Source organism: Amblyomma maculatum, chromosome 2 (assembly GCF_055883805.1).
Source record: "Amblyomma maculatum isolate TAMU_Amacu chromosome 2, ASM5588380v1, whole genome shotgun sequence".
NCBI classification, from domain to species: domain Eukaryota; kingdom Metazoa; phylum Arthropoda; class Arachnida; order Ixodida; family Ixodidae; genus Amblyomma; species Amblyomma maculatum.
In genome coordinates, this window is record NC_139345.1 from 133,372,510 (window position 1) to 133,444,598 (window position 72,089).

At 44.0% G+C, this 72,089-nt stretch overlaps 1 protein-coding gene across 1 annotated transcript; it reads right to left on the minus strand.

Moving 5' to 3' along the window:
- Positions 1–808: 808 nt before the first annotated feature.
- On the minus strand, positions 809–36,370 carry LOC146199925 (uncharacterized). Its single transcript, XM_084595300.1, has 5 exons — positions 35,975–36,370; positions 15,793–15,962; positions 12,179–12,246; positions 10,983–11,060; positions 809–1,143 (listed from the first exon to the last, which is right to left on the minus strand). Exons 1-5 carry the CDS (start codon positions 36,077–36,079, stop codon positions 965–967), a joined length of 600 nt encoding a protein of 199 aa, XP_084451426.1. The 5' UTR covers positions 36,080–36,370; the 3' UTR covers positions 809–964.
- Between the last annotated feature and the right edge of the window lie 35,719 nt (positions 36,371–72,089).

Below are 72,089 nucleotides of genomic sequence, written 5' to 3' on the forward strand. Positions count from 1 at the left end.
GAAAAGGAGAATTGGACAAAATTGTGCATGAGAGGCACGATGTTGTACACAACTTTGGCAGGGCCCTCGTGCTTGTAGCCTGAGCAGCGCCCTTTTCTCTCAAGAAATCGCCAACGGAACTCAATTTGGCACCAGATTTCCCACTTTCGTGTTGAAATAGTGATACAACCGCCTTTTTGCAGCGTTCCGGGTGATTTCATATAATTTCGATGCCAAGTTGAAACGCATCTGCTATCCTAGTCAGTACTAGGGATTCGAACCGTAATAGGTGCCTCCAGTTTTACCTCCTAATAATATAACTGCGTTTTTAGATCAGAAGAGACGCCGTTTGGAGCGTGGCAACACGCAACCTGTTGCGTGTTGGCACGCTTCACAGAAGGAAGCGTGGATATTGGGCGTTGCTGCACGAGCGACCTTTTGCTCTCATACACGTATGTGGTCCTGTGTAGAAACATTTTTCAAGGTGCCCTAAAATACCACAATGAAAGCCGTATATTCTAGCCAATCATATTGTGTCTAACCTTATAGGAGGAACTGACTTTTAATGAGTAAGTACCACGTCAATCATTGAGTAAGGCTGTAGCGGAAAGATAAGATCATCCAGTTTGACAGCTATAAACTAGATTTAAGAGGTAAGTACACAAATCTCTAGCGAAGACGCTTTTGCTGACATCAGAGCACTATATCCGTGTGATTATGAGAGACGTGCACTTGGAATGATGTCATGCCAATTACATCTTCCTTTCTCATTCAATATCTAAAAATTTCGTTGCCTTGCTTCTGAGCGATGCAGAAAGAAGAAAAAAAATCTTGAATTGCATTTGTTTATTATGCTTCCGTCTGATGCTTCACGTAACCCTTATCAGGATTGATTTTCAATAAAATCGAAAAATTGTTTGGGGTTCCTTTTTGCGCATTTTCAATACTTGTACAGTGTTATATAGGGATTATGAAATATATATATTTAGCCTTGTCTTCTAGTCACGTTTGTCTTGTATAGCGATTCGCAGAGGGATGCATTGTATATAACGATACTCTTTAGCCCACAGTTTTCCTTGTATGCTTCCTTGCATTCTTCATTTTTCTCTTCAATGCTACTCTCTTGGACCCACATTTCACAGGCGACTTCGCATGGCTGTGCCTCTGAAAAAAAGAAATCTTTCATTGATATAACACACACGTGTTTCCAGCAAGAGGCCCACTAACAAGTAGCATTAACAGCTTCAATAAATGGTGTTGGCCACACTAACTACAGATTTTGAAGTATTTCCGTATTTAGGATAAGATTGATAAACAGGAATATGAATAAGTATTGCTAAACAGGAATAGGCAATGTTTTGGCACTGCTAATGTTGAAAACGTCCTTAGAAACTGATTGCGTGCTATTACAGCTATTGAATATCATGTCTGTGGTATTCAGACGGTGTTATTGGGCAGCAACACACCGGCAACTCTTTCGCTTCGTGGAATAGCCGGATATTTCTGCGTATCGCATCGCAACAGGTATTGTTGCGTACGATGTAATCTTCGCAACAATATTTACTGGACGATATATATTTGCCGATCAACTGTTCTGCAGAAAAGAAACTGGCGAAATTTAAGTTGGCTGCTGGAGGTAGACCGCAGCATGAAAAGAAGCAAAGGCCAATGAGCGCAGTAAGCAGTTGCATCAGCAAGAAGGGCCAATCATATGTCGGCCTTACATCAACAGCACTCCATCCATGCAAGCTGGCTAAAAATTTTGCGTCGGCAACTCGCATACATTTTATGCATGCACAAGAGCTCCTAGTTTTCGTCACGCCACCGCTAATCTTCTGTTGCCCTTATTATTTTACTTCGTAGCTGCGCGTGCTGCGCTATTAGCAAAAGAAGAAAAATTGTGAAAGAAAGGGGAACGAGTCCATTGAAGTATGTAGAGCAAAATAAGATACTCAGAAGAAGCTCACTGCTAATGCAGTTCAATTTACTCTTATGGGGTAAATACTGTCCCTAAAATGTGTTAATAAACTGCGCCCCTATGCCCTCTCCAAGAAGTAATAGCGTGTCAGTGTTTCTATTGGTAATTTCGTTCTTTCGTACTCGTTTCGCGTGTTGCTGGTGGTAGCCACGTACGCTCTGTGGGGACGATAAACATTACATAGCTCGCGAGTGCACACGACGTGTGTCCTGTTTGTACAAACTGGCCCTAAACAAACAAACAAACAAACAAACAAACAAACAAACAAACAAACACACGCACGCACGCACGCACGCACGCACACACACAGTTTAGTCCCAAATGGCTCACCTCAGGTTCCTGTTTTCTCAAGGTTCAATCAAGGGAACATTCAGAGGATGTGGATTTAATCACAGTATTTACTATTTGTTCGACTTCATAAGCAATTCAGGTAGAAAATGGGCTAAGTATTGCTTGCTCATTGGCCACCATCATAAATTAAAAATAGAAATGTTCCCAATAATGAACGCGACGCCTATACACAGAAATATTCCACTGCGCGTTCCTCGGTTTCATTTACTGTTGGCTTTCTTCAACAGCATCGGTAGTGAGTTACCTGTAGTTATGATTCATAAACGCATCCTAGGTGCATTTAACCACCGAAAACAATCTCCGAGCCGGTGGACATTCTCTCATTTCAAGACCCCCTTTTTGGGGGTATTACATAAGGGGTGGGGTTAACATAAGTGCATAAACCCTTTTTATGATGACAAGTGCGATGTGACATTGCCTAGGAAGGTGGATGGGCAGTTGATGGCTGCAATTTCGTGGGGAAGGTCGTTCCATTGACTTGCTGTTAGGAGGAAGAATGACTTCGAAAAAGTAGTTGTACGAGCACGTTGGCGTGAAACTTTAAACGGATGACCGATGAGATGAGACGTGCGTGATGGAGGCGCGCAGATGTACGGCTCTTGTTTCAGATCGGAAAAGTAAAATTTGTGATTTAAGCACAGGCTAGAAATGTGACGACGGACAGAGAGGCTTGGTAATTGTGATTGCTGTTCGAGAGTTGAGATGCTGATATCGTATGAATAGGAGCGATGAATAAAACAGGCAGCTTTGCTTTGTACAGATTCTAAAATTTCAATGAGCTATGCTTGTGGGGGATTCCTAATTGCGGATGCGTACTCAAGTTTCGACAGGATTAATGATTTGTAGGCAAGTAACTTTACATCTTGAGGAGCGTGGTGAAGGTGACGTCTAAGAAAGCCTAGTTTTTTATTCGCAGTTGAGATTAGATTTGTTACATGCTCGCGCCATGAGAGATCCCTGCTGATAGTAATGCCTAGATATGAATACGATGGAAAAAGTTGGGCAGGAAGACCAGAAATTGTATATGTCGATAAATACGGGTTTCGACGACGATGAAAAGGCATGAGCTTGCATTTAGTCGGGTTAAGGGTCATCAACCAGATATTACACCAAGCTTGAATTCGGTTAAGGTTCTCATGAAGGAATTCTTAGTCATTTGCATTAGTAACTGTGGCATAAATAAAGCAATCGTCGGCGAATAGACGGACTCTACAGGATAGATTGTGTAGTAAATCATTAATGTAAACTAGGAATAAGAGGGGCCAAGAAGAGTTCCTTGTGGAACGCCTGAAGTGACTGGTGTACGGTTAGAGGAGCAGTTATTAACGATAACAGACTGTGAGCGATGTTTGAGGAATTCGCGCACCCATGAAATAACGTCTGGGTGTAAGTTAAGTCGGGAAAGCTTTAATAGTAGGCGTTTATGAGGAACTTTATCTAATGCTTTGGCGAAGTCAAAGAAGATGGCATCAGTCTGTATGTTAGCGTCGATATTAGAATGAAGATCATGAATTAATGTAGCAAGTTGCGTCTCGCATGAATGACCCTTTCGAAATCCATGTTGGGATGGAAAGAAAAACTGTATGGAATTAAGGTGCTGCATTATTTGAGAGTATATTTCGTGCTCCATGAGTTTACAAGGGATACTATTTAGCGAAATGGGGCGGTAGTTGAGGAGTGAATTCTTGTTACCTGAATTGAATACAGGAACGACGTTCCCCACCTCCCATTCATCGGGATGATACCTGTGGTAAGCGACTGCGAAAACACCAAGGAAAAAAATTTAGACGAAACGTCTTTGGCGCTCTTGAGAAACTTTGAAGTAATTTCGTCGGTTCCAGCTGATGATGAATTTTTTAGTTTATCAAAATGCCTTTTGGATGAAAAATGATGGCTGGCATCTCCAATTAGGTAGTAGAAGAAGGTAGGAAGGGTAATGGTTCATCACGCTCACACGTAAAGACAGATGAAAATTCTGTGTTGAACAAAAAGGCACACTCTGTATCATTGACAACTTCGCCGTTGTTGTTAGTAAGGGTGATATCGCGTGATTGTTACGCGTTTACCAGTTGCCGAAATTTCTTTGCATTACTGGTTATCATTTTCGGTAAGACGGTATGGGAAAAAGGAACGTTTTGCGCTTTTTATCGCTGTCAAATATTCAACTTCAGTTGCGTAATATTTTTCCCATGCAGCGGCACTTGTCCTAAGCTTCGCTGCGCGGAAGAACCGTTGCTTTTTATTTTTAGTTGTTTTAATGTCTTGTTAAACCAAGACTTTTGGTTATCAGCTTTGATAGTGCACGTAGGGATATATTTATTGGTTTGATTGATTAACTTTATTCTTGAAGCTAGACCAATTTTCGTGGACCGTGGTTTGATGAAAGTGTTGTTCAAAATCAGAAAAAAGGGTGAGTAGTTCATTATTTATTGCTATGTAGTCAGCTGTATCGTAAAGCCCTATGGTTGTCTTTGCTACGTTTCTTTTTTTCGGGGCAAATATTAAACATTGCGTGAATTACTTTGCGATCGCTGATTTCTTTCAGATACGTAACAGAAGGTAAATTCTCGGGGTTACTGGACAAAATCAGATCTATAGAATGTTTTCCGATGTCTCAGTGACGCGTGTTGGTTCAGTTATTAATTGTGAAAGATTAAAATTAAGACACACGTCGACAAATTCATGGGGTTCCTGGTAGCGTAAGCTTCATAATGCCAGTTAATAGATGGGTGGTTACAGTCACCAAAAAGGATAATCGTTGCGTTGGGATACCTGGTTGTGAGCTCTAATAGAACGTTGTTAAGTTTACGAGGAAAGTCAGGGCTATTATGGGGTGGTCGGTAATAGGCGCCCATTAGTGTTGTTATCGGTGCATTGCGGTATTTTAGCCATACATTTCTAGATCGGATGTAACGTTCACAAGAGTAAATGGTAGTTCTTGAATAATGGCAGTCATAATGCCTCCCCCTCGCGAATCTTCACGGTCTGTGTGAAAAAGGCGGTAGTTCGGCAGGTCTTGTAAAACTTCAGAATCGCTTATGTTTATCTTGAGCCATGTCTCAGAACAAGTATGTTGCTGTCTGACGATGAAACGAGGTTAGACACAAGCTGGCGTTTTGGAATGAAGCTGCGTATATTTGTAAAGATTACCGAAATGCCAAGATAACTCTGCAAGTTGGTTCGTGGGTGCGAAGCTGAACGATGGGAACGTGAATACTGGCTATGAAGAGATACCTGCTATCCGATTTCATTCTGATGTCGGACGATTTCCTGAACAGATTGCGATATCTCGTCAAAGAAATACCGTTTGGAACCGATGTGAAGCGCCTCAAAGCGGAGAAAAAGTTTTGCAGACTTTTCTTCACCGACGCTAAAGTTCGTTACCCTTAAATCTACACCCGTTGTAAAAAATGTTTTCTTTTGTCTTGGATGATATGAATCTCACAATGATAGGGCGTGGATGATTTGAGTCATAACGGCCGAGACGGTGGGCGCGTTCGATGTCTTTGCTATCTAAAGCTTTCTCCAGGTGTTCTAGGCAATGATCATTGATTCACGGGGAGATGGATCGGGTATACCATAAAAAATGAGATTATTCCGGCGCGAGCGGTTTTCAGATTCATTGAGGCGAAGTTCTAAGTCGCGAACCAAGCGAGCAGTCTGGTCAGATATTGTTCGCACTGTTTCTAGATCTGATTGAATTGTAGGCAGAGCCTGACAATTTTGTTCAAGTTCAGTGTGGCGATTATTGAAGTACTATGGCGCTCTTGAGAACATCCAAAAGTTACAAGACACTTGGAAACTTTTTGACTGTATTAAACAACTGATCCGAAGGCGGTGAAACCTACCATTATTATTACATCGCAACGTTAGCACCCAACATAAGATGCGAAATCTCCCCTAATATTTTCCCACAGCTCAATCCCGCAATCATTGGAGTGCAACAAGCAGATAGCGCTCCTTTCGTGTTTTAGACATCAGCACAGAATTAGGGCCTTTCCTGCCCCTTTGTTCCTTGTCCTGCTTGTGGTAGAAGTGCTAACGTAAAAAGGGTTTCTGCTAACTTTGAGCTGAATAATGAAAACCATGAGAGTAACAAAAATGTTATAGATTTAAGGCAGTGCGCTGTGATGTATTTGATCGGATGTTTTCATCGCTCCATCTTAGGTTTGTACCTCTCCTGCTCCTTGGGGAAGTATTTAATGGGAACATAATAATTCTCTGGTGTCATTTAGCCTCTTCGTGGTATTCAGCATGCCACACACAATATGGTCGGGTAAAATGTTTATGGCCGGCAAGAGTCATAGAATTTTAATTTAACCATCGACTACGCATTTTTCAAGCGCGACAATTGCCCGCGAGGGAAATAGCCTACAGTGTTGTAAAAAATAAATTAAGAGCTAATGCTAATTTTAGATTTCTAATGCGAAATATGTACACCTAGTAGTAAGCATACTGAAGTTCAGCTCAAGATCGAGCCATAACTACTACCGTAACGCAGACAAATACCGCCTCTGTTACATTAAATCGCTTGGAGGGGAAGACATCACTAGCTTTCTCCAGGTGGCATTGAGTCAGTCGTGGGCTAAGAATGCATCGTTTAGGCGCGATATTTTTACTCTTCTTCACCACATCTCGATCATTGGTAGCGAATACTAGGCTGCGCGGGCGTAGAGAAACGACAGCGGCCTTGGAGGTGCTGTGAAATGCGTCCGATATTTTCCTTTCTGAATTTTTGGTGCTTTAGTATACGTATATTTCGTCACTACTTCACAGCATCGTCTTTGGTTGTGGAATTAATATCCGAACAAGTGTCTGCTCAGCTCAGCTGCCAGAAGAGAGTCTGACATTGCTTAAAGAGGTGTGGTATCAGGGGCTTCGCAGTGAATAGCCATCTCGACTGGCTACCTCTACTCAACGCTCTGCGTAGGGGGAAAACAAGATGATAGTGGGGCATGCTCATCATTTCCTGTCGCTGGTGGATGATCCAAATCAGCCGTGTGCCTGTGTCGCCATCATGTGGTGGTTACCTGAAAGGTGTACACACTGTCTCTAGGGTCACTCAGAGCCTGAAAGTAGCTTAGTATTGAAGCTGGGCCTCTGTGCTGTATGTATCTGCTATTGTCAACCGTGCACTGCCACCTTAGTTGCCACACACGCTTAGTTGAGCTTATAGCATACGTCTGTTTGCGTGCTCAAAATGCTTCTGTACCACTTGGAACTCATTGGATGCACGTTTAGCTCGTCATCGGAATCTCCTTCTTTGAAGGTCATAACTGCAGATATCCTCTATTAGATGCTCGTATCAATGCTATCTCTGCCTTTTATCTCAGACTTCGCCATCCGTAGATGCGCACTTGCGCGGGAACGCACACTCTCCTTGTGGAATTCTGGCCAGTTGGCGAACTGCCGCTTCAAATCTCTGGACCCTGACCTGAAGCTCCGCCTTCCACCTGGCCTATCCCGACGCGAAGAAACTTTGCTGTGCCGCCTGTGGGTTGGTGTAGCATTCACAAACTCGTATTCTTTTATGATTGGCATGGCAAACAGCCCTGCATGTACAAACTGGGGATGCGACGAGTCTACAGACTACATTCTTTGTGAGTGCCCGATACACAGTGAGGAATGGCAGTGTCTGTACCGTACGCTGGAGCATCTAGATGGACGCCCATTGACTGAAATTAAAATTTTAGTTCCCACTGGCCACGGCGATTGTCTGCGGTAAAGGCCTCCCAGGCACTGCACCGCTTTATGAAAAGCACAGGCCTAATTGAAAGGCTGTGAGTTTGCTATGATATGACTGCGACGTGATGTGATGTGGCGTGTCTGTTATGTGACTGTACTAACTTCACTATCCCTCTCTCACAACTTTTATATCCATTCATCCCCTTCCCCCAGTGCAGGGTAGCAAACCGGTTGCTTTTACTGGTTAACCTCCTTGCCTTTCCTCCTTATCTTTCTACTCCTGCTGTCAAGCTGCAAACTTCTCTGGTGTCGCCTACAAGAGGCGCAAAGGAGTGTATAGAATTTGCATTGGAATGTTTTCCTATCTCAGTCCTATGCTATCGGGAAGCGCATCGTCACTTACTCCGACAGATTCCCTTTCGATGGCGCCATCACACATTTTGAGCTAGAGCACTGTCGAAAAAAGGACCCATATTTTCAACGGTAAGCTAGGTTACTGGAGCTTAGTTTCTTCACTGTAGTATCCACAAGAAACAACATCTATGTGAACCCGATATCCAAGCACATACACCATGAGTTACGGAAAGGTCGAAGGAAAGCCAGAGTCAAATCATTGGAAGAACAATTGTCTAAAGACGCGGAAGTTGTTTACGTGGACATAGGGGCTTACGGCGAACCTGACAGGTTCGCAATAGCTGCAGTTGACCACAAGAAGAGGCCAATTATTCAGGCTTCGATCTATGCCAAGGATCCTGCCGAAGCGGAATCACTGGAAATAGCCGTCACCATAAAAACACAAAACAACCAAAAGAAGTCATCACACGTAGTGACGGACTCCCAACCAGCCTGCAGGGACTACCTGGCCGGAAAACCTCACAAAAGAGCGTGTGCAATATTACGTTCCATCTCACAGACGCACACAATTACATGGACACCTGGACACGAAGGCCTAGAAGGAAATGAGGTAGCGAATGATCTAGCCCGAGCTCTCACAAACCGGGCGGATCCCCATCCCTACCTCACCCCTCTCCTAGGACACTACGGCGACAGGCTGGAGCACCTACGGTTAGAAAGAAGAATTTTCTCACCACCACACAAACCACACAACAACACCACAACAAAGAAAAATACAAACAAACACATTCCCTAATCTTTAAATTTTAAATAAGATAAGCCCAACAAAATACACGAGTTACTGTCCTTGGTGCGGTGCAAGCCCCACACTCTATCACCTCTTTTGGGAATGCCAGGACAAACCTGACCCAACGTTAATAGTGCCATGCCCGACACACGAGCAGTGGGGGGCGGCCCTGACCAGCGACAACCTGGGCCAGCAAGCCTGGATTATCCAGCTAGTCCGCAAGTCAGTTGCTGCCAGCGGAGCCCTGGACTAGGGGCACCGACCACCCAGCTCCTGCGAATTTTTACTGATTAGTATGCTCATTAAAAGTTTTCTCGATCTCTCTCTCTCACTATAGTATCAAAAATAGGGATATGTGGAGGGTAATATAGAAGCGCCAAGTGGCACCAAAACAACTTCTCAAATAGTCCTATCAGGGGAATGCCTTCTCAAATGTATTCCCCTGATAGAAGTACAAGTAATATATGAGATGAAGGTTATGCACTATGAGTTTTATTGGGTTGGTAAAACTATAACACGTGCACTTGGAGTACATTGTCACATAGTGGCGACAATGTAAAATGCAAAAAGCTATTAGACCTAGGTTGCGTAGAAATGAACTCTTTATCGGGTGAAATGTACCCTCAATGTAACACAGCAACTTGACGTCAGTAATTTCAGCAAGTGTGCTCGTCGGTCAACGAAGTACGAGTGCCGTTGTTCTCGTCAGCGATGAATTTAAAGTCGACACAAAAGACAGATAAATGTGGAAAGAGTAACTAGTACAACCTAGCGAGAGGCTGGGAGCATTCGAGATACAACACGGCGCATCCAGTGCGACAAAGAAAAGGATAAAGCCTAATCTCGGCGGCACTGAACGTAAATAAACCTAGAACATAGCTTATTTCTGTGCTGCACAGAAAAAAATGCTAAGGCCGCAAGGCAGCAGCTGTCACCAGCAACAAATAAATATGACAAACCATGTGCATGTATTTATATAAAGCATTTGACTCAGTAAAGACCTCAGCGGTCATGCTAGCATTGTGAAATCAGGGTGCAGGCGAGCCGTATGTGAAAGTACTGGAAGATATCTACAAGGTGTCCAAGCTAACTTTAGTTAATGGTTAAAAAAGTAAACATTTCAGATTGACCAAAGAAACCAGTTGTGTACAACTGCTAGTCATCCGGGACACCACAGACAATTTTTATTTTGAAACTAAGTAATTAATAATTAGGATAATTTTACGATTCTTTATTTATTGTCTTTATGCAATAAATGTGATTGCAGGTTTGGAGAGCACCTTATGAAATCCATATTTCATTTAGTTTCGATAAAGAAAGCCCCACACGTATCTTTGTTCCAAGATTTAAAAAAAAAGCCCGCGAAATACAAATATATCACGTGACTAACGCATTCTCGTTTCTCATACAGCAAATGCGGAAGCTGTCCGCCTTTTTATGCTGTAGAATAAATTAATTAGGGTGATTCCCACGGCAAGAAAACACCAAGTGATGCTATTTTAAAAATGTTCATTACGGGAAGTCCAAATACGAGCTAAAAAAAGCGCTCCTTTGATGTAATATAACTTGCTATGCATCGCCGACAAAGGAAATTTAAAAACAAATCTCCGCTTGTACGTTGCCAGCCTTTCATTTCTCTGTATAACGTAGGTTCATAAAAACAAAACAGGAAAAGTCTATTAGCTAATTTTACTTAATTCTTGATCATTGAGGTCTGTCACACACATGTGTATCTTGCTATAAAATCGACCTTTACAAATTACAAGGAGATATTTTTCACGTTGTTCAAAATAAGTATCTGCAAACTGTTGAATTAATAAAGATGTATGAATACAGACCACATATTACCTTTATTGTAGTCCGGGACCATGGTTACAGCACAACGTCCGTCATTATACACAAAAGTGTAATTGTCAGTGTCTTGCACTGCGACAAATAAATGAGATTGACAGAACATTAGGTGCAAAGATTCATTACGAAGTTCGATTAGCATAGCAAAATTTGGCGGAGAATAAAAAACAATTTTATGATTTACAATGCTTGCCTTCAAAAACTGTGGACACCTGGTTAAACCTGGGTCTCATTTCCCGTTCGACGTAGTATTCGCCAAGAGTTCTCAATACTTGTTTCCATATTTTTCTATAGGCAGTATCCAATTGATTTTTGAATGCGCACCATCTGAATGGCTGAGTAATTTTAATGGGAAGATATTCAACGTGATATTTTGAAAATTACGAATAATCACACTCCCAAGTTATACGCTACCTTTTCCGTCAGAATGTACCAAAGAAAGTGTCACTGACGCTTGAGAAGTGGAGGCAATGCTAATATAACGGCTCCTTGTTGTGAAAGCTCATTTTTATCTTTTGAGCAAGACTCATAACTGTAGCTGCAACAAATGTACAAGGTCTTTTATGGGAAGATACACTATCAAAAGGGCTGACGTTCCTCCCCTCATTTCTAGCTATGCGTTATGAAATGTCGAATCATGTATGGAAACAATTATTGCTATACTCTCCTCATGCTGTCATTTCCATCTTTGTTAGATGTGTTTTGACAAACAGCGAGCACATTTTCCCGACGAAACTCTGCTTTATTCATAGGCTGTAAAAGATTTAGGGATGCATACCATCTGTTTTCTAATAGCTGTCCACAGAATCGGCAGCAGCAAGTACATCGACTGGTAACTACAGACAAGTACGACGCGCAATATTAAGTTAACGCGCTTAGTGAACTTCAAGCGGTAAACGAGTTGTGAAAGTAAACCAGCCACTGTGCTCGGGCGCTAAAGATAATTATATCGGCCTCTTCTCAACGTGAGATTAAATTCATATGATAGCTTCTAAACGTCGAAATATTTGGGACGGCAGGAAAAAGAAAAAAACAGTACGAAGAATATATGAAGGCAATCAATAAAGAAAAAAGGAGACAAAGCGCAAATAACATTATACGCATATCTAGCTAAACTTCGATTATAAAACGGTATCGAAAATCTTCCTGGTTACAGCGAGAAGGGCAAAGTAAAGCACCGCAAATGGACTTACGTTTTCCGTAAGTGTGCGTAGCTGACAGATATAATCCGTTTGTTATGTAGGTTGAATTTATTTCGTACCTGTGTGATTGAGAAAAGGAGGGGAAACATTTACAGTTATAATGTCTCGAATGTGCTGCAACAATTTTTGTGCGGTCTTCTTGAGTCTATTATTTACTGATTCTGCAGCGATACTGAGGACTCCATCCTCAGCGTTGAAAAAAAAAAAAAGGAATGATTCACTAGGTGGTAGAAGGCTTAAGAAAGTCCACTGTTTTAATATATACTGCATGACTTAGTTTACTGCATGCGACGAAGCTGTTTTAGGCGTGAAGCTAATGTTAAACAGCTCTACGCCAGTGTTTAATAAATGCTTTCGACTTTGATATAAGGCTGTGTGTAATGTAGTGATGCGCCAAACTTGGAATTCTCGCCGTACGGTCTAGTTTCTTCCAAATGACAGCGGAAAAGCTGCTTAGGGGCAATGTGAAAACCGAAGGAAAACTTACACATGCATCGAGAACGCAATGCAGTAGACAAGTAGGCCCTGGTGGAACTGCTGAGCACATCACTCGCGAAACATATTTGCTCACCATCTCCTCTAGCTAGCGGAAATTCAAACTATACCGGGCAAGGAAACAAGTAGAGAGAACTGCTTGTTCCTATCATGCAATGTACAATATGACCTGCAAGAAGACTTTCTGTGGAGCGTACAACTGCGGAGCGCCCACTGCTATTTATTATAAGCTAGCAAAAAGCACGTCGCCACATTTTTTAGACGTCTTCCTCCTACAACATACAATAACGAACGGTCTTCGTAGTTGCTCTAGAGTAATTAGAGAGAAAAGAACCTATTCAGAAGGCGGCGCGCACCGATGCTGTGTCGTTTCAAAGAATAGGGGGAGAAATATTCGACTTGGTTTTTGGTTGTCCTAATGCACAGGGCTCATGTATATATTAAAAATTATACAAGGTAATAGCCCTATATTTACAGCACTTCGCATGACGCAGAAAGCCTGTATAAAAAAACTGACAAAAACCATTGAAAAATGCGAGATTTACCCGCAAGATTTTACTGATGGTTGGTTGCAAAATATTCGAAAATAAAAGCAAAACGAGCATCTAGTATTTGACATGCAGTTGAACTAAGCCACCTTGAGCACAAATAGGCCAGAAAAGATTGTTGCGCCACATCGCTAGAATTTCATTACGGAAATAAAAGCGGCAAATATGGGACAAAAATGCTGTATGTAATGTCCAGTGCAGTGGCTGACTTGAAGTACATAATTGTTTTGAGGTTGAAGTGTGCTGCATGCCTGGGCTCTACCAAGAATTGGAAGATGATGCGGGATAAACGTCTTAGGACAACACCTGGAGGTTAGAGAGTAATTTGCACTTGAAGTAAATATATGAAGTGGCACGCCATTATATCTAGCTGTCATGCGCGGTCTTTCTATTCTCACATAACGAAGCGTTGACTCACTAAACAAATCCGAGACCGGAAGTTCTAAAGGTGTCACCTTAGCGGCAGGTAAAATGCCAAGCTGCTATATAGTGGATATAGCTTTGTTAATAGTATGCTCGTCAATTGAGTAAATTAGCCGAATCGACAGCAAAGGATATGCAAGCGCGTTGAACATATAAAAAGAAGCTAGGGAAGCCACGAATACTATAATTATCCACAAAAATAAAGTAAAGCAGCTCTAGAGAAAGAGAACAGAGCGGGATCACTTGGCAGCCTTGCTTCACTGGCGAACAAATTAGATTGAAATCGGTAGGATTAAAATTAGCAATTAGGCGCGCGGAATAGTTATACTAGTTATGCTGCATACCCTAAACTACAACAGACCCAATATATGATCGTAAAACAGTGATCTGCCCTCGCAGGTTCGACCTGTAGGAAAGTAAGCTGACCACGAAAGCAGGAAGAAGATTAGATAATTGTACGTGACGTGTGTATATTACTTGTAATCGAGTCGCATACTACCCAAATAAATGCACACTTCTGAACTTTTTTAATGAATATTTACTCACAGGATGGGCTTACAGGTTTATACTGAGTAAAGTTTTTCTTCACCGGCATCCATAGGTTTCATAGGTACGGGAACGAAGAACCTCAAATGGAGTCACAGAATGGAGCCTTTAACGCCGCAGCATCCTGCTCTTTAAACCAGAGCATTATCAAGCGTCCCCGAATCTTTGATTCTGTTCTTACCCGTCGGTTTGGAATCCTCAGATAATCTAGTCGTGGCACATTCCTCTAAACATTTATCGATTGTTTGGTTTGGTTTGTAGGGTTTAACGTCTCAAAGCGGCTCAGGCTATGAGAGACGCCGTAGCGAAGGACTCCGGAAATTTGAACCACCTGGAGTTCTTTAACGTGCACTGACATCACACAGCACAAGGGCGCCGTGCTTTTCGCCTGCATCGAAAAGCGGCCGCCGAGGCCGGGATTCGATCCCGCATCCTTGGGAACAGTAGTCGAGCGCCGTAACCACTGCGCCACCCCGGCAGGGCTAAACATTAATTGATGTTCCTAAGGCGCGACACTCGGCGTCAGTGGCGAAGTGTTATGTTGTAAAAGTAAAATGCTTTTAATAGCTGAACTTCATTTGCCAAAGCTTGTTGAGGACCCTAGCATCGTCTCTCGTTCTTTAAATCAGTAAGAGTCCTCTGGATGTTGATACGGCATGTTTGCCCGCAAGCAGAAGTTTCCACATGCAAAAGGGTGAGCGATATCCTTTTTATGTGAATCTTAGGATTTTATTACTGTCCAATGGAAGCTTTGTTTTAATATTTTATATTTCTCAGGCCGTCTCCGAGTGACCAGATTTGTGTATGGCACCAAATAAAAGGGGCGCTTATTGTGGCGACAATGGTAATAAACACTCCAGTCGATTTTATCTGGCGACGTCTGCATCAAAAAGGGATCCGTTATTGTACCATATAGGGACTTGCCTTTAGAGTCCGAACGGTCTTAAACGGCTGTGCTTTTTTTTTTTCCGGAAACAAACAGTTTATTACAGGTGAGCAAGATGGAAGGTTGCATTCATTAATTCCTTTTCTTTCACAGCATTTAAATGCTCCATTTGAAGTAAAAAAAGCGCACTCGTCCTTACAATCCGATACCATACCATTAAAGGCCAAATTCTATTTGTCCGCAGTGTTCCTTTAACGACTGCTGTAGGAACATAACTGCGTGATTAATGTGTGGCAGAATTCCGCACTAAACTGAAGTCGGTGCTTTTATGGTGATATTGAATTTAAAAATTTTAAAATCCACCCACAACATTCTGCAAACGTATGGCCCTGTGTGTTGGCCTCTGGCCCACACTTCGTGACTCACGATGCCTTGCCTGCGTTATATTAGTTATGAATATGCAAGTACCTCGTTCCCAACCGCGCGAAAAACAGCGTTCCCGGATGATGGAATAACCCAACTCAATCGCAGAGAAACGAACCCTTTTCCGCTGTTTATTTTTGAGACAGGCTGCAATTACGTAAAATCCTAAAAGCGCAGTCTTTCATACTGCATGCTCACTGCAGCAGACGCCAGATTTACTTAGCGGTAGTCAAAAACACCTACTACTAAAGACAAGACAATTATGTTTAAAACGGAGAACTTACATCTTTTCTGCAGTAATATTGTACCAAACTGTATTGTACACGGCGGTTTGATTCTCCCTGTCCAAAGATACCTTTGTAGCCTTTGTACAAAAAATATTTTCTCGGTTCGCAAAATCCGTCAAAAAATTTCGTTGAAGTAAATACATGCTGCAATCTTCACCTGAAATGAACTACATGGAGAAAATAGATTATAAATTGGGTCAAAACGTGCTCTAGCGACATATTTTGCTTTTTATGACATACTGGTAGCAGCACACTGACTGTCACGCAGGAGCACTACATGAGGTACGAGTCATTCTTTGTATACCCAGAAGATGAAAAAAAAAAAAAAAAAACAGTTCGAAAGAATAAAACACACAAAAAAGTACAAAAAAATCGGATAATACATTTCTACTTTCTGCACGTGACGGCTCCTTCGGTTGCTGTCACGCAAGGTAATAAATCAACGTGAAGTTCTATGCGTCACCGCCTCAGCGATGCCACTGAGTTCGTTAATTGTTCTTTCCGCTGAAGTTGTTATCGTTACTCTACTGTCCCTACTGTGAGCTGAGTGGCTAGACACACTCTGTTTACACCATGACATTCAGTTTATTGCATGGTAACAGCCAGGAGCAGACAGTGTCGATTGCTTGGCTTGTTGGGAAGATCTAAACACCATAGCGCAAATAAAAAATAGCAGCAACACCTGGAACGAGCTCTAACGAGCAATAGGCGCATAAAATCTCTTGTGAGTCTTATTCGCAACGTAGTTCTTTGTTCGTATGTCGTGGCCGTTCTTGCTATAGTTTATTTGTAATGGCAATAATGGTATGTGGGATAACTTTACTGTGTCGGTCAGCAACGACACCCAAAACGAAAGCTTACAAACTACCGAACTTTCGTGCTATCGCGAAGCAATACAAGTGAATAAATTGGTTTTTGACATCCGCTCTGACACTACAATATTGCACACAACGAAATCCTGATACTGCAATGAACGATCTAATATATTTCCTCCCGCCGCGGTGGTGCAGTCATTAGGGCTAAAGACTTCGTGCCCAAAGATGCGGGATCTAGTCCCAGCTCCGGCGACCGCTTTTCAATGGGAGCGAAAAGCAAGGTACCCGTGGGCTGGGCGATGTCAGTGTATGGTAAAGAACTCTAGGTGAGCGAAATTTCGCAGCCTCATACTACCCCGTCTCTCACATCCTGATTTGCTTTGGGACGTCAAACACCATAGACGAAACCAAACCAAGCCATATATTTCAATTTTTCTTGCTGTCGGTTCTTGGCTGTGTATTGAATAGTGTTTAAAAAAATCCACGTTTCCTGCAGTGCTCGGGATGATCCAAGGAAATATTGTTATCTAGAGTTGCCTTATAGTTTAGTAAATTTCTTTACCTCACAGACATTTTTATGCAAATGTAAGTCTGACGGTAGTGCCTCTCGGCCATGGCATTCATATTGTGGGATGGTTCTTAGCCCTCATTGATGTCCTGAAGTGTCAAAGCTGTTGATCGCGCGCATTCCAGATACCTTGAGTGATGTCTGTAATGAAACCGCAGCTTCAGAACTAACAGCTTTTCTTTTTTGTGCCAAAATTTAGGGCACGAGATCAAAACTTGAATAGCTTAGGACTCGATTTCAGTACCCACGTGACACGAGTTATCAGCTTTATCAGAGCCACTCGGTGGGAGTCGAGTAGCTTCAGAAAAGCGAACGTTAGCAAGGAAATTACAGGCAGCGAAGTACTAAAGCCAATTCTCCGCAGTGAATAGTAACATCCTCCCAAATCCCGGAGCCACAATCGCTACCAGCACGACAAAATTCGCAGTCGCATTGAAATATTTCTCTGTTCCCTACCTACTGTACAAATTCAAAGCACCAATGAACTCAATAATGTGCTTTATCCAGCGTGCCTACTAATACGTTCGGACTGCACTGCCAGAAATACGGCAATCTGAAGACATTTAGCAGCTCGCAATCACCCTAAATGCCAACTCATCCAGCAGAGATGTCTTTTAATGCGTAAGCAATGTACGGCTATGTAGGCGGTTTCGCGTGGGCATGACCTCGGAGCTGTAAAAGAAGTGGTTGTTACATCGGAGAAGGAATCATAACATCGGATAGAGCGTTAAGGGAAGGTGTGCAAGTGGCAAAATGGTTGATGCGAGTTAATTATTTAAATAATTAGAGCAAATTACATCAATCACACTTCTACGTAGCCGGGGAGGGATATTGACGATGTCCAAAGGGGGTCAGTAGTACTCGACGTTTGGTGACGTAACCTGTATTTTGGCGGAGGGAAATTTGAAAAGTTTGAACATGAACGAGCGAGAAAGGGCGTGACAAATCAGTGGGAATGGCCAGAAAGTGTGTAGAGAAATATATAAACCAACTGCAGTCTGAAGAATTCCCAGATTACTTCAGAATTTGCAGTGCAGAATTGTGAAAGCCTGAATGTTGCTTCTGAATATTGTACTTAGCGCGCCCCTTGTCGAACACAACCAGTGTTCAGTTGAACGCATCATGGTCCGCGAGCATTCTATAATTTGTTTACAAGAAAGGAAAGGCGCAGCATCAGTCAATCGTGGAATACCGCTGACACATCTCGCGCATAGCACGCCAACGCTCAGGTTTACGAATTTCTCCAGTGCATGTTCTGCACTGATCTCGGAAATATTTTTCCCATATTCGGTGTCTGCTTGCCTCTGACTGGTTTTGCGACAGGTAAAATAGTTTCCTTATAGCAGCATAAACAACGCTGGCCGTTGAGCGTCATCGTCGCAGTCGTTGGAACTCGTCGGGATATATCTTAGACAGATCTCCGACACGGTGAAGTGCTTTCTTGCCGAGCTAGTGGCCTCATACAGGTATATAAAATTAAGCTTAAACATGCTCAGACCTAAGTTTATATGAAGAAAATGTACAAATATAATTTAGACGCACTACCAAAATGATTAGTACAGTATCACACACCAGCAGTTCAAAGCGCTTTGTCCAACTTAGTGCGTCGCACGGGCGCTGCTAAGAGGTAGCGCTAAAGCATGTTCTCCCGCACAATACGACAGAGTTTTCGCTGCCAAAGAAAAATTGGTCCCCTGAGCGCCATCAAGAGGTGGATTGTCGTCGATAAACAAATTCTACAAGTTGGCGCTGAGATGGAATTTAGAAGGATAAAAGACGCCGCTCGCGAATTAATATTTAGCTTTAACTAGGATCGACAACTTTAGTCTTCAGGCAGTGAAGTATAATTTCAGAGTTATTACAAATACAAAGCGCAGAATAGAACTAGGTAGCAATATAGCTAGGTATTTTGCTGACAAGGCCTCCAAGGAGAACACAGGAAAAGAATGAAATCTTCTAATGCAACAGACAACAGAAAAACGAAGACCTCAAGCCCAGGCCTCAAGCCCTCAAACGCCAATAGAATAATTGGCGTTTGAGGGCTTGAGGCCTCTCCTATCCGACAAAGAGGGGTTCTTTGTTTTAGCGCCGGAGGAACTTTCAGCGTGATAGCGGAGGAGGCTGTAAAAAAAAAAAAAAAAACTTTAAGGAAATGGATCTGAGGCCTGCTTCCATCAAGAAACAAGATATAGCTCTGCTGGAAGGGATGAATCTTGATGAATTGAGCGCCGCTGTCAGCAACAGCAATGATACTGTTCTGGACCTATTTTTCACCGTCATAACCCCCTAGTCAGACGTTCCTTTTAGGGTTATTGTGTCGGAGCGAACCACTGAGCAAACTGTTGTTTCAGCCTTTCTACTGGGATATCTGAGCTCTCTCAGGCTGTCCGAAACTCTTTTGGTAAAGAATTCTACAGAGGTTGTAAAATGTCTTTCATATTGTGAGAATAGGAAGCATCTTGCTTTTAGTGTAGATGATGATTTATTTTACAGTTTACAACACGTTCTGCTTATGAAGTATGTAAAGGATTGCATCCTCGAGGATAATGATGAAGTTGTGTTCATTGCCCAATATGGTGTTTCGGTGGAACGTTTGCTAGAGCTCCTTTCTATTTTCCTGGCCTCCACCTTCTTACGATGGGGCGGAGTAGTGTACGTCCAGAAGTCCGGTGTTTGTATTGGCTCCCGAGTCGCGGCGGTCCTGAGCGATATTTTCCTTAGTAAAATGAATAAAAAACTAGCGGAAGATCTTCCTGATCAAACAAAATAGGTTTTCCGGTATGTGGGGGCTTTTGTTATTTTCTTCAAGCAAAGCTCCCCACGAGTTATTCCAGATATCCTCAGTGGTTTCAAATAACGGGGCAAAGGTTTGAGGTTTACCTTTAAATTACCACAGTTATGCTTCATTCAGTTCTTTGACCAAAGGATCAGCAGTCACGGGAGTAGAACGTGCTGGGAATACCGATCTAGGACAAAAAAGCCGCTCCTTCACTTCTATTCTGATCATTCATGATTGGTCAAGGCTTGCATTGCTACTTCTTGCTTGAAAGCGTTCCTTTCAATCTCCTGTAACCACAAGGTGGAGGCAAGCTTCCAGGGGCAATTACACAAGCTTAATTGAGCTGGATTTTCTTATCGGACCTTCTCTCACCTCTCTGAAAGGATCCTATTTAAGACCGGAAGGTCTGAGGAAAGTTCCAGTAAACGTACGGTGGGAATACCTTACCTCACGGCATTTCACATCGCCTGAAAAAAGGGAGGTCGCGGTGCGGAGTTAGCGTTGTTTTTCCCGCAAAGAATAAGCTGGGTGGTGTGTGCAGTGCAATGCGCAAAAGGCTTGAGCATGGAGGGATAGCGCAAGGATAGGATGAACAATAACCCACAGAAAAAGGCTTACAGACCGTGACATAGGTGTTATGTACCGCATTCCGCTTTCATGTGGCAAGAACTACATCGGTCAGACTGGCCGGTGTATCAATGAACGTCTGGCTGAACCCCGTAGGTCGTTGAAAGGTGCTGTGCCCTCCAACCTCGCATTGCACTGCAGAGGCTGCGAAGTTGTTTTCCTTTGCTGGATGAAACAAGTATCTTGTTTAATCACAGTTAACAGATATGTCTTGAGCTCGTGGAAGCTTACCTTCCGTTAACGTAATTAACGTCGCATCTCCTTCCGTTAACGTAATTTATAAGGAGATTGCTTTTTCTACGTAGCTTCTTCAGCACGAGTGCATGGTACGCGCGGTTGGATTGATGCATTACCTTCTTTTTCTCTTCTCTGGGGGCTGTCTGCCACGATTTGAGTGCGACTTCCTATTGCCGGATTGGAAGTGGGCATGTTTCTTTCTTTTTGCTGTCTGGTTTAGTGCGCCTATAAATCTACCTTTCTGCAATAAAATTCAGTCAATAGTCTGCGCCCATGTTGTGTCTACTCGGTCACTTTGGTCCTGTTTTTTTCGCGCAGTTTGTTATGAATTCTCCCCAACTAGCCCAATTTTCGGTTCTTACCAACAGACAAAATACATGTGGAAAAAATTATAAAATCAAATAAGAAGCATAAGCTAACTGAAAAAATGAATTATAATATAGAGAAACGTAGTAATAAAATCTTGACAAGAGCTTTTATCGGGCGGTTGTTGTTTATGAACTCCACTTGCAGGTTGTAAGATTGACGTAAAAAAATAAATACTCAATCATGACATCTCTGGAGGCCTGTGGTTTAGTATTTATCGTAAACAAAACTTGCTTCTTTGGATTTTTATTGCAGCCATTGCTACCCAGCACGAGTTGAAGGTGAAAGGCTACTTGAAAATTAAAAAAAAAAAATGTTTTGTGGCACAGAAAATGTTTCCAATATACACATCAATTTTTATTTTTTCATAACAGCTTGTTGAAAAGGTAAAACGTTGCCTCAAAATAATGTAGATGTCTTTGGAAGTATCATTTGAATGAAGAGCATGGTTTTAAAATTGAAGGAAGCGGTCTGAAGAGCATTAGACATTTCAGCGAAATATGAATGTATGTGCGAAGGCAGTTTGTTAGCAATAGGGATAATATAGTTAAATTAGGTTGAGAGAAACCGTAGTAATCAGGACTACGAGGAGAACATCATTCCTGCGTAGCCAATCTACATTGCAGCGGTAACGAAGCAGGCGGTAAAGAAAGTCTTAACAAGAAAGCAGGGGTGCGCGTGGACCAGGTATAACTGTAAATCTGTCGAAGGATGGCGCGGAGATCGTTCTAGAAAAGGCACCTCGACCTCAGCGCAATATACTCTTGTACTAACCCTAACAAACTCTTAATTCATTTAAAAAGAAGCGCAAAGAAGAAACTTTAAAAATGGGAGGTTGATGTTGGTTGTCAAATAGAAATTAGGACTTTAGACTTGATTCAACCAAAGGAAACGGCAGAGCTTGATAAAGGTAACTCGATCGTAGATCACATTCACAATACGAAACAAGGAAAAAATAAACGCAAAGAATCGAGGGGCTACTGGTCTACAACATTCTGTAAATAAGAAAAAGCCTTTTAGTTAGTCGACACCTCAGCAAGGCCGCGGGGATCAAAAACCTTAGTGCAGAAGTGCAGTATGTAAAAACATTTGGAAGATTCCTACTGCAGCGCGGCCACAGTAGGCACCTATAGAAAATAGTATGAAAGGCCGCCAAAGAACACTAAAATTCACCAGTGGTATTCACGGAGTGCATATAGGAACTTTTCAGATACCTGAATAGGCAACAGTTGTGGATAAGAGGCATACGAAAATACCTGAGTATATGTCTCATTCGCAGGTCATATAGCCAGCCTAAATACCCTAGCGTACAAAATGCAAAGCTTGACTATTTCCCTAAATAAAAAGAAAGAAAGGAAAGTGTGTTCTAAAATGAATATGTTGAATCCTAATGTAAAGTTCAACATTCTAGGAAAGGAACGGTAGTTTACTATATACACCGAGGCAGGGGAAGGGACACAGTGAAAGAAGAATAAAACTATAATGAAGCCACTGACTGGCAGTCTACCAGAATATATCTAGCGTAAACTATCAAACCGCTTTATTCTACCTGCAGTGTCTTTTCTGTTGAGTAGAAACATGAAAGGTAACGAAAACGGCTCATATTAAAGTCACCGCTATAGAGTGAGCCATAAAAAGGGAAATTGTTGCTGCAACGTAGCCAGGAAGAGAACAGAGTTGGTCAGGCGAACAAATGCAAGTCAATAGATTGTACTGTCACTGCGTACGTAAGCATACATGAGACCGTTACGTACGCGAAAAGCGTGCGAATTCCTAAACGTAAACGTTCGTACCCTAAAGTAACGGAAAGTTGCCATTTTTAGGAACAAGAAAGCGCGAGACATGTTTGGATATAGCCGCTTTCCGATCTTGAAACATGCCCCGCAGTTGTTGTTTTTTGTCGAAGACGAACTTAGTGTTGCTGATAGAAGCAAGCACTTGCAACCTGCTTGCTGCTCCGTCGCTACGGACGCTGAAGGCAAACCATGTGCAGCATGCGAAAGAAAAGCGTTTTCCGTTGGCACATTGTTGGAGCGTTGCGACTTTTTACTTGCGTAATACGTCACTCATCATTGTGCGACACACAGGAAGTATCAAAATTAGCCTTTCTTGACATATATTAAAATATAAAAAGGTCCCTTCTTTTAAAGTGATGCCTGTAAATGGTATATCAGGCTACTATAACAGGTCGTCGCCTCTTTTATTACTGCCCGTTGCTTTGCCCAGACTATTACGAAAATGATCTCAGCCTAACGGGGGGGGGGGGGGGGGTGTAGTGGTAAGACGCCCGACTACTGTCCAGAGTTCCCGGATTCGAACCCGACCACGGCGGCTGCGTTTCGGTGGAGGCGAAACGAAGTGGCGTCCGTGTGCTGTGCGATGTCAGCGCACGTTAAAGATCCCCAGGTGGTCGAAATTACTCCGTAGCCCCCCACTACGGCTCCCCTTTCTCTCTTTCCACTTTCATTCCCACCTTCATCCCTTCCCTTACGGCGCGGTCAGGTGTCCACAGAGATAGTGTGACGGATACTGCGCCTTTCCCTTCCTGTGAACCAATTATATTATACTAACGGGGGGCTTGTTTTCACCAAAATCGGTCATACGAGTGACATTTCGTAGTATATTTCAATATACACTACATTCGGGTGAGTGTACTTGTATGGTACGTCCAGCAACGATTATTAAATCCTCATTGCGGCAACAATGGCAACAAGACATCGATTCAGTGCATTCCTTTGCGGTTCGAACGGATATCATTCCTGTAGACTAATACAAAAAAAGTAATGCATTGCAGTATAGAACGAAAAAATGTTCTTACTTCCCACGCAGAGCAAATTTGTGTATCCTTTTGTAGAGGTCTTGCAAAGAAGAACGTCAAGTAGGCAAAATACATCAAGTAGCCAAGGAATTCACTTAATGCATTTTAGTGTGAAGCTTTAGGATGGAAGTATGCGGCCTTATATATATGCTTTCTGCTTTCTATTTTGAGAAAAACATCCGCCGTGCACAGACGGTTGTGCACTAAGACGCGCTTAGTGGAAAAACAAAGTATTAGTTGCGAATTGTCCAAACGGGAGATGATTGATTGGAGCGTACGAAGATCACGTTTGTGTGTATAAATAGTGGGATGCGTTTTAAGATCGTGCCGTGGGCAAAGTGCAGTCATACATCTTTCCAGGCCTAACGCTACGTGGTATAAAAAAGTGCGCACAACTGCACACTCATTGCAATAATCTGTTTAACCTGTACGCAAAGGTCAAATTCGTTAAATTTAGGAACACACAAAGAGTCTAAAATTTTTATTTCCAGCACGTGTATCATCACGCTCTCCGCTTCTGTTCTTTCAGCTCAAAAACATTGTCTATTCGCTGCTATCGCTGCTTGAATGCCAAGAGAAGTTTGTCAAAGTTGAATTGGCTGGAAGGCGACATTCGACGCTTCAAGTTGCGCCGCGTCCAATATTTTTTTTTTTTTTAAACTCAGGAATGCATTTCGAGAGTTCTCGAAAAAAAAATTTTAGTCCTCATTAATTCCGTTTTAGAAAAAGGTTAGGAGCCTATCCGGTCCATTACAGAGCTTTCGTGGTCTGTCAACATTTTTTTTTTCATTACACAAACTTTGTCATCGAGAACAGATATAGACATGAAATGAGGTGCAGGAGAACATTAGAAAATCTCCGCTAGCTCGTAAATGCACGAACGAAGCGTCACATTTTCATTAATGACAGCTATAGGCTGCTCAACGTACCTTCCATAGCGTTCTCTTGTTTTTCAATCCAAGTCGTACCCATGCATTCTCTCTTAGGCTGAGCTGATGGTTCAGGAAACTTCCCCTTAGGCCTATTCTTATAGCTTGAGAGCACGCTTACCTTCGTTCGCAACGTTTGACGCTTTACCAAATCACTCGCACTTCAAGTTTGGAAACGTTTTAAACTCCTGTCTGGCCTTCACTCTTCGACGCGCCGTACTAAACAGTGCTCGGTTTGTTTTAAACTGCCACAATGAACATTCAATGTTTATTTATTTAATGAACACCACTGTAAACCTGATTTCCAGGCTCATACAGGAGTGGGTTGTACAGTTTTGTTTAGCAGGCAGTGCTTGGTGGACCCGTCTGTGTGCACAGCCACAATAACTGACAATAAATGAATATGGGCAACATATCAAGCAATAATGCACTGCCAAACATTCCAAGAAATAAATATTCTAACAGGTTTCGTCAATTGAACAGACTCTCAAGTTTTTTTAATAATGGTTCAGACGTGCTCACATTGATGCATTCCCGGTGCAAAGTAATCTACCCTTCAATGGTCAACATAAAAAAAGAACATTTGAACGCATCACGGGATTCAAATCGCCTGATACAGTTCTCTTGATTTGTTCAGCGCGAGTGAAGCCAAGGTGCTCTTAGATATGTGGTTTTATTTATGTGGATGAAAGTGTGATAAAAGAGGAAAGGAATTTTAAGGCAGAAACATGACTGCGATTAGAAAGTGATGGGTTGCCCGCTCGGATGCACATGTCACTAACACGGTCATGCATTAGATATTTTGAGTAGATCAAACCAAGACCCATGCCCTGCGTTGTTTCTAATCTATCAATTATATATGCTATGTACTGCGATGCACGAACGAAGTAAGTTTGGCAGGTTTGTGAAGAAGCAGGTGTGAGATGTAGAAGAGATACGAAGCAGCACTAGAATGGAGTGCAGCCTGCTCCGTGCCCACTCGTGCGAAGAAAAAGCGAGCGGCGAGATGGCCGCGCGCCACGAGGCACACGCTTCACGTCGGCTTGAAACTGCGCCGTACACGAAAGGCATAATTCCGTTCTCTCAGCGGTAGGGTCCCGCAACTTGTTTCTTCTTACTCGTTGTCTCTCAGCGAGCTAAACGGAGACTGTTGGTGAGAGATGTTTTTTGAACACAACCTAATGGCAACATACGCTCACTGAGGCTGAGAATGATTACAGTGAAGGTAATTGCATAGTGCAACCACTGTCACTACTGTCACCTCCTCGCTGTTTTCACTGCTCTGTTTTGCGGTCAATAGGAATTAAAAACATCGCATAACGCGACCTATAGGGAAACACAGCCCAATAAAGATGTTAGTAGTTTATTGAAATGTTGTTAATTGTAAAACAAATCTGAAAAAAATTCACTCAGATAATTCGAAGAGATTTTGTGAGTGTTCAGATTAGTATTATCCATTGCGCCACAGGAGCGACGGGAGTGGCGGGATTTAAATGCGTTCTTGTTCGCGTTGGCAATATTTCCGCTATTTTCAAGTGACGCCGTTCAGAGGACCCTGTCGTTTAGAGAACGGAATCAAGCTGCGTGTTGCAGTTCAACATGGCAGTTTTTCGAGGATATCAAAGCGATAACGAGGAATATTATGTCATAGTACTCGTAGCCAGGCTGAGTAGCCAAAACTGCCATACACGAGAAATTTAAATCAAAGCCTTTCTTTAGTGTTGGCTAGAGCACGTCGGAAAACATACTTGCCTCTTTGCGGTTAATAAAGCATGTGCTTATTCGCTCCAGGCAGATCTTATAGAAACCGGAATATACAACCCTTTTGTTTTGAAGCGATTTATTAAGAGGAAGCATTTCGGTGTGTAATTAATAAAAAAAAAACGCTTTTTTAAAAAGCTGCATTTTACACCTTCGAGTTAGCATATCATGGCCCCTGAAAGCAAAGTTCAAAGAACCAATTGCAACAGAAAGAGCGCCGTTATCAGACGTCTGTATAGAGTCTCACGAAAAGATGATGTGAGCAATAATAACTCCGAAGTATCAAGGCTGAGGTGCGCAAAAATCTCCTATATGAATTGGAGACCACAGGTTCGTTCAACAAAGTTTGAGAAGTACTAGCTAGTGCTGCATGGAACTACAGTTTACCTGCAAGAATGCACTACTAATTTTTTGGGAAATTTAGAAAAGAAAGCAAAACGAGCAAATATTTATGATGCAGTTGCGCTAAGCCACCTTGAGCACAAAATGCTTGAAAAGATTATTACGCCACAACGTTGGAATTTTGTCACGGAAACAAAAGAGCAAATAATGGAGAAAAACATACGATGTTTTGTCTAGTGCAACGATAGACTTGAAGTAGATAATTTCTTTTTGCGGTTTAAAGGTGTTGCTTGCCTGTGTTCGACCAAGAATTTAAAGATGATCCGGGGTAAATGCTTTAGGACAACAGCCAGTGGTTGGAAGAAGGAATGAATGGGCACTTTGCTTTAATGTATCAGGTGGGATGGCATTTAGTGCACGTGCGGCCTTTCTATTCTGGCGTAACGAAGCTTTCAGCACCGTCAAAGAAATCCAAGACGCGAACTTCTAAAGGTATTTACGTCGGCGGCAAGTACAATGGGAAGCTGTTCTATTGTTAATACAGCTTTGATATTATCGTGCTTGTAGATGAAGCAAAATCGACAGCACCTGATGTGCAAGCGCTTTGATCTATTAAAAAAATATTAAGCGAAATTATGAGTACTACAATTATCAAGAACAATACAGTAAATGAGCTCTAGAGAAGGAGAACAGACAGTGGCGTCACCTGGCAGCCCTGTTTCACTCAAGACGTGAATAAAGTGAAATTTGAAGGAATAAACTTTGCAATTAAGCGAGTGAAATATCTGTGCTAGTTACGTTGTATCCTTTTAAGTAAAATATGCCGAGCATATGCTAGTAGAACTGCAACCTGCCATCAAAGGATCCACCTGTAGGAAAGTAAACTGACCGCGAGAGCAGGAGGAAGAATAAAGAATTGTGCGTGTTATGTGTATATTACTTGCGGTTGGGTAGTATACAAAAATGTTTTAATATTTGGAGAGCCTTGAAGCTACAGTTTTAACAGCATAACGCGGCAGCGGCAATGGCTGCATTCTGTGATTCCCCTTGAGGATCTTCGTTCGTGTACTGATGAATAGCGGGGAAGCAAAACTACGCCCAGCATAAAACTATAGGTGCATCGTATGGGCAAACGGGCATTTAAACATTTTTTAAACGTGCATCAAACAAAGATTTGGTTTGGTTTGATTTGTGGGGTTTAACGTCCCAAAGCGACTCAGGCTATGAGAGACGCCGTAGTGGAGGATTCTGGATATTTCGACCACCGGGGGTTCTTTAACGTGCACTGTGGATGTCAGTGAACGTTAAAGAACCACAGGTGGTCGATATTTCCAGAGACCTCCACTGCGGCGTATCTCATAGCCTGAGTCGCTTTGGGACATTAAATGTCATAAACCAAACATATTTTACGTATGTTCGCACTACATGACATGACGTCAAAGAATATGCTGTTGTTTTCACTCTACTACAGTGCTTCACTTTTTGATATCCTTGGTTAAGTTACGTGATCCACATTGCTCGTAAAAACATTGAAGCGCAGAATAATGAAAACGTTTTGTAAACATTTTAGAGAGACCTAGTTCTGCAATAGGCTAGAAAATTTTAAGGCTGTCAGATGACTGCAATTGTTACTTCTGGGAGGATAATAAGGAAAATTGCTTTTGATAGTACACTGAATGGCCACAAATTTAAAGGAGAAACCACAAGGGCTCAAGCACGAAGTCTCGGGCATTTGGAATAGAATGACTTACATACCTGACAACCAAGCAACATAAAATTTGAGAGACCGCCATAACGGCGGCGGGAGGGGAAGGTTAGCAATGTTTTTTTTTAGTTCGTGCACATACTAAAGCTTGCTCATACAAAGGGCGAGTGATAATCTCTATATATGACTCTTAGGATCTTAGCACAGCCCTATCCCAGCTTGATTTTAATTTAATATAATTCGTAGGCTGTGTCCTGGTCTCTTGATTTGTGTAAAGCACCAACAAGGGCGCTTATTGCGACGAAGACTGTAATAAACACTTCTACCTCCAGTCAATTTGATTTCGTGATGTCTGCGCCAAAACGGGCTCCGTTATCGTACGAAAACGGCTTTGTACCAAGAGTCCGAACACTTATAAAAAGTGTGATTTTGTTTTCTGGGAACAAACACAGCTTAGGAGCGGAGAGCGATCCGCCGAGCTAGTTGCATAATGTAAAGAAATCAGCGCAAACTACAGACCAAAGGCAAAAGGGAAAAGACACAGAGCGTTCACGAGCCCTGTTAACGTCCAATGTGTTATTCCTTTTGTTTTTTAGTCCGTATTTAGGCTAGCTTATTCACATTAAACACAACTTAACAGCGAAATATAACAGGGGTGCCCATGAAGTTATTAATTTCATGGCTTTTGAAGCATTCAAAGGCTCCGTTTAAAGCGAAACAAGCGCACTAGTCTCTAGGATCCGGTACATTCATTATATTAATATGATTATAGTATATAATTACATGCCAACTTTAATTAATCTTCAGTGTTCTTTTAATGACTGCTGTAGGAATAACAGACCTGCGTGCTTACGCAATGGAAGAATTCAGCATTAGGATGAAATCTATATTTTTATGGCGGCAATTTATTTAAACACTTCAAAATATATCCACAACCTTTCGCTAACACACATTGTAAAGTGGTGGCTTCTGGGCGACACTCGTTGACTCACGACGCCTTGTCTGCGTTTCCTTTGTTGGGAATGACCGAGGAGCTCGTCCCCAACCGCGTTCAAAACATTACGCCCACGGATGATGGAAGAGCCGAGCGGAATCGCGTATAAACGAACACTTTCCGCTGTTTACTTTTGAAACAGGCTTTAATTAGGTAGCATCTCAAAAGTGCAGTACTTCGCGTGGTTTAGCTGCAGCAATCTCCAGATGTACCTAGCCGTATCCAAAAACAGTTTCTAATAAAGATAAAAAAACTATGTCTTTAACAGAAAATTACATCGTTTCCACTGTATTATTGTATTAAAGTGTTGTGTAGATTGCGGTTTGACTCTCTGTGTCCCACGATACCTTTGTAGCTTTTGTACAAAAACTGTTTTCTCGCTTCTCAATATCTTTCCAATTTTGTTGTTTAAGTAAATACATATTGCACTCTTCCCCTGAAATCAACTACGTAGAGAGAGGAGACTAGAAATTGTGTCGAATTGTGCGCTAGTGACATATTTTGTTTTTTATTATAATTTGGTAGCAGCATTTTCACAGTCACGCAGGAGTACTACATAAGGCACGAATCATTTTTTGCATACTCAAGACATGGAAAAAACAGTTCGAAACAATAAACCATGCAAAAAGAAAAAAAAATGTGCAACTACATTTTCCTTTCTGCACGTGATGAGTCCTGGTGTAGGTGTCAAGCAAGCTAATAAATCACGAACGTGCACTTCTATGCATCGCCGCCTTAGAGACGCCACTGAGTGTGTTATTGTTCTTGCCGCTGCGGTTCTTATCGTTACTCCGCTGTCCCTTTTCTCTGAGATGACTCGCTAGACTCACTCTGTCTACGTTATGACATGGAATTAATTGCCTGGTAACAGCCAGGCGCCGACAACAGCGTCGACTGCTTGAATTGTTCGGGAGAGCTAAACACCGTAGCGCAAACAAAAAAGGGCAGCAACACATGGAACGAGCCGTAACGTGCAACAGGCGCATGGGAAGTCCTTTGGGGCTTGTTTGCAGCGTCGTTGTTCGTTCCTATGTCGTGGCCGTTCTTTGTGTGATTTATTTGCAGTAGCAATAATTGTATGTGGGATAACTTTATTGCTTCGGACCGCGACGAAACTCAAAATCTGGCAAAATCACGAAGTTTTGTGTTATCTCGAAGCTATGTGTCTGAATAAATTGTATTTTCGCATCCGTGCTGATGTCAAATTAATCCATGCGCCTAGATCTCGCTATGCCATGGCCCATCCTTATACTTCCACATGCCGCGGTAGCGCAGTGGTTACGGCACTCGACTAGTGGGCCCAAGGATGCGGGACCTAATCCCGGCTGTGGCGGCAGCTTTTCAATGCAGGCGATAAGCAAGACAACCGTCAGCTGTGTGATGTGACTACACTTTAAAGAAGCCCAGGTGGACGACTGCTCCAAAGGACGCGGGATCGAATCCCGGCCTCGGGGGCCACTTTTCGATGGCGGCGAAAAGCAAGGCGCCCGTGTGCTGTGCGATGTATGTACACGTTAAATAACCCCAGGTGGTCGAAATTTCCAGAGTCCTCCCCTACGGCGTCTCTCATAGCCTGAGTTGCTTTGGGACGTTAAACCCCACAAACCAAACCAACCTACCAACGGTATTTTGGAGCCTTCCTCTGCGGCATCTGTCATATCCCGAGTAGTTTTTGACGTTAAACACAAGAAACCAAACTAAACCATATGTTTGAAGAGTTCTTGCGGTCGGCTCTTAGCTGTGTATTAAACAGTGTTTGAAAGAAGGCACGTTTCATGCAGTGCTCGGGATTATAGAAAGAAATGTTACCTAGAGGTGCCTCATATTTCACTAAATGTCTTTACTTAATCAACGTTTTTATGCAAATGTAAGTCTGACCGCAGCGCCTCTCGCGCATGGCATTAAAATTGTGGGATGGTTCTTAGCACTCATTGATGTCCTGAAGTCTCAAAGCTGTTGATGGCGCGCATTCCAGATACCTTGAGTGATGTCTGTAATTAAAACCCTGCTTCTGAATTAGCAGCCATTCTTTATTTTTTTGCCAACCTTCGCGCTCGCATTCAAAATTTTAAACGCCTTAGCACTCTATCCAGCGCCCAAGAAACATGAGTTAGCCACGTTTTTAGAACCACTCGGTAGGAGTCGAGTGGCCCGAGAGCCACGATCGCTGCCAGCTTGGTAGAATTTCCAGTCATAATGAAATAGTCCTCTGCGACTTCAAAGCCCGTCAATGAACTCAGTGATGTGCTTTATTCAAAGTGCCTACTCTAAGACGTGCAGCCTACACTGTCCGAAAAGCGGCGGTTTGAAGACGTTTAGCAGCTGTCAAGCACTCGAAATTCCAACTCCTCTATCCGAGATGTCTTTTAATGCGTAAGCACTGTATGGCTATGTAGGCGGTCTCGCGTGGGGATGACCTTTTTGTAGCTTAAAAGAGGAAATAGTCACTATGTAAAAAAAAAATATATTACAAGATAGAGTTAAAGGTGTGCATGTGACAAAATGGTTGATGTGGGATAATTAGTTGAATACTTATAGTGTAAATAAGTCAACCAGACGTCTAAATAGCCGGAGGGGTAATGTCGACGTCCAAAGGGGGTGACATGTTACTCGACCTCTGGTGACCTGGTTTCCGGTGGCTTGAAATTTAAATGTTTGAACATGGCCAAGTGGGAAGGGGCGGGATTCTCGGGAACAGATGGGTGGAATGGTTAGAAAGAGTTTAAAGACAGGTGAGTCGACCAACTGCAGTCTGAAAAATGCAGAAAGCCTGAGCATTGCTGCTGCGCAAGGTACGTCGCACGCACCTTGTCGAGCCCAACCAGCTTTCCGCTGTATGTATAAAATTTCACTAGAGCGGAATATAATTGGTTTACAGAAAAGAGAAGACGCAGTATCTGTTACTCGTGGTATCCCGTTGACACATCTCGCGCCTAATACTGCAACTCTCAGGCTTACGCATTTCTCCAGGGCACATTCTGCAATGATCGCGGAATTTTTTTTTTGCCAATATACGGTATCTGCTTGCATCTGGCTTGTTCTGCAACATCTCCTGCTGCTTCCTGTTGTGATGTTGTTGCAGCAACAACAATGCTGGCCGGTGCTCGCCATCGTCGAAGTCGTTAAAACACGCCACGATAGGCTTAGAGAGCTCTCCGAGACGGTGAACTGCTTTCTGGCCGAACAAGTAGGCCTCCTATATGAAATTGAGCTTAAACTGGCTTGGACCTAAGTTTATAGCAAGCAAATAAAGAAATCTAACGTTAATTTGCTGCCAAACTGCGTTAGAAAATATCACACATCAGCAGTTTCACACGTGTTATTCAACTTGCTGTGATGCGCGGCCGCTGCCAAGAGGTCGCGCCAGTTCCTGTTCTTCCGGCCAATGCGACACACTTTTTGCTTCTGCAGAAAATCGACACTTCGAGCGCCATTAAGGGGTGAATCATAGATAAACTCTACCAGTTATTGCCGAGATGAAGGTTAGAAGTATTAAAGGCGCAACTGCCGAGCAAACATCTCGCTTTAACCAAGATGGAAAATTTCAGCATTCAGACAAAGAAATAGAATTTGTGTTATTATTACTACGAAGTGCAGAACAAAGGATGATAAGATAGCTAGATATGCTACTTACAAGGTCTCCAAGGAGAAAAAAAATTATGTTCAAGATGAGGCAAATAATTAAATCCTCTAATTCAACAGTGAAAATAGAAGTGGCAATTGTGTAAACTCAATTAACCTAAGCTAACCGACAAAATGAATTATAATATGGAGAAACATAGCAATAAATTCTGCACACGAGATTCTGTCGAGTGGTTATTGTTTATGAACGCCACTTGTAGGCTGAAAGACTGATATAATAACAATAAATGCACAATCACACAACCTCTATGGTAGCCTGTGGTTTAGTGTTTATCTTAAACAAAACTTCCTTGTTTGAATTTCTATTGCAGTAATTGCTACCCAGCACGACTTGAAGGCAGGTTGAAGGCTAGTTAAAAATAAAAAAAAATACGTTTTGCGCTATATAAAATATTCGGACCATTTAAAACATTTTTGTTTTCATAACAGCATCTTACAAATGTGCAAAGTCGCCTCAAAATAAATTTCGGTTCCATGAAAGTATCACTTCAATGAGGGGCATGCTTTGAAAATATAACGTAGCGGTCTAAAGATCACTAGGCATATCGGCGAAAGATGGATGTGTGAGCGAAGACAATGTGTTATCAACAAGAATAAGATAGCTACATTAGGCGAAGATGAGATGTAGTAATCAAGATGGCAAGGAGACAACCACTACAGCAGAGCCAAGGTACATTGTGGCAGTAATGAAGCAGGAAATAAAGCAAGTCTTAACAAGAGAGCAAGGTAGCGCGTGGGCCGGTTATAACTTCGGATCTGTTGAAGGGCGCTGCAGAGGTTGTTCTGAAAAGGCACTTCGACCTCGAACACAACATAATCTTGTATTAACGCTAAAAAACTCTTAATTCATTTAAAAAAAACGCGAAGAAGTAAAATTTCAATGTCAAAGGGTATTGTCGGTTGTCTAATAGATATTCAATGACATCCTTAATGATAATATTAGGACTTTAGACTTGAATCAACCAAAGGAAACGGCAGGGCTTGATAAAGGTTACTCGATCGTTGATCACATTCACAATTTGAAGCATGTGATAGAAGAATACGCAGAATCGCAGAATCGAGGGACCACCAGTATACAACAATCAGTCAATACGAGAAAGCATTTTAGTCGTTTGATACCTCAGCAGCGGAGCGGGGATTTAAAGCTGAGTTCAAAAAGAAGGATGCAAAAACATTTCGAAGATACCTATAGCGGCAGCGTAGGCACAATAGGCACTTATCAAAAATAGTATGGAAGTGTGACAGAGGACCCTAAAAATCACCAGTGGTATTCACAAAATGCAAGCAGGAGCTATTCAGATACCTGAATAGGCAGCAATTGGGGATAAGAGACAATCGAAGCTACCTCAGTAGTGTGTCATTCGCATATGATATAGCCAGCCTAGAAGTAAACTAGTGGACAGAATGCAAAGCTCGATTATTTCCCGAAATAGAGATCAAGAAAGGAAAATGTGTTAATAAAATAAATACGCTGAATCCCAAAGCGACGTTTAACATTATAGAAAAGGAACGGTAGTTTACTATAGACACCGAGGCAGGGGAAGGGACACAGTGAAAGAAAAATAATAAAATATAATGAAACCCCTGACTGGCAGTCTACCAGAATCCCTCGAAAGAAAATTATCAAATATCTGTACCCACCTGCAGTGCCTTTTCTGTTCAGTAGAAACATGAATGCTAACAAAAACGGCTCATCTTAAAGTTACCACCACACTAGTAAGCCATGAAAAGGATAATTCTTGCTTCAACGCGGCAAGGAAGAAAACAGAGTTGGCGAGGTAAGAAAATTCAAGTCAGTAGGCTGTTTTGCTACTGCGTATTAAGGCATAGATAAGATCATTACGTACGCAAAAGGCGTGCAAATTCTTAAACATCACCATGCGTGCGTTAAAGCCTCGGTAGCCTGCTATATATTAAAAAGTGAAAGCGCGAGACAACTATGGCCGTAGCCGCATTTCTAGCTTGAAATGCGCTTCACAGTTTTTTTGTTTATTGCGGATGAATTTACTGTTGCTGTAAGAAGCAAGCACTTGTAACCCGCTTGCTTGTCCGTCGCTATGGACGGGGATGGCAAGCCATGTGCAGCATGCGAATGAAAAATGGTTTCTTTTAGCGCATTGCTGGAGCGTTTCGACTTGTTGCTTAAGTAATTTTTCACTCAGCATTGTGCGACCCACAGGAACTATCAAACGTAGCCTTTCTCGACATATAATTATATGTAAAAAGTAGCCTACCTTTAGAGGGACGCCTGCAAATGATATATCAAGCTACTATAACAGGTCTTTGCCTCTTATATTACTGCCTGCTGCTTTGCCCAGAGCATTACGAAAATGATCTCGGCCTAACTGTGGGCTTGTTTGCATCGAAGTGGGGTATACAAGTGGTATTTAATAGTAGTATTCATTTTACACTACATTTGGGTGAGGTACTTGTATGGTTGGGCCAAAAATGATTACTAAATAGTCATTGCCTGCGACAATGGCCACAAAACGTCGACTCAGCGTATTCATTTTTGGTTCGAATGGATAGCAATCCTGCAGAGTAATAAAATAAAGAAATATTTTGCAGTATAGAAGAAAAGATGAAATGCTCTTACTTCCCACGCCGTGCACATTTGATCTTCGTTTTGTAGAGGTCTTGCAACGATGGCCGTGAAGCAAGCAAAGCACATCACGTAACTAAGGAACTCGCTGTTATGCATTTCAGTGTGAAGCTTCAAAATCACAGTACGCGGCCTTATATGAACGCGGCAATGGCTCTTCTCGCTAGTAGAGATTAAGATAGCGGTATTGAAATTGCACACTCAAAAAAGCTATTCTTGCTATCCGTGATTAGAAGCTTACGGTATTGAAATGGCGGTTTAGCTCGAAGCTGAAGCTTGTAATAACATTTTTCTGTTTGTTATCTTCACCAGTACCAATTGAACAAACTCGTTTATCGCACACTCTACCGCACTCTATCGTCTTTCGCACTGTAAATGAATAGTAGCAATCGCCGTGCCAAATAAGTGATTGGTTGGCAATGAGAAGCATCAGGTGTCGGCAGCTGTTGGCTGCTCTTTCAATGCTTTGTTTTCTTTTCTGAGAAAAACGTCAGCTGTGCACAGACGATTGGGGTAAGAAAAAAAAGCGTCAGCTAGGAATTGTCCAAACGTGACATGATTGATTGGGGCGTAGTAGTACCACGTTTATTTGTGCAGATGGCGGGATGCGTTTTCCAATCATACAGCAAGTAAAAAGCCGTGATGAGGTTTTCCCTACCTAATGCTGCTTAGTATAAAAACGAAAACTGCGCACATCTGCACACTCATTGCCATATTCTGTTTAAAGAGCACGCAAACGTCAAAACCGTTAAATTTAGCATGACGCACTAAGAATCTATAAAAGTGCTTTGCTTTGCGTGTAGACTTGTTACACGCTTAAGGTAAATGATATGCCCATTTATAGGATCAGGCTTCGGAAAACCAAGGGTGACCACATAGACTTTAAATTCACTACTACTCGGACTATTGCTAACGCCGCAAGGTTTGCACAGAGGGACACTAATTTAATTATCATTTGCGTCCTTCTCCACGTTTTTATAAAGGCTAAGTTTGATTTCCAAAAAAATACTGTGGCTCGTTCTTTCTTATAATACTCAATCAACTGACTCAGAATCCCTAACATCATTTAATGATGTTAAGAAGTGCTTGAGATTGGGCTAGTTGCAACATCTTCTCACAAATTCTGCGCCGCTTAGTTGTACACGGACAAAGGAACTGGACAAACGCTGAGGTTAAGCGCAATTGTTGTGATGCTTCTTTTCTGTACCCTATCGGGAAAAAATTGCTGACCATCTTCCGATATTCTATATGTTTTCTTCCTGTCTTACGGAGTTTATTCATTTTGTAACTATAAATACTTCATTTTATATCTAAATCATAATGAGGTTCCCACGCGATTACATGGTGGCTGTTCTAATACATTTGAGTGAAAAGTAACTGCAGCATACCCTTTTTGCTCTAAGTGTCAGCGTGAAATGACTGGACGAAACAGCGTTTAGATTCGTGGGCTGCTCCGGATGATGATAGCCACACGTTTTTATCTGGGTATTAGCGAGGTTGCTTTCAAGCAGGTGCACGATCAGGCTCTCCGCCTCCATTGCTTTGACTGAAAAACACTATCTATTCGCCGCTGTCCTTGCTTGAACGCCATGAGACGTTTGTCAAAGCCAAAATGGCCGGAAGACAACATTCGGCGCTTCAAGTTGCGCCGCGTCCGGTATTTTTTAAAACTCAGAAATTCATTTCGCGAGTGCTAGAAAATACATTATTTGGTTATCAATAATTCGATTCGAGGAAAATGTTATGAGCCTCTCCGGTCCATTACAGACCTTTTGTGGCAGGTCGACATATTGTTTATATACTGCAGCAAAAGTGCAGAAAATCTCTGGTAGCTCGTAAATGCACGTCAGAAGACTCATATCTGTATTAGTGACGGTGGTAGGCTGCTCAACATGCCTTACATAGCCTGCTCCTGTTTTTCAATTCAGTTCGAGTCCATGGGCTCATAGGCTGAGATTGAAGATTCAGGAAAGTTCAAAGTAGGCTAGTTGTTATAGCGGGAGAGCAGACTTACTTTCTTCGCAACGTTTGACGCTTTGCGTGCAGCCAAACCAAATCACTTGATCTTGAAATTTGGCAACATTTTAAACGTCTCTCTGATTTTCATATCTACAGCGCGATAAACGGGACAAGAGAACTCAATAACGGCAAACACAGCGCTGTGTTTGTCGTTATTGTGTTCTCTTGTCCCGTTTATATAGATATGGAACATCGCTGTAGATATGGAACATCGTTACCAACTCGCCCAACAAATGACCATGTCGATCTGATTTTCACTCTTCGACACGCCGAACTAAACTGTGCTCGGTTTCCCTTAAGCTCCCATAATGAACCTTCGATGTTTCTTTATTTATTGGACAACACTCTAAGCCTGATTACCAGGCTCACACAGGAGTAGGGTGTACAGTTTCGTTCTAGCGGGCAGTGCTTGGTGGACTGACATGAGTGCACAGCCAAAATCACTGACAATTAATGAATATGGGCAATATATCAAGCAATATTACAGTGCCAAAAATTCCAAATAATAAATATTTACGGTTCCTCAATTGAACTGGCGCAATTTTTTTAACGAACAGTTCAGACGTGCCCACACTGATGCATTTTCGGTGCAACCTAATCACTCTTCAACGGTTAGCGGAAAAGAAGAATATTTGAATGCATCACAGCGGGATTGAAATGGTTTGATTCAGTTCTCTTGACTAATCTTGCGCGACTGAAGATATGGTGGTTTTAGATATGTGGTTTTTATTTATGTTAATGCGAGTACGATGAATACAGGAAAAGAACTTTCAAAGCAAAAACATGAATATTATTAGAAAGTGATGGGATGCCAGTTCAGATGCGCATGTTAATAACACATTTATGCCTTGAGTTTTTTCCTTAGAGGAAAAGAATAGCCAGACGCTGCATTTTATTGCGATAGCAATACTGCGCTAGGTTTCGAGCCGTCACGGGGTCTCGGCGGAGGCGACGATTGAGCTTGAACAGCCGAGGAGGAGGAGGAGGTGGAGGACAAGAAGGAGAAGGAGAAGACTGGTAACTTACGCTCTCGCGTCATACTCCACAAAGATGAGCTTAAGTGTCCCCAATAATGAAGCACCTTACACTGGTAGAGCGTTATAGGGGAATAATGTAGGAGGCAAAGGAAGCTTCCTCCGTTGCTATCGCAATCCAACTACGGTTAATCAGAGTTAAACCACAACTCCAAGTATGAGCGCGATTCTCGCTACAAATGAACCGAATTATGTTTTGACACCAGTCAGTAGGTGCCCTTGCCTATTTGCGAGAAATACTCTACCCATTTGAGACAGTTTATTGACCGCAAGTGGGCGCCAACAGGTCATGCACCAATATTCCCGATACTAGGAGCGCTACGAACAACATCTCCCGTAGGACGAAACGGCAGGATCTGTGCTTTTTCTGGGGATGCATTCAAATTAATGGCATAATAGAGTGAAGACATGGAACTCAACATTCCGGTACGCTTTGGAGTTTCAGGGGTTTGGCGAGGTTCAGTCAGGTCTTATCATCGTTTGGGTATTGGAGAAGTTGAGAAAATAGTACGACACACGTGAACACACTTTAGGTGATTTCTTTAGTTGGTTTATTGTTTCTACCAGGGCTTTGCTTGGGGATGTAATACAAAGAAGAAACGTTTTTGGCTCACTTTATTATATAAAATATGGTAGTTTATAACCATTTTATTTAGTGCGAGATGCCCACTGAATATGTTTTGAATACGCGCGGAATTTAGCTTATATTTTTCAGCGGAGCGACGGAACACTAGGGCAGCTTAACCAGCCTAGACAGGGCTTGATTTTGCATATACATGTTTCAAGGGACAGAGGCTGATTTGTGATATATATATACGTGCTTAGCCTTATGCTTAATAAACCGCACGACACATCCTCTTCAGCTCATAATTCATGAGCTTGATCAGCTGCAGAAAGTAAAGCGTTTGAGGTATTTCAACTATGTGAGGAGCAATGTCTTACTGGGAGGCATTGACTAATTTGATATTTACGGAGATTCTTATAATGAGTGTGTACTGAAATTTTAGACCACTGAATAGACATAGGAAGCGCTTGGTGAGTCACTAACTCATAATCATCCATCCAACACGGTTAATACTAAATGAGGAGAGACAGGACAAAATCAGTCCTGCTGTGGTAGTGCATTGATTGCGACGCTTGGCCGCTGTGCCCAAGGATGCGGGTCGAATCTCGGCCGCGGCGGCTGCCTTTCGGGGGAGCCGAAAAGCTAGGCGCCTGTGTGCTGTGCGATGTCACTGTACGCTAGAGAGCCTCAGTTGGTCCAAATTTCCTTAGCCCTCCGCAACGGCTTTTCTCATAGGCTGAGTCACGTTGTGATGTTAATCCCCATAAGACAAAACAGACAGAATAAATAAAAAAAGGAAATGTTTTATTGTGTGCCTAGGTGTTTAAACGGACGTTGTGCTACGCCTAGTACGGTGTTCCTGAGGGTCTAGAAAGAGTGAGCGTGCCTATTGCGTACCCGAGGCGTCTGCCGCGTGCTGGTTAAAAGAGAAAAATAAGTGTCGATATTCTAACTATCTATTCTTAGCGAGCAGCAAGAAATGTGAAAGGGTGATGCTCTACCAAAGAAAATTCTTTACGTACAGCTCCCACAAGTATGTGTCTGCGAAAAGCTATTTGACGACTGTGGCATTGTTTGCGTGCACGAACTAGTATTTGAGGGTCTGGTTGTAAAATCGCGACGCGGTGTTAGAAAACTTTTGCACACATCACGAGGGTTTTCGACGGCTTTTTACCGCATTTTCAGGAACCCGCTCGCCTACAGAGCAACATCGTACGATGTCTCGTCGAGATCACCCAGACCTTCGAGGCTGCGTGTACCACAGCCCATCTGTCACAGCTGCTGCTTAGAATGTTGCAGCTAATGAAGGGGACTTTACAAGATGTCTTGTTGCATGCTTGTTCCTTGCATTCTCGTGAAGAATTTGCAAAGAATGATATGCGCCAGCTGCATCAAATCCTTAAAGGATATATATATAAGATACCGAGCCGCTCGAGCCCCATAAGAACGAAATTGCATGAGACCGCTTTTTCGGCCTTTGGAATATGGTAGAAGACTACGCTCCGAACTTCAATGTTGATAAGGATTCATTCATCGATGCCTAGATGAACAAAGCATAACTCATGATGGCTGCATTCATTGTACCAATGGCAGATGTCCCTCCCTGTGACATCAAAATCTGAATATGGCTTCTTTGGTTTTCACAGGCAGTGGATCTGTTTATCACAAAAAATAAAAGCACTCAAGTGATTGTGTGCGAAAACTGTTAACGTCTTGTGGAGAAGAAACGTTAATTTGAGAAGCCAGCCGGTTCGTACTTTATGCAACTGTGTCACACCTCTCTATCATAAGGCTTCTGTTAGCCATTTCTTTTCGTTCTTGAAATAATGCTGGAGCTTTAGTGAATAAAATCACTGCTTCAGCATCTCGTTCCGTTATGATATTTGAAAGAAGTTTGTTATAATATTGTTTTATTTGTCTTTGAACAATGCCACCAACTAGGATATATTCAGTAATGTGTACAATACGCCCTAATATATGCACACGTATATTACGAGGAACATTCTGATCAAGGCATTAGGAGGATTCCTCTGTTTCGCTTTAAGAGAGACGCGGTAGCCTGCACGCTGATTGCTTTATTCTCTGCTACTGTGATACTGCTTTGACCACACCAGCATCTTTGCCTATTAATAAACGACGTTGATGTCCCAGCCCGGCATTTTTGGTGTAAGGAGGAAACAGACTTGAGCATTGTGTTCACGATGGTCGGCAGCTTGTTGACGTTCCAGCTCAGATTCCTCCGCACACTTACTGCGCTTCGCTTCAGTTTCTAACGTTCGTTCTTCGCCACCCCTTCTGCATTGCAACCGGCCAGCTGCCTCACACCGAGGGTTATTCTTCGTCTTCTCGGCATCCATGCTACGAATTGTCCCTCCCTGGTCGTCGGGTAGCGCCATCACTACACGACGCATCCTCATACGAGACCCCGCACTGTGACACGAATCTGGTACCAAGCCAGACAACGTTGTCGCGCTAGTACCACCCGTAGGTCATCAGGTCATCGCAGACAAGCACACTATCGACCACCCTCAATCGATCAATTAACATTACGTTTGTCATATAGACTCAATTATATAAAGCGCCTATCATTTTTCCGGCATTTTTTTCGACACGACTTCATGGTGCCCTGTGATGCACATGAAAAGATCTACCTTTGCGAACCCGTGTAAGGTCAGGTGGGTGCCGCATCGCATGATGGCATCGCTCAGATAAGTGCTCCAGATGAATTTTGACTTGTGCTTGAACGCTTCCTTGAAAACGACTGTCTTCGGCGCATTGAATCCAGTACACTTCGCATAATGAAAGGTTTCTCTGAGACGGCAGGTCGCCGCTTTCCTTACGCTTCATTAGAGCCCTTCACACCCTTATGGTTTAAAATTGGTAGAGCGACAGAAACGACGTGTATAACGTACGTGACAAGGTACGCTGAGTGGACATGCAGTCAGCACCTAATGAAGATTTCGGGCATTTACAGAGATGGACAATAAAGTCGGAAATATAGAATAATAACTTCGGAGGTACACATGTGTGGACAATAAAGTTGGAAATATAGAATAATAACTTCGGAGGCATAGATGCGTAAGCTACGGCCGTCGCTTAGACATCTATAAAAATAATTTATTGGAAGACACATTTTTCCAACTACTATGAAAACCACACAGCTTACATACAGGCAGCACGACACAACTGGAAGAAGATAAAAAGGATACGCAAGAATAGAAACCATAGGAGAGCCATTTCAAGGAAATCGTGGCGTTGATGATCAATACGCTTGCTACATTCGAAGCAGACATTCAGTTAAAGTGACAGGTGTTGCAGTGAACATGAGATATTTAAAAGCCCCCGATATATATAACCCGAGAAACGAAAGATGCTGCCTTCGCAGTCGCACGTCGCAATTACTGCAATCATGTGGTGAACCAATATCTGGCAGAGTCCTTAAAGGACGCTATACATGCCACATATTTCTATTACAAGAGGCTCCAGGAATACGGCAGAAATATACTTCTATTCCGGCAGTCATACAGCGCCAACGCTCTTCATTTATTGCCATAAAATTCTCTCTCCAAGGCTTCATTGCGACGCTAGATTTCCCTTCCTTATCATTTTTCGGAACTTCATTAAAATAATATTCTTTAGATACTATCAATATTCGCAGGACTATTAAAAAACATTTTTTAGCTCCGAATCGGCCGTAGAGGGTCACCGGCTGCGTCGTTGGACACCTCCAGTCGAGAAAAGGCGCTCATAGCGGCTGCTCCTGTTCCTAAGTGAGCCTTTCAGTGAATCGCATAGCCAGCAAAAATATTGAAGGACTCTGGTCAAACTATAGATCATGTTCTTTTCGCCATCGTACCGCAGCGGACTCATTCACGCGTCAGGTGATGATTTGAACGGTAGTGCGGACTCACGTTTCAGTTCATGCTCTGAATGAGAAACCGTACTCCCGCATGTCATCATATCATTATGTAAGCGTGAACGGGAATGCACCCGAATGAGTAAACTCTCGAATGATCCCACCAACCAATGGCAACCACAGGATTGACCTTTGTGGAATCGCACGTAACTGGCCATACCCGCGCTGACGGCCGCTATTCGAGTCATGGCACGTTCATCGGACGCAGGGAATGTTAATCTCTCCGTGGAGAGTGAGACTTCTTGCTCGTACTCATACGCCGCATAAGTTCAGTAAAAAGAAGCAGCCAATTGTTCAATGTCACAGCTTTAACAAACCGAATGTGTTTCTAAGTTTTGTGTGTCGTTAGTTTCTGATGTGCAAAAACAATCTTCGTGCAGAGCGCAACAGACATCACGCCACGCTTGTGTAGAGTTGAGCGACACATATGTTCGAGCAACCTCAAACCCTAATAAAGGTTTTGCCTGAGCTGTGGGTGCATGCTGACCCCGTGAAATGCGACAAAACACCTTGCTGAGTCAGCATTCCGTAATACACAACACAATGGACTGTTTTCAATCGCTTATTCGCACGTAGGGATTACTCAGCGTGTTCCGTTAATCGGTTATCGCGATCACGATAACAATTTACGCACAGCTCCACGCACAAATATGACCTGAATATAACAAAATAAAATAAAGAATAAAATTATAAGCTCTTACCGCATGTTTATTGATTTAGCCTGTGAGCTTCGGGGCAATAGTGATGTTCTTCTTTGTGTGAGGAAATAACCAAAGGAACCGCGTCAATTTTGAGATGTGCCCCCTCAGAGAGGAATCCGTGGAGATCTCATAAAAAGCAAACAATGCATGTAATTACTCTCACGACTGTTATTCAAGCAGATGAAAATTGCTTTGACTTGCTGGAACGTTTTTTCACAGAAAGACGTTTCACAGAAAGACGCTATTACCTCGAGGAAACAATGAAATACAACTTCAGGGCTTCTTAAGGTTAGCAAATACAAAAACCCCAACAGTGGCCCTATTAAAGACGCTTTGTGGCAAGGAGTGAAGCGATATACCCATGTTGAGAACTCCAAATCTCGTGTTCTCTGCTGTGTGGTATCAAAATACATGCCTCTGGGAAATTTAAGCAAGCTGCAGAGGAGCATCTAGCTTGCATTAATAGGTTGCAGGGTTAAATTCGTAGAATTTTCTGAAACATCGATTTCTCTGTGGCCGAAAATATTTCCCCTGTAACGGTATTAGATACCTTCCGAGAAATGCGTGGAATAGGGCTGTACATCAAGCCATCTCTACCAAGCAGCAAATCTAACTGAAAGTGTCTCTGTTTGCACCGAAAACCAGTGTGGCCTTTTTTTTTTCAATACATCATGTGGCCAGAGTATTGAAGACCGACCCTTAGATACCATCTCCTCGATATCGAGGCAGTCATTTATAAGAGAACACTAGGCTATGATTTATATTGCTACATTAGGCGGTGCATGCACTGATATCTGCATAAGGACGGAAGAAAAAGCGTGTCGTGAGTTTTGAAGACGACGTTCAAGCAGTGTCGGTTTGTGCCCGGTTAACGCTGCTGTGTTGCTGTGTACTGTGTGTGGAGTCACCTTGGTCTAATCTCTTGGCCTTACCTTGCCACGTATCATCTTGGTGGAGGTGACTAAAGTCCCCATGCACTCAGAACAGAATATAAGAGCAAAATAGCGCAGAAAAGTTGGATTTGCGCAGTGGCCGCCATCTACCTGGACTCACAACGATGTCAGCAACGACCACTATGACCTCGGAGGCAGCCCCTACCATCGCAGTAACATCGGCACAGCCAGTGGTACTCGCAAAGATCCGTCACCCTCCCATCTTTAAAGGCGAAGACAAGCCGGACGTTGACGACTGGATAGATGAGTACGAGGGCTGCAGCAGAAACAACCACTGGGATGCAACAATTATGCTGGCGAACGTAATCTTCTAATTGGCGGGAACAGCTTGGACGTGGTTCCAAAATCACGAGCAAGAGCTAGTGACCTGGGAAATCTGTAAACAAAAGCTGTGTAAACAAAATATGCAAGCGCCCTTGCCGGCCGTTTGCGGTCATACAGCGACATTTTTGATTTCGGTAAAGGATCCCTGAGCCAAACGTCCGTCGTCACACATCACATCGATACTGGAGATGCCCGGCCTATCCACAGACGGCCTTACAGAGTTGCTCTTTCCGAACGCTGGGTCATTCAGGAATAAGTGGAGAAAATGTTGGCCAGCAACATTATTAAGCCATCGAGCAGCCCCTGGGCGTCTCCAGTAGTACTAGTTAAAAAGAAAGACAACAGCTGAAGGTTTTGCGTAGATTATCGACACCTAAACAAGATAAACAATTAGGACGTCTACCCTCTTCCAAGTATCGATGACGCCCTCAAATGTCTGCATGGTGCCAACTACTTCCTCCATCGATCTCCGTTATGGATACTGGCAGATCTCTGTTGACGAAAGAGATCGTGAAAATACGGCTTTTGTCGCCCCAGATGGCCTCTACCAATTCAAGCTGAAGATTTTTGGCTTATGTAATGCCCCAGCGACCCTCGAGCGCATGATGGACTCTTCACTACGTGGATTCAAATGGACCACATGTCTGTGCTGCCTCGATGAGGTCATCGTATTTTCATCAACCTTTGAGGGCCACCTCCATCATTTTTCGGCTATTCTTAGCGTCTTCCGACGAGCTGGCGTTCAGTTGAACTCAAAAAAGTGTAGCTTTGGTCGCCGGGATCTCAAGATCCTAGGGCACTTGGTCAACACCCATGGCATCCAGCCAGACCCCGACAAAATTCGTGCTGTAAGTGATTTTCCTATACTGAAATCTAGCAGCGACGTGCGTAGCTTCCTCGCACTTTGCTCATATTTCCGGCAATTTGTACCAAAGTTCGCGGAAATCGCCATCCACTCGCGCAGCTTTTGAAAAAAGGGGTCTCCTTTTCCTGGGGCCAAGAACAATCGGCCGCCTTCGTCGCTCTTATTGCCCACCTCACCGGTCCGCCAGTGTTGGCTCACTTCAATCCGTCAGCGCCCACAGAAGTACGCACTGACGCAAGTGGTCATGAAATTGGTGCCGTTCTCGCTCAAGGTTAGCTCGGTTCCCCTCGCGTCATCACCTACGCAAGCCGACTCCTCTCTGCTGCCGAACAGAATTGTTCCATCACTGAACGTGAGTGCTTAGCCCTAGTTTGGGCCATTACGAAGTTCCGCCCTTACTTGTATGGGCGGCCTTTCACAGTAGTCACTGACCACCACGAATTGTGTTGGCTTTCCACACTCAAAGACCCTACTGGCCGCCTTGGACGTTGGGCCTTGCGCCTTCAGGAGTACAATTTTTCAGTAGTTTATAAGTCTGGCCAGTTGCATCGAGACGCCGACTGCCTGTCCCGTCACCCAGTCGACCCGCCAAGCCAACTTGAATGTGACAATGACGCTTGCGTGCTCTCTATTTCTTACTTTTCCAACATTCGCCGGGAGCAACTCCAGGACCCCCAGCTTCGCGAAATTATCGATCGCCTCAGCGCCGATCGCCATGATCCTTCCCTTCGTTCGTTTATGCTCCACAGCAGCACCTTATACCGGCACAATATGCGACCTAATGGCCCCGACCTTGTAATAGTCCCTCAGCACGTACGCACAACCGTCCTTGAACAGCTTCACGACGTTCCCACAGCGGGTCATCTAGGCGTCTCTCGCACATACGACAGTGTGCGCCGTCGGTTCTTTGGGCCAGGCCTATACCGCGCAGTCCGACGCTACGTGGCTGCTTGTGACCGCTGTCAACGCCGAAAAAAAGCGATCAGTTTTACCAGCTGGACTCCTGCAGCCGATCGACATCCCCATAGACCCATTTTGTCAAGCGGGTCTGAATCCTCTAAGGCCTTTTCCACTGTCCGCATCCGGGACCAAATGAATTGCGGTGGCCACTGATTACACCACACGGTACCCGGTCACACGAGCAATACCAACCAGTTGTGCAGCTGATGTCACTGCTTTCCTCCTCAACGACGTTGTATTCGTCCAATGAGCTCCTCGTCAACTGCTCACCGACTGGGGTCGTTGCTTTCTTGCGCGTTCAGTAGACGAAATCCTACGATTGTGCAACGTTCGTCATTCTTTCATGACTGCCTACCATCCACAGACGAACGGGCTTACGAACGCCTTAACCGGACATTAATTGACATGCTGTTTATGTAAGTTTCTGATGACCACCGTCACTGGGACACAACGCTGCCATGTGTGACATTTGCATATAATTCGTCTCGTCACGACATTACCGGCTACTCCCCCTTCTATCTTCTATACGGCCGTGAACTCTGCTTCCTTTTGGCAGCCTGCTCCCTTCTGCCGCCACTGCTAGCTCATACGCTGGTGACGCATAGCCCGAGCTGATGCTGCCCACGTTGTTGCTCGCAACCGACTCGCAGCCTCCCAGCACACCCAGAAACGTCGATATGAATCCTGTCATTGCAACGCCCAGTATTCTTGCGGCTCTCTCGTGCTACTTTGGACCCCAGCTCGCCGCGTTGGCTTCTCGGAAAATCTTTTGTCCCGTTATACAGGACCCTACCGGATTTTACGACAAGTGACGCCAGTAGTATACGAAATTGCGCTCTTGCACCCCGAATCCATACCTCTACACCACGCACCGAGACGGTCCATGTGGCACGCCTCAAGCCGTACTACACAGATCCTGGTTTGGACGCTGTTGTGACCGGCATGGTCCGCGCTTGCGCGCACTAATGTGCGCCTGTGGTCATGGTATTGATATGTGGCGTTTGTCAAGGGCGCTAAGTGAGCGTGTTCACATGAATCTTTTTGTGTGAGCATAATTTTGCTTTGTTGTGACCCTACAACTGCCAAGTTGGCCCTGTCAAGAAAAATACAAAGAAACGTCGCCCTGTGAGAAATAGCCGGAAGTGCTTTTGTTCAACTGTTCACCCTTCCCGTCGAGAGGCGCTATTGTCAAGTGAGGGATGCCTATTGTCCAAAGGAGACGATCGGAGTGACACGTCCGCTGACGTACAGGAGAAGAAAGGAGCATGACGAATACGGCCATTAGAGGAATTCCCGGGAATCCAGGAAAGATTTGCAATTGTCGGAAAAGGACAATGCTGGGAGCAGTATGTGGCGCGCACGTGCACTTAGGTTTCTGCGAAGGAAATCCACTTGCCGGAACCACCATATCGGATCTTTGCTGAAGAATATAAATGTACCTCCTCGCCGTTCTCAAGCTCTACCCGCCAACAAGTGACCACGCCCAACGAAACAATACCGGACCAGTCAGTGCATCAGACCATCAGTGCAGTGATGTGTTCGATTGGATGCCGATATCTGAGGGGCGTGCCCTGAAACTGGTTGGTCAGCATCTTCAGAGAGGGGCTGGACATAGGGGGTTTTAAGGACGTTGCAGAGCACGAAATGACGCTGTAAGCCCTGGGTAAACGGCTCATCCAGACGCTTCTCGCTATGATCTCTTAACGCTTGCCATTTTGCTGATATACCCTTTTTTCATGTAAATAAGTTTTCTCAAAGTGCCATTAAACCTGCTTGTATGTATTTTACCATCTACGAAGATTCAATCCTTCAATCAACACGGAGTCTCTGCACGCTACCAAGTGAAGGCCTGGTCGACTTATTCCCAGCGTCACGGCAACGCTAGTACGCACCGGGACGGTGCTTTTTAGCCGGTGGGGTACTAATATTTTAGGCGGTGCATGTATTGATATCTGCATAAGGACGGAAGAAGAAGAGTCTCGTGAGTTTTGAAGACGACGTTTGAGCAGTGTTGTTTAGTGCCCGGTTAACGCTGCTCTGTTGCTGTGTACTGTGTGCGGAGTTATCTTGGACTAATCTCTTGGCCTTACTTTACCATGTATCAATATTATGAACAATAAAGGGACAATTCTCCTCGATATCGAGGCAGGTCACATTTATAAGAGAACACTAAGCATTTCTTTATATTATGAGTAATACAGGGATAATTTTGCAGCCATGATAGCAAGGCTTCGAGCCTCGGCGAATAGAGCCTCTCGCAATCGTTTGCTCCTCCGGCGGCGAGTGTATGAAGAATTATCTGCACTTTGGGGTTTTCCTCGCAATCGTGGTTTTGCGTCGTCGCCACTTCTAAAGAGGGCCCTGGTTGGCCATACAGTTCCACGATAGTAGCGACCGTTACACAGAACCGCTGCCCCGTCGGGAGCGGCTGCGGAAGAATCTGGTGTCCCTTAAGAGTGTTCAACTTTTCTGCAGCCCTGGTCTCTTACGTGCTTCTGGTCGTATGTCCGGGCCCTTCTTACCGGCCCGCTTGCACGTTCGAGCTGTTCAGATTATCAATGTGTCTGCCACTGCCAGAGTCGATCTTACGGACACATGCGGCCCACATACGCTGGAAGCTTTCAATCTGCATTCTGGGATAATTCAACAATGCACACGACTGCTTCACCTCAAATGAACATTATTGTTCATTACGCAATGCCCTACCTAGCCTGAAAGAAGTTCCGATATGCATTAGGGGAGAATCCAATCATCGACGTTGTCCACATCAAGCATTTCGTACAGCTGCAAATTGTCTTGAATTTCCACGGCGGCGGGCGACCTATCAGTTTGATGCCTTCTTTACGAATTCTCGATGTCTGCTGTCCCTGGTGATCTGTTTTGCATATAATGTTGATCCTGATGCTAGACCTGACCTGTTGCTCTAGACGGCGCTTACCCGAACGCGTTTTGCTTCAAACCCGACATTTTTTGGCTCTAGAGAAAGTGCGTTGAATATTACGGTAGCCTTTAGCGTCACCCTGCCTTATCCAGTTTTCTTTAGGATAGCTGTGATTAACATCACCTTTGTCTAGCGCGGCTGTCGTCCTATCATGGAGGTCTGCATCCAGCTGGTATTGCATTGTGTACAAACCTTTGCATGTCCAGCACTCTGCTTAAATGTAGCGCCACTGCTTTTCTTAAGCGCAAGCTACATGTATTTCGAGGCCATTTCATCCCAGCCATGCCTCCTTATGACGGCGTCACCTGACAGTTACTGCCATGGCCGCGGATGCGCGCTCCTTTTTACTGTCATAATTACAAAGTTGTGTGCCAGTGATCACTTCTGAACGATAAGTCCTAATTATTGTCACACTCTGCAATTTTGTAAAAAAATGTTTTTCAAACAGTGCTATTTAAGTAATTGAACTAGTTTATTTAATAAATACTTCTTTTCAAGCAAGGCTACAGTGGCGAATTATCCAAGAGTTAGCCGAATGGCGGCTGAAGCGGAGAGTCCCTTCCAAAAATGGGTAATTACCAAAAGGACTACAAAATCGAAGGAAAAATTTGCAAAGAATGATACAGAAAAAAAAATGAAAATAATTGAGAGTGACTGAGAAAAAACTAAAATATCTGCAAATGATCGAGCTAAAGGGCGGAGAATAACTCGACAAAGCTGTTCACAAGATTGCTCAACAAAATTCAGCAGACGGCCTTAAAAGAGCAAAGCTACACAGGACAGTATGAAAGTATATAGATAAGAATAAGATAACAATTTTTTTGCGATTCAAATAAAAGTGAGTAGAAGGTCTAATCCTAGTGCTCTGCCTTCGCAAGACTAAAAACACTGTAATTTGTTTTAGGCTCTTTCAGGATACGTTTACTTTTGCACAGCACTTATATAAGCAAGCATCGCGGTGGAAAATAAATAAGAAAATATGTCTTCTAGCCTATTCATATTTGCGACGTGTACTAAGGCAATTCGCAACTTTTGTGAGGTGGTTGGGGGTGTAGTGTAGCATTTTTTATCGATGTCGAAAAAGTACTATTCACACATGTGCTTTACTTCGGAAATTGGCCATAAAATATGACCGCCGTGTTTCATTGTTTGTTCTTTCAAGGCTGCTGAAACTTCCATTTTCGAAGTCAAGGCAGTCTTTGGTCATTTGCTATTTACAGCATATTCCAACACATGACTTAAAATATCACGGAAAATGACTTAACGTCACCGAACAAAAAAATTCATTGGTGCGATGGCAGGAGAGAAGGAGGTGGCGTCATCTCGCTTCCACCAAAGGAACCCGTGCTCTAGCACGTAGGTTGCAGGAAAACGTTAGTGCGATGGATGTTCCGCGGTCTCTCTGAAAGTGCTGTCTAGTCTGCGTTATATTTCTCGCGGCAAACCGCCCCTTCCACTGTATTGATTCCGCTGAGAGCTCCTTCTTGAGGCAGTGATACTGTAGTACCAATATCCTTGATGAGAACACGATTTTTGGGTCACCTTCTTTGCAGATCGGGATGATTTACGATTAATTGTAAATAAACCAGCAGTCATTTACCACACAAAAATGTCATAAAAAATGTTGCCCTTCAAATGCGCGCTCTGTGTGCGAAAGTTCAGCCCAGAATAGCAAGTCGTTAACGGCCAGAATTTTACAGCTTCTGTACGAGACGAAACTGTAAGAAGGTTCTTTATTATATTTGCTTTATACATTGTTTTAACATGTGGCTATTTGTTACACAGGAATATTTTTCAGCCAGAACTGGCACAGTGTTATCGTTTACTACGTTAACTCGTTGATTCAATAATGGTAAACTCGTGAAGCCAAATGATTTTCTTCTCAGCTGCAAAATGGAGCCTTCACGCCTTCAATAAAGCTCAAATGGTGTGTAAAATGCTAGAAAAACATTTCTTATAACAGCAAGAAACAGTCTGATAGTATAGCACAGCCCATTAGTCATTAATGGCGTCGTGACGGCTTCATTTTGGTATGCATTTTAGTGTGGAGCTTTAATATCTCCGTACGCCGCCGTAAATATATATACGCGGCAATGGCTCATCACGTCATTTGGGATGACAATAGCAGTACGGAAATTACACATCCAATAAAGTTATTCTTACTCTCCGCGGTTAGGAGCTTACGGAATTGTAGTTGTTGTTAAGCTACAAGCTGAAGCTTGTAAAAACATTTTTCAATTCATTGTCTTCACCAATACCAATTCAATAAACTTGTCTATTGCGCACTCAAGAATTGCAGCAATCGCCCTGCCAAATAAATGATTGGATGACAATGAGAAGCATCAAGGTTTGGCAGCTGCTAACTGCTCTTTCAATGCTTTCTGTTTTCTCTTCTGAGAAAAACATCAACCGTGCATAGGCGGCTGTGGTAAGAAGCGCTTAGTGGAAAAACAAAGCATTAGCTGCGAATTGTCTAAACGTGAGATGATAGATTGGAGCGTGCAAGTATCACGTTTGTTTGTGTAAACAGTTGGATGCGTTTTCAGACCTTGCCGTAAGCAAAGTGCAGTCATGCGCCTTTGCCGGCCTAACGCTGCTTGGTATAAAAAAATGCGCACAGCTGCACACTCATTGCAATATTCTGTTAAGCCTTACGCAAATGTCAAATTCGGTAAATTTAGGCACACACACCGAGAGTCTGTAAAAATTGTTTTTGATCTGCGTGTATACTTGTTACACAGCTGAGTTAAATGGTAAATCCAGGGAGACCAAATATTGATTAAATACGCAACTACCTTGGCTATTGCTAACGCCCCACGTAATACACAGACATGCACTAGTTTCTTTATCAATCGCGTCCTTCTCCGTGTTGTTATAGAGGCTAAGCCGCTTTGGTTTCCGAAAAATTGCAAAAGCTGCTACTTTCACACGTTACTCAGTCAGCTGACGCCAAAAATCTAACGACATTTAGTTATTGTTATGGGGCTTGTCGTCCGTACACTATCGGGAAAAAATAGCTGACCATCTTCCGGTATTCACTCTGTTATCTTCCTGTCTTACCGAGTTTATTAATTTGGTTTAGTGTAAGTATTTCATTTCATGTCTAAATCATAATGAGATTCCCACGTTGTGATGTTATGGTTGTTTTAATAAACATGTGTAAGCATTAACAGCAGCAAATCCAAGAACCAGCGTAACATAACTGGAGGAAACAGCCTTTAGATTCATGAACTGCCACAGATTACGATAGCCGCAAGTGTTTCACTGGGTATTAGCGAGGTTGGTTTCCAGCAGGTGTACAGTCAGGCTATCCGTTTCCATTTCAACTGAAAAAGAAAAGCTGTATATTTGCGACTATCACTGCTTGAACGCCCAATACGTTTGTCAAAGCCAACATGGCCGGAAGACCACATTCGACGCTTCAAGTTTCGCCAACTCGGGTATTTTTATAACTCAGCAAATGGATTTCGCGAGTGCCCGAAAATAAATTATTTGGTCCTCATTAATCCAGTTTTAGGCAAATGTTAGGAGCTTATCCGGTCCATTACAGCGCTTTTGTGGCCTGTCAATATTTGTTTTATATTATAAAAGCGTTGTCTAGAGCAGTGCAGTGAACAGCCGAAAATCTCTGATAGCTCTTAAGTACCCAACGGAAGCGTCATATTTGTATTAGCGTAGGCGATAGCCTGCTCACCATGCCTTCCACAGCGTGCGCCTGTTTTTCAAAGCAAATAGTACCCATACATTGTCTCTTAGGGTGAGCTTGAAGGTTCAAGAATGTTCACCATAGGCCCATGTTTATAGTTGGAGAGCACGCTTAACTTTCTTCGCAAAGTTTGACGCTTTGCGTGGAGCCACACCTAATCACTTCCTCTTGAAGTTTGTTAACATTTTAAATGTATCTCTGCCTTAATTCTTTGACACACCATACTAAACAGTGCTCGGCTTCTTTTAAACTGCAATAATGAACATTCGATGTTTATTTATTTAGTGGAAAACACTGTAAGCCTGATTTCCAGGCTCATACAAGAGTGGGTTGTACAGTTTTGTTCTAGCAGTGTGTGTGCTGTGTGTGTGGGCTAGCAGGCAGTGTTAGATGAACCGACGTGAGTGCATAGCCACAATAACATACAATTAATGAATATGGGCAATGCATGAGGCAATATTGCATTGACAAAAATTCCCAGAAATAATTATTTTAAGAGGCTTCCTCGACTGAACAGACTTTGAAGTGTTTTAAGAAATAGTTCAGACGTGCCTACACTGATACATTCCCGCTACAGCCTAATCCACTCTTCAATGGCCAACGGAAAAAAAAGAAAATTTGAATGCATCACAGCGAGATTCAAATGGTCTGATCCAGTTCTCTTGATTAGTCCTACGCTAGTGGAGATAGGGTGGTTTTATATATGTTGTTTTATTATGTTAATGTGAATGTTATAAAAGAGGAAAAGAAATTTCAAAGCACAAACACGACTACGATTAGAAAGTGATGGAATGCCAGGTAAGATGCGCGCGTCAGTAACGCTGTCATGCCTTGAGTATTTTCAGTAGATGGACCGAAGAGCCATATGTGACATTGTTTTTCTAATTTATCAATTACATAGGAATGGTAGGGATTTCAAAATTGACTTGCATATTCCAGGATCGGTCGTATGAGGAGTTTTCGTGTTTTAAGTTTAACGTTAGATAGTGCTATGAAAGGTTTCTTCGCGGGAACCCTAAACGCTTGTGACACTGTGACACCTTTCTACACGTGTTATTGATATGGGCGTCCCGTTTTAACTTACTCGTAAATATTATGCCCAAATATTTGACTAGGTTGCCGATGTTAATTCCATTGATACCGTACGTGTAACAGAGACGTTCCTTTAGCGAGTTACACTCATATATTTTGTATTTGCAGTATTTATCTACATTCCCTATTAGTCACAAAACTAGGTGACGCTAGCTAGTGATATATTTCTTTCTTTTATTCAAGTAATGTCTTAACAGAAATTCCTTGCGGGACGTGAAGAAAGGCAGAATCGTACCAGACGGGGCCATGCCCCTTTTTACTGCAGCGCATTAGCAAAAAGCAAATGAGAACACATAAAAAGTATTGCATTAAGGTTTTATCAGAAGATTAAGGCGTGAATAACTGATACAGTTTTCGTAAACAGCAGGTTGATAACAAAGATATATTTAAATACAAGTCACCGGATAACGGATCGGTACCATAATAGGAGCAAAAGAAAATCAGCCCACCTCAGCTTTCAGGCCATGTTTAGGAAAAACTCCCGTAGCCTGTATCGTAGTCGCGGAATCGAAGTAGAAGTAGCTGTAGCCAATTTTTCAAATAATTCAGGCTATTCCTTTGTAAAGCTGGCATTGAAAATCTTACGTTTTTGATCGCCATATGTCATACGGGAACGCGGCTTTGGTATTAAACTTTGTCGTAGATAGTATGGACCAATCTTTGTAGAAAATGTTTTTATAAATGCGCTGTCTGTATGGTATTGTCGCGATATTTCAAGGGCTAGTTTGTATTTGTACAGATACTTGATGGGCAATGTTTTATTTCGTAAAAGGAGACATAGTACCTTTTGATAGCTCTAAAATTGCAGATTGCTCGCACCGTTTGCTTTTGCAAGGAAAAAAGGCATTTTAATTTATTTTTGATGGTCCGTGGACAATCCTAAAGAACAGTAACAAACCTGAATGTAAGATAACATAATAAATGCGCCTTTTCACATCCAACAATACATAATATCTTATCTTATTTAAAGTTCCAAGAGCACCCCTGATGTCCCTTCGGAGTCAGTCAGCGTGAGGCGTCCATGAAAGGTTTTCATTGAAGACTACCTCCAAAAATTTAACAGATGAAGATACTTCGATAGGAATTTTCCGAAATCTTAAACTCAGGTTCTTAGGCAGGTTGGCTCCGCTCACCTGGAAGACTATGTAATTAGCTTTACTGGTGTTTAACGGCAGTCTATTCAGGGAAAGCCATGAATTTAGTCCTGCTAACAATTTGTTAGCATGATGAAACACCTCTGTTAAGTCGGTGCCTGGGAAGAACACATTCGTGTCGTTTGCATATAAAGTTAACTTTGTGTCTTTTTTATGTTTACAATATTATTTATATATAATAAAAATAATGTCTGTCGAAGTAACAATTCTTGTGGAACGCCGTGTTCTATCAATCCACAGACTAATTTCGCACCATTTATGCACGCATGCTGATTTCTAGAGGTTAGGTAGCTTTTTATTCTTGAGCATGCATTGCCGCGAATTCCGTATAATGGCAACTTCCTTAAAAGCAAATCATGTTGGACACAGTTGAACACCTTTCTAAAATCTAGAAACATGCCAAGAGTGAAAATTTATTTTCAATGTTTTCAAGTATGTGCTTTCTATTTTAAGTGCGATTTCAGACGACTTATTTTTTCTAAACCCGAATTGTTCATGTGCTATTATATCATATGTCATGATGAAGTCAGTAAGTCTTTTCTGTATTATATTTCCCGCTATATTCTCAAAGATAGGAAGCACAGAGATCGGGCTGTAATTGTTCATTTCATTACCAGAACCGCCTTTAAGTATAGCAGCCACGTGGGCTAGCTTCATTGCGTCTGGCAATACCGCGGTAGAAAGAATGAGGTTGAGACGAAGCGCATGTGGGGTGCTTACTATTTCTGCAACGCACTTTATTGATTTGGATTTAATATCGTCAGCTCCAGAGGCGCAAGTATTTTTTAAGGACAAAACTATGTCTAGTATTTCATATTGATCGGTAAGCGGTATAAACACTGGGTTCTGTCAACGTGCTTTGATGTAATGATTGCATGGTATAGTGGTGTGGTTATCTGTGGAAGCACCTACGGCAATACAATGTTCGTAAAACTTGTTTGCAACTTGAACGTCACTCAAATACTCATTATAATACAAAACTCGCTTTATGAAAGCTCTTTTGCACACAATGTTTCCGATAGATTGCCATGCAAGACGAGACTGGTGCTGATGCTCGACTGCTAGCGCGCGGAGGAGGCTCGACAGCTGGCACGACTCGGCATACAGCACCAACAACTTACCGACGCTAATCGCTACAACCTCCGGTGACGTGAGGTTGATTTTCGACCTGGTGACAAGGTCTGGGATTGGACACCGGGTCGCCGTCGAGGTCTTTCGGGAAAACTTATGAAGTGCCACTTTGGACCGCACACGGTTATTCGTCGCATCGATGACCTCAACTACAAGGTGCTTCTGAGCGGAAGGCGACCATCGTCACGCCTTTCCTCACGTCGTGAATTTTTTCATGCTGTCTGGCTTATCCTTGTTACATGTGAGCCTGGAGGAGCCCTTCGATGTTTTCTCCGCTGCATCTTTATTGCAAAACAACACGTGCAGACATTATCCGTGTTTTTGCGGGTGCTTTCAAGTTTTTCGCGTAGCATCGGGAAGATGCTTTTTTCGGAAGGGAGACAGTGTAGTGCCCGACTAAGGCGAAGCGCGATCGCTTCGACAAAGACGACGCTTCTGCTGTCAGTCAAATCGGCATTATCAATTATATTATGTCACAACGAATTTTGGCCAATCCCCCACTGTGGGTATGTGCCATTATAACGAGGGGGAAGAAGAAGAATCCCACGCATGCTTGTTTCGCTGCTGTTGTGCTGCACTGCGCTGTATCTCCTGATCCGAGGTCTCTGCTGCCATCGTATCGCTGTGCTTCAAAAAGTACTAATATGCAATGCGGGATCTGGAAGCATGACCGCCTGATTAACACAGCAAAATAACATTTAATGATTGAGACACAGGAAACACAGTCCTGCCAAAACGCCCTTCTGCGGAAGAACATTCGGTGATTAGCTGAGTTAAACTATCTATATTTTTTTATCTGCACCGATATCGCACAGTGCATGGGCACCTTGCCTCTCGTTTCCATTGAAAAGCGGCAACCATGGTCGGTATGGCCGTCAAAACCCTCTCACCGCAGGATGAAGGCTGGCTTCCTGGGGCAATTGCACAGGCTCAAGGAAGCATGGCTTTCCTCTCAGCTCTCTGAAAGTACCTGTTTAGGACTGGAAGGTCTGAGGAAAGTTCTAGTAAATGTATGGTGGGATTACCTTACCTGCACGGCATTTTACATCGTACGAAGAAAGTGGGAACGTGGTACGGAGTTTACGCTGTTTTAACCGCGAAGAATAAACTGGATGGTATGTGCAGTGCTATGCGCAACAGGCTTGAGCATGGTAGTGATAGTGCAAGGAGGGGATGCACGATAGCCCACAGAAAGAAACTTACGGTGCGTGACACAGGTGTTGTGTATCAAATTCCACGTTCATGCGGTAAGAGCTATCTCGGCCAGACAGGCCGCTGTATTAGTTAGCGTCTGGCGGAACACCTTAGGTCATTGAAAGATGCTGTGTCCTCCAACCTGCAGAGGTTGCGAAGATTGTTTACCTTTGCAGGATGAGACAAGTGTCTTGTGTAATCAGAGTAACTAGATATGTAGCTACCTTGTGGAAGCTTACCTGATCAAACAGGAAGCGGACGCGTGTAACGCATCACCTTCGGTTAACGTGTTTAATAAGGAGATAGCTTTTTTACTTAGCTTCTCTACTAGTGCACGATACGGGCAGTTGGTTTTATTCATTATCTTCCTTTTGTCTTCTTTAGTGGTTGTCTGCAATGTAGGTTTGCTTTGAGCGTGGCTTCCTATCGCTGTATTGGAAGTGAGAATAGTGTTTCTTTCTCTTTGTTGTCTGGTTTAGTGCACTTGTAAAGCTTCACTTCCGTAATAAAAAAATCAGTTGATAGTCTGCGCACATGTTGTGTCTCCTCGGTTGCTTGGTCCGTTTTTTTTTTTGCGCGCAGTTTATTATGAATCCTCACCAACTAGCCCAATTGTTGGTTCTTGTGAACAGACAAAACACAAGTGGTAAAAATTGTTAAATGAGTCAAGAAGCCTCAGCTGACCGACAGAATTGTTTATAATATGGAGAAACGTAGCAATTCTTGACAAGAGCGTTTTTCGAGCTGTTGTTGTTTATGAACGCCACCAGCAAGTTGTAAGATTGACGTAAAACAAAAAATACACATTCACGACATCTTTGGAAGCTAGTGGTTTAGTGTTTATTGTAAACAAAACTTCCTTCTTTTGATTTTTATAGTAGCCATCGCTACCCTGCGCCAGTTATAGATAGAGCGCGAGTTGAAAATTAAAAAAAAATGATTTCCGGCATATAAGTTGTTTGCAATATTTACGTCAACTTTTTTCATAACAGCATCTTTTAAAGGTATAAACTTGGCTTAAAATAAATTTTGGTGTTCATGAAAGTATCACTTGAATGAAGAGCATGCTTTTGCAGTTGATCGTAGCAGCCTACAGAGCACTAAGGATATCGGAGAAAAATTAATGTATGCGCAAAGGCAATGTATTATCAACATGGATCAGTTCAGTTAAGTCGTTCAGTCGTGTCCGACTCTTTGTGACCTTATGGACCATATCACGCCACGCTTTCCGGTCTCTCATTATCTTTCTAGCATCACATAACTTCATCTGCAGCGCCTCGAGGATGCCATCTAACCATCGCGTTCGCTGCCTACCCTTTCTCCGGCGACTCTCAACCTTTCCCAACATCAAATCTTTCTCCAGCGACTCCTCTCTTCTCATCAGATGACCGAAGTAGCTGAACTGTAACTTTAGAATTTGACCCTCCAATGAGCAGTCAGGGTTTATGTTCGACAATATTGACTGATTTCATCTTCTGGTAGTCCAAGGAACTCTGAAGAGTCTCCGCCAGGACCACAAGTCAAACGCATCAATTCTTCGGCGGTCAGCCTTCTTCACAGTCTAACTCTCGCATCCATACATCACAATTGGAAAGACCATAGCACGAGTTATACGGATCTTGGTTGGTAGACTAATGTCTCTGCTCTTTACTAGGTGGTCAAGGCTAACCATGGCTCTCTTTCCCAGAAGCAGGCGTCTCCTAGTTTCATGGCTGCAGTCTCCTTTCGGGGTAATCTTGGAGCACAAGAAGATAAGATAAGATAAGAATATAAGAAGAAGATCAGATGGATAAGATAGTTAAATTAGGCCGAGAGGAACCGTGGTAATCAGCACGGTAAGGTGACAACCATTACTGCAGAGCCAATGTACATTGTGGCGATAATGAAGCAGAAAATAAAGCAAGTCATAACAAGAAAGTTGGGGTGCGCGTGCACCAGGAATAACTGCAGATCTGTCGAAGGAGGGTGCGGAGATTGTTCTGGAAAAGGGACCTCGATCTCGAACACAACGAAATATTTTATCAACACCAAAAAACTCCTAATTCAATTAAAAAGAAACGCAAAATAATATTTAAAAGTCGAAAGTGAAGTTCCGATGGTGGTTCTTTACGCGTTGCAGCGGAGGTTCCTTGCGCCAGAGACGCCCGTTGGAGACGGTATGAGCGAAGACTTGAGGGCAGGAGTCTACGCGAAGAAAAACTGAATTTTATACACACAGCAAATATACAGCAGAGATACAGGTTGGAACAAGGTAAAGAAAAATATTCCTACCTCGGCATAGCCGACCATGCCGAGCATCAAAACCTAGTCCGGAACGCCAGACCATGCCCTCTGGCTCGGTTTTAACCTCCTTAGGTCCAGCCCTAATTTCCTCAACGACCAATCACAACCAACATCAACCTGATTGGTTCGTTCCTGCTGCTGACAACAATGCTGCAGATAACCAGCGCATGCGTAGATAGTCCCTCTTTCCTTCTTCCCCTCCTTTCTTTCCTCATCTATATATTTCCGAGCCGGAAATAAAGCGTCGTCTTTTCGCTCTGCGAATCTGCCTGGTTTTCATCGCGTAGCTGCCGGCCTTTGGCCGGTAGAACGCAACAGTGGCGACGAGGATTCTGCTGCAGCAAGGAAACCAGCAATACGCCCAAGCACTACAGTCACGCAGAAGGAACCCACCGCCAAGGATCAGCCATGGCACACAGGCTACCGGAATTCGAAGACGAAAAAGATAAGTGGCCGCCGTACCTTGTCAAGGTTCAAGCTTATTTCGAAGCGAACGATCTGATAGACGATGCTAAGAAAAGAGCCCGGCTGGTAGCGGCGCTTGGAACAAGGACAATAGAAATTTTGAACGCGAAGGTAGCACCGCGAAAGCCTAACGACGTTACCTACAAAGAAGTTGTGGAGACGCTAAGCAGCTACTACGACCCGGTACCGAATGAAATCTCTGAAAGTTTCAGGTTCTTCCATCGCTGCCAGCAAGAAGGGGAATCTGTACAAGCATTCATTGTGGCAATACGGCAGATGGCACACAATTGCAATTTTGGAAAGATGCTAGACAGAATGATAAGGGACCGTATTGTGTGTGGTGTCAAATCCAAGAATCTGCAGAAGCAGCTGTTAGCGAAGAAAAATCTGAATCTCGAAGAAGCCGATGCTCTTGCCCTCGCCGCAGAAAACGCTGAACGCGATTCGCAAGGGATTGTTACTGACCAAGAACAAGCGAGATTGCTAAAGCTCTCTGGCCAATACGAATCGTGCACGAAGTCACTGGGCGTGCAACAATGCAAATGCTGCGGTAAGCATGGTCATAATACAAAGGCTTGTCGACTGATCAAGCGCAAATGTTTTAAGTGCACACGGCCAGGGCATTTAGCGCGAATGTGTGCGGCAAATGAGGCAAGCAGGACGCTAGCACTAACAGCACAGACACCAGAAACCGAAGAGAGTGATAGTAGCGCGTCCCAAATCTGGTCCTTGACCACCACGCGCTCTCTTATACCCCCATCAGAAAATCGTTTGCATGGAATGGCATTGAAATAATGATGGATATTGATACCGGCTCCCCTGTTTGCGTCATTCCCAAAAGCATTTACCAAGTGCACTCCCATCAATGGCCGCAGCTGCAAAAGTCAGAAATACAGCTTTCATGCTATCTCGGAATGTTGCCACTCCTCGGTACACTGACCATGCCAGTTTCCTATGAAGGTACCACAGTACAATGCAGTCTGACGGTTTTAGACTGCAATGGCCCCAGTCTTTGCGGTCGGGACCTGCTCAAAAAATTGACAGACGAACGCATTCAGGTGCTGACCATGTATTCGAAGCCTTCCGTATCAAAGCAAGCCAGGGAGGACGTGCCAATGCTGCTCCAGCAAAACGGCGACCTGTTCACTGAAGGCGCTGGTCTCATGAAAGATCTGCCAGCCCGACTGCACATCAAGGCCGGAGCAAACCCCAAGTTCTTTAAGGCAAGGAAAATTCCTTTTGCACTTCGTGATAAAGTGTCTAAAGAGCTTGACAGATTAGTCTCGGCTGGCCTAATATCACCAGTTCCTCATTCTGAATGGGCAACGCCCATCGTGCCAGTCTTGAAGAAGGACGGAACAGTGCGCATTTGCGGGGACTTTAAGATTACACTAAACCCTGTGTGCAAGGTTGAGCAGTACCCCTTGCCTGTCATAGACGACATTTTTGCAAATCTATGTGGAGGAAAAAAATTCAGTACTTTAGACCTTCGAGATGCTTACAATCAGGTTGAGCTAGATGAAGACTCGCGGAAATTAGCAGTGATAAAAAACACACACAAGGGGCTCTTTTGCTACAACAGGTTACCGTTTGGCATCGCATCAGCGCCAGCGATATTCCAACGAAAGATTGAATCGGTGCTGCAAGGACTAAAAGGGACTCAGGCTTATCTAGACGATGTCCTGGTAGCCGAGACCAGCGATGCTGATAACGCAAATCTGCAAGCGGTGCTACAGCGTTTCCGCGAGAACGGTATCAAACTTCGTTATGACAAGTGCACGTTTGGCGAACAATCGGTGACGTATCTTGGTCATCGTATTGATGTTGAAGGGCTACACCCCCTCGAGAAGCACGTGGATGCAATCAGGCTAGCCCCTTTACCGCGAAATGTTGCCGAGTTTCGATCCTTTGTGGGAATGGTTACATTTTACAAGTTTTTGCCAAATCTTTCCACTATGCTTGCACCCCTGTACAGCCTTCTTGAAAAAGGTGCAAAATAGGTTTGGCACGAAAAAGAAGACGCGGCATTTAAGAAGGCCAAGGATGCTTTGTGTTCAGCCCCAGTGCTAACGTACTTTAATCCGCAGCTGGAGTTGATGTTGGAATGCGATGCTTCAGCTTACGGTGTCGGTGCTGCCCTTTTCCACCGAATAAATGGTGAAGACAGGCCAATTGGCTTCCGATCACGGACGCTCACCTCAGCTGAGAGAAACTACTCCCAAATTGAGCGAGAGGCTTTAGCCCTTGTGTTTGGCGTGACACGGTTTCGCGATTACCTGTTGGGCCGGGAGTTCACGCTTGTAACGGACCGCCGCCCCTTATTAGGTCTACTCCGACAGGATCGTCAAACTTCTGTCATGGCTGCCGCCCGAATTCAGCGCTGGGCGCTTTTGCTAGGGGCATACAAGTACAAGCTCATTTGTAAACCTGGAAAACGGATGCTAATTTCTGACGCTCTAAGCCGTTTGCCTCAATCGCTGCAGGAGCCGCAAGCGGAAACAGAAGATCTGTCGGAAATGGTGCTTATAATCGACGAATGGGACCAACCAGTGGTTTCCCACCAAGAGATTCAAGCGCTCACAGCAGCTGACGGGCTTTTGCAAGAGATATGCAGGTACGTGACTAACGGGTGGCCCTCCGTCGTAGAAGGTGACAACAGGGAAGTGGCGGAATTCCGGAAAAGGAGACATGAGTTTTCTGTGGAGAAGGGGCTTTTGTACTGGGGGCATCGTGTGGTGATACCAAGTGCGGCGCGTCAGAAACTGTTGACGATGCTACACGAGTCTCATCAGGGTGCGTCAACCATGAAGACAAGGGTGAGGGCTAAGTTTTGGTGGCCCGGATTAGATCAAGATATTTGTAGATTGGTCTCGAATTGTCGAAGCTGCGTGCAGGCTTTGCCCATGCCCCCTAGGAATCCTGTCAGCTGGCCGATTTCAAGAGAGAGGTGGTCACGGCTGCATGCAGACTATGCAGGGCCTATTGGAAACAAAATGTTGTTGGTAATTGTCGATGCACACAGCAATTGGATAGAAGCCATTCCAGTATCCCGAGCAACCGCTAAAGCCACTGCCGATTGCATGAGAACCTTGTTTAGCAGGTTTGGATTGCCCCGCACCATAGTTACCGACAACGGTACACCCTTTACTGGGTTAGAGTTTGTGGTATTCCTACAGAAAAATGGAATCGAGCATATTCGTACCCGCCTTATCACCCCCAGAGCAATGGCCTTGCGGAAAGGGCCGCAAGAACAGTCAAGGAGGGTTTGAAGAAAATGCCGGGCGTGGAGTTGACAATTGCTCTGGCGAGAATTCTTTGTAACTACAGAAATTCGCCACAAGCTTCAGGCTCTACTCCGTCCGAACTTCTGGGATACCGTTTGCGTACAAAATTAGGTATGTGTTTTCCTCCCAGGAACTACGAAATGCCCAAGCACTCAGAGAATGATTCCGCCAGTTGGTACTTCACCCCGGGAGACGCAGTCTACGTGCGCAACTACGGCGTAGACAAGTGGACAAGAAAAGTGGACAAGTGAAATCAACGAGTGGTGCCCTCCTAGTCACTGTGGCTACTGAGGACGGAGTCGTTCGACGTCATGTCGACCAGATCCGGAAACGCTCATCAGACACCGACGGAAGCAAAGAAGTATGAAGTCCTGCAGAATCGCCTCCTGCGACCTTAGGGTCCCCGACAGACGAGGCTCACGACCTTCCCGAAGGGCCTGTTCCTCAGCTACGCTGGTCCACAAGAACTAGAAAGCCAGTGGAGCGCTATGGCTATTAGGGGAAGGAAATGCTGCTGACAACAATGCTGCAGACAACCAGCGCATGCGTAGATAGTCCCTCTTTCCTTCTTCCCCTCCTTTCTTTCCTCCTCTATATATTTCCGAGCCGGAAATAAAGCGTCGTCTTTTCGCTCTGCGAATCTGCCTGGTTTTCATCGCGTAGCTGCTGGCCTTTGGCCGGTAGAACGCAACAGTTCCGACGTCCAGCGCCCCCTTCAACTTTAAGAGGACTAAACCCTCACTCTCATAAAAAAAAACGGAAAGGCAAAACTCCTAGGGTCACGTTTTTCCATTGGGCGCTTGCATTGAATGAGCGTCTCACCTGCCCCCGCAAGGTCGAGACAGCGAGCTCAACTCGGTGTACAAAAAAAAAAGAAAAGGAAAAAAATTAGCAGAGCGGTCTTGTCACAACCCGCCTGTCGTCACGAGTGCAGTGCCATTGTTAGGAGTTCGCCACAGAATTCCATCGGGGCCCGCGCTAATCTGTTGTGCCCGTCGGTCCCTTACAGTCGAAGGTTGCTGTTGGTTGTCCGATAGATATCAACTGACATCACTGCTAATAAAATTAGGCCTTTACACTTTGATCAACCAAAAGAAGCGGCAGTGCTTGGTAAAGGTCACTCGATCGTAGATCACATCCACAATATGAATCAAGTGTTGGAGAAATGCTAAGAATCGAAGGACCACCGGTGTACAACATTAAGTCAATAAGAGAAAGCGTTTTAGTTGGTCGCTACCTTAGCAGGGGTGCGGGGATTAAAAACCTGAATTTAGAAGAGCTGTATGTAAAAACATTTGGAAGATTCCTACGGCGGAGCGACCACAGTAGGCACCTACAGAAAAGAGTGTGGAAGGCTGGCACTGAACACTGAAATTCACCAGTGGTATTCACAGAGTGCATGTAGGAATTTTCAGACACCTGAATAGGAAACAGTTGTGGATAAGAGGCAAACAAAAATGCCTCACTATTGTGTCATTCGCAGAAAATGTAGCCAGCCTATGTAACTTAACGAACAAAATCAAAGCCTGACTATTTCCCTAAATAGAGATAAAGATATAAAAGTGTGTGCCTAAAATGAATATGCTGAATCACAAAGTAAATTTCTAATTCTAGGAAAGAAACTGTAGTTTACTATTGACACCGAGGCAGGTGAGATGTCACGGTGAAATAAGAATACAAATATAATGAAGCCACTGACTAGAAGTCTACCAGAATATTTATAGACAAATAAATCAACAGCTGTATCCTACCTGCACTGTCTTTTTTGTTGAGTAGAAGCAAGAAAGCTGACGAAAATTGTTCATTTTAAAGTGTCCGCTACACAGTGAGCGGTGAAAGGAAAATTGTTGCTTTAACGTGGCCAAGAGGTTAAAAGAGTTGATCAGGCGAGCAAATGCAAGTCACTAGATGCTATTGTCACTGAGTACGTAAGCATACACTAGACCGTTGCGGACGCCAAAGGCGTGAAACGTTGCCGTGAGTACGTTAAAGCATTGACGGGTTGCTATTTCTGGAATGAGAAAGCGCGATACACGTGTGGATATAGCCGCATTCCGAGCTGTAAACGTGGCCCGCAAGGTTTTTTTCCTTTTTTTTTTGCAGACAACTTTATTGTTGCTGCGAGAAGCAAGCACTTACAACTCGCTTGCTGGTCCGCCGCTACGGAAGCAGATGTCAATTCATGCGCAGCATGCGAAGGAAAAACGGTTCCCTTTAGCGCATTGTTGGAGCGTTGAGACTTGTTGCTTGCGTACTTCGTTACTCAGCATTGTGGGACCGACAGGAAGTATCAAATTTAGCATTTTTGGACATATAATTATATGTAAAAGCGCCCTAACTTTAAAGCGGCGCCAGTAAACGATATATCAAGCTACTATAACAGGTCTCCAGCTCTTTTCCTACCGCGCTTTGCTTTGCCCAGAACATTAGGAAAACATTACGGGGGACTTTTGCGAATATAGCATGAAAGGGGAAAGCCTGAGTGCCACATTCTGTTACGAATCTGGCTATAATTAGTACATGATTGTTTAAAATATTAGACTTTAATTGGATATTTAGGAAGCAGGAAAATAATTATTCAATTACCTAAAATACCTAATTATTCTTTACTATACAGTTAACGAATACCAAATTAGGTGTTGTTTAGTTGATTAGTGAACTACCTATTTAGTCAGCACTTACTAGTGATTAGTAAACAATTAGTGTATTATTACTAACTGGCTATTGATATCAACATATTGTTACGAGGCACGTCGAGAAAATATACGTCGTAGCCGCAACAGTTCACCATCAGTGACACACTCACAGGAGAACCAGACGTAGCTGCAGCGTCGTCTTTCTCTACTAGCCCAGCACTTCGTCATCGTCTCTTTCACTGCGTATCGTAACAATACCCCCCATCCCCCCCGCGGAAGAAGCACTGTCCTGGTGCGTAGACTACACAGGTGAGCGCGAGATATAAGGTTTGAGACGGGTGACATGCACGACTTCTGGATGATGGTTTGCAGGAGAGTGGCGGTTCACAGGGATAATCTCGTACGTCACGTCGGTAAGTTGCCGCAAGACCTGGTAAGGGCCCACGTAGCGGGGCAGAAGTTTCTCGCACATGCCTACACGTCGAGCAGGGAGCCAGAGAAGTACGAGGGAGCCAGGAGGCTAGTAGGCGTCACAGTGCTGGAGATCGTAACGGTGCTTTTGAGAACGCTGGGACGCACGAAGCTGGTCTCGAGCAATATGACGGGTGGCATCAGAGCGGGCGATGGCATCAGAAGCGTAACTACAGGAGGAATCGTCAAGAGGCAGTAAGGTGTCGAAGGGAAGTAGAGGGTCGCGGGCGAAGAGTAGATGAAACGGAGAGTATCCGGCGGTATCATGCCGTGAGGAGTTATAAGCGAATGTTATGAAAGGTAAAGAGAAAGGTAAAGAGAGTCACCGTGGTGGTCAGAAATATACATTGACATCATATCGGTCAGGGTACGATTAAGGCGCTCAGTAAGACCGTTCGTTTGTGGATGGTAGGCCGTTGTGAAGTTGTGGCGCGTAGCGTATGAGCGCAGAAGGTCATTAACAACTTTAGAAAGGGAGCAGCGACCGCGATCGGTGAGCAGTTGACGAGGAGTACTATGAAGCAAGATGACGTCATGCAAAAGAAAGACTGTAACGTCGGAGGCACAGCTGGTGGGGATAGCTCTGGATATGGCATACCGGGTGGCGTAATCGGTCGCTACGGCAATTCATTTGTTCCCTGAAGTGGATGTGGGAAATCGCCTAAGCAGGTCGAGACCAACTCGAGAAAAGGGCTCAGTTGGAACTGCGAGTGGTTGCAGGGGCCCACTACGGTGAAGAGACGGGGTCTTCCTGCGCTGGCACAGCTCACAGGCGGCGACGTAGCGACGAACAGAGCGGTAGAGGCCAGGCCAGTAGAATCGCCGTCGAACATTGTCGCATGTGCGGGACACTCCTAGGTGCCCTGCTGTAGGAGCATCATGAAGGTGCGCAAGAACAGCAGAGCGTAGATGTGTCGGGGCAACAAGCAAAAGGTCTACACCATCTGGGCGCATATTGCGTCGGTACAATGTGTTATTAAGCAGCACAAACATCATCATCATCAGCTTGATTATACCCACTGCAGGGCGAAGGCCTCTCCCATATTTCTCCACATAACCCGGTTCTGTGCTAGCTGCATCCACTTGACCCCTGCGAACTTCTTAATCTCATCCGCCCACCTAACTTTCTGCCGCCCCCTGCTACGCTTTCCTTCCCTTAGAATCCAGTTTGTTACCCTCAGCGACCATCGGTTATCCTCTCTTCGCACTACATGTCCTGCCCATGTCCATTTCTTCTTCTTAATTTCTACTAGAATGTCGGTAACTTGAGTTATTTCTCTGACCCACTCTGCACGCTTTCTATCTCTTAATGTTACCCCTACCATTTTTCGTTCCATAGCCCTCTGGGTTGTCCTCAACTTAAGTAGGACTCTCTTGGTTAGCCTCCACGTTTCAGCCCCATAGGTGAGTACAGGTAAGATGCAACTGTTGTATACTTTCCTCTTGAGCGATACCGGTAAGCTGCTAGTCATAATCTGCGAGTGCTTGCCAAATGCGCTCCATCCCAATCGTATTCTTCTTGATATTTCCTTTTCGTGGTCCGGGTCTGCGGTTACTACCTGTCCTAAGTAGACATATTCGCCTACTACTTCCAGTATTTCGCTACTTAATGTAAACTGCTGTTCCTTCCCGAGGCTGTTGAACAGTACCTTAGTCTTCTGCATATTGATTTTCAAGCCTACCTTCCTACTTTTCCTGTCTAGGTCATCAATCATTCAATCAGTTATTTGCAGTTATTTGCACAAACATACTGACGGGCAAATCAGTGCTGTCCTCGCGCAGGTGATCAATAACGGGGCGCAGGGAAGGATCACGACTCCGTTCGATGCCGATGTGGAGGAAGTTCGAAATGGACAAAACGCAGTCGTCAGCAGTATTGTCAGGAAGTTGGAGGGTCAACGGGGTGGCGGGAGAAGCAGTCGGCGTCTTGATGTAGGCGGCCTGACTTGTACACAACAGTAAACGTGTATTCTTGTAATCGCAAGGCCCAGCGACCTAAGCGGCCAGTAGGGTCCTTAAGTGATGACAACCAACACAAGGCATGATGGTTCGTCACTATGCTGAAGGGCCGCCCAAACAATTAAGGGCGGAATTTGGTCAACGCCCAAACAAGTGCAAGGCATTCGCGCTACGTAATGGAATAATTGCGCTCGGACTGAGATAGAAGGCGGCTGGCATAGGCAATCACACGAGAGTGGCCGTGCTGGTACTGGGCAAGGATGGCGCCAATACCATGTCCGCTAGCGTCGGTGCGCAGTTCTGTAGGCGCAGACGGGTCGAAGTGTGCCAGTACAGGTGGAGCGGTGAGCACGGAAATGAGCGTTGTGAAGGCCTGACCTTGTTCACGGCTCCACGAGAAATTTACGTTTTTCTGCAAAAGGGAGGTAAGGGGACCTGCTAGGTCAGCGAAGTTCCGAATGAAGCGATGGAAGTAGGAGCAGAGCCCGAGAAAACTTCGCACATCACTTGTATTACGTGGTGTAGGAAACTGGTGGACTGCACGAACTTTATCAGGGTCGGGCTGCACAGCATTTTCGTCAACCCAATGTCCCAGGATTTTGATCTGGCGGCGGCCGAAGCTGCATTTTTTTGCGTTGAGTTGAAGGCCGGTGTGGCGAAAGACTGCCAGTATCGTAGAAAGCCGTTCAAAGTGGCTTGTGAACGTGGGAGAGAAAACGACAACGTCATCTAAGTAGCATCAGCGCGTTGTCCACTTCAAGCCACGGAGAAGCGAGTCCATCATGCGCTCGAAGGTAGCAGGAGCGTTACAGAGGCCAAATGGCATGACCTTGAATTGGTATAGTCCGTCAGGGGTGACAATTGCGGTTTTCTCTCGATCCTGTTCGTCGACAGCTATTTGACAGTAGCCGGAACGCATGTCGATCGAGTAAAAATAGCTGCCACCATGCAAGCAGTCGAGGGCATCGTCAATTCTCGGGAGCGGATAAACGTCTTTTTTAGTGATCTGATTGAGGTGGCGGTAATCTACACAGAATCTCCAAGTTTGATTTTTCTTTTTGAATAAAACGACAGGAGACGCCCAGGGACTGCAGGAAGGCTCAATAATATTATTTGTCAACATCTTGTCGAGCTCCTTCTGTATAACGTGGCGCTCAGCAAGAGAGACTCGATAAGGCCTTCTGTGAATAGGGCTGGCATCACCAGTATTGATGCGATGGGTAACGAGAGATGTATGGGCCAAAGGTCGGTCGCCAAAATCAAAAATGTCGCTGTAGGAAAACAAAAGGTCGAAGAGAGCACTGGCTTGCTGAGGTGTCAAATCCGGTGCTATCATGGGAGTAAAAAGGGTCGAACGAGAAGCTGATACGGGGGTTCAGACAGAGGCGCAGGCTTGAGGGCAGAAACTTCGCAGTCAGCCAACGGAAGCAAGTCAGCGAGTGCAATGCCATGGGGCAAAACTTGGACAGAGCGGCTAAAGTTAAGGACGGCAAGGTAGGTTCTGTTATCCATGACGGTCAGGACATTGTGAGGGAGTATGACGTTACGGAGAACAACATCGGTGATTGGACAAGTGACGTATCTACCATCATGAATAGCAGGAAACGGGGCCAAAGGAACATACATGGCAGCTTCGAGCGGTATGCGGACAATCTCGACGGTGCAGAGGCGTGGCTTGATATCTGTGCGGTCGGAGTAGAAAGGCAGGTCTAAGCGAAGGAGCCCACTTGAAAAATTGCGTCGTTCAAAAGTCCATGCCGAGGATCACATCGTTAGGGCAGCGGTCGATTACAGTGAAAAGCACAGGGGAAGATCGACGACAAATGCTCACGCGCGTAGTGCAAAGTCCCACGACGGCAGCGACGCCTCCATCGGCGACACGAACGGCTGATGAAGAGGCGGGTGTGACAACTTTTTTGAGTCGGCGGCGAAACGAAGAGCTGAGGACGGAAATTTGGGCACCAGTGTCAATGTGGGCGGTAACAGGCACACCATCTACACAGATATCTAGAAGATTGCGGCGATGAGCGAGGGTCAGCAGAGGATTTTCCGGCCGCGTCGTCAATGCAGCTTCACCTCCGGGAGCTGCATTGATCAGTTTTCCCGGAGCGGGCCAGAGAAGTGAGGGGACGAGGAACAGTGAGGTAGAGGCGAGCGGGAACGGCGGATCTGGGGAGACGGCGATCGGCTGGACATGCGCGGGGATGGCGGGTTAAAGTCCCGAGAGGGCGTATCACTGAGAGAGTTTGGATGTGGTCCGTAGGCGGTGCTGGGATCATGATAGTAGCGAGGTCGAGGTGACGGAACCCAACGGCTGGGGCAATGGCGAGAAATGTGGCCGGCACGTGAGCAGTTGAAGCAGATGGGTCGGTTGTCCACGGTCCGCCATTCTTCTGGGTTGCGGTAGCGTCGGGTAGATTCGGGGTATCGCGTCGGGAAGGGCGCAGCGGAGCCGC

Excerpts from the sequence above, each read along its gene's own strand:
- LOC146199925 (XM_084595300.1), bottom strand. The coding sequence starts at position 36,079 with ATGCATAACAGCGAGTTCCTTAGTTACGTGATGTGCTTTGCTTGCTTC. Across the intron at positions 12,247-15,792 it reads AATATTACTGCAGAAAAGAT|GTACGAAATAAATTCAACCT; the intron begins GTAAGTTCTCCG and ends TCAATCACACAG. Across the intron at positions 1,144-10,982 it reads GGTCCCGGACTACAATAAAG|AGGCACAGCCATGCGAAGTC; the intron begins GTAATATGTGGT and ends TCTTTTTTTCAG.